This window comes from Acartia tonsa, chromosome 12, assembly GCF_053477335.1.
Source record: "Acartia tonsa isolate MP-2025a chromosome 12, ASM5347733v1, whole genome shotgun sequence".
In the NCBI taxonomy this organism is placed as follows: domain Eukaryota; kingdom Metazoa; phylum Arthropoda; class Copepoda; order Calanoida; family Acartiidae; genus Acartia; species Acartia tonsa.
This window is the reverse complement of record NC_137271.1, coordinates 11,713,507-11,785,156: the sequence shown is the minus strand read 5'-3', so window position 1 is coordinate 11,785,156 and position 71,650 is coordinate 11,713,507. Positions and strand designations below refer to the sequence as shown.

Sequence of the window (71,650 nt, the reverse complement as noted above, 5' to 3'; positions counted from 1 at the left end):
AGCTACGAATTTTACCCAAATAATAAAAAACCTTTTGCTTCGGTCAAAATGATCACGGCAACAGTAAAAATTAATATTTAAATCCCCCAAAAAAGTGTATTGGGGATTTAATTCAAATTTAGGCTCTGCAGTCTGATTCTACTGGTGTCATAGTATATTTTTATATACGTTTTAAAAATAGGTTAAAAACTGTTTAAGAATGTTGCAATTCTTGTTTGAATTATTTAATTTATTTTTTAAAAATTGTATATTGTTAATGATGACCCCTGAAAAGTATTTTAAGATTTGTTGAACTCTTTCTGAAATCTGAAATCAGATAGAAAATATTAAATAAAAAAGGAAACACTGAGACAGGGACCTGGCAATGGAAGAAAAACATCTACTGTCCCAAAAAAGGGTATCAATTTCTTTGGCCATCGTTGCATTTTGCAGAAAAACAAAATATTTTGTATTAAGTATTAAAGTTATCCTTTTCCATTGGGAGATCCTACATAAAAATAAATAATTTTTTAGAAGGTATTAAAAAAGTTTGTACAAAAAAGTTTAACGAAAATGTTATTTTCTGAAGGATTTTCAAAAAAATTGTTTTGTTAAATAATAATGATTTTTTGCACACCCTAAAATTTGCAATATGCAAAAATGTTTGATATATTGTGGCATATTCAAATTTAAGTTCATTTACACATTGATTATAAAGAGAAGCAGAGGAAGTTAACAGTTTAGATAGTTTTTTGCCATTTTTTTGTGAGATTTGCAGAACACGTGATAATATTTTTTATTTTGTTCACTTTTCAAAGTAAAGCTTTTCTACATTTAAGTTGAGTTTCTCATAGCCTAAAGGATGGTCTTCATAGTAAATTTAACCATTACTATACCGATTAGGTAAAATCTTGAAAGCGTACGTCAACTACATTCTAACAATAAAAATTTTAACATTTGATTTTAAAAATGCCATTTTTATGATGATTTTTACATATTTGTCAAACCCATATAAAATAATTAGGACGAACCTGCGAGCTGTTATAAGCTTTGCTTTCTATGGGTTCGTCTTAAGATAAAAGTATGTAAAGTAGTATGGTTTTTTTTGCCCCAACCTGAAGTTTTCAATAACTTCAGAACTGATTTAGTTCTTCCTTTTTGGAAAACCAGGGACGGTTTTAGGCTATTTTAATTTTTAAATTTAGGCCTTTCGATGTTAGTAGATACTTTATAATTACCATTGTTCTTTTGTTGGACCATCTGATTTGTTGAGCTTTGCTTTTATGGATGTTTTTATTCTTTTTTTCCTTTTTTGTCTTTTTTTATTTAAGCTAAGGTTGTCATTGAAATAAAATTTAAGATTGTCATTGATATACAATTTAACTTTAAAAAACGAATCTTTTCTATTGTTAGGGTCTTTACGTCCGTATGTCACGGTTACCTCTTTTTATTAATTTGTGCATGTTAGAATTGTTCTATCGATTTTAATCTTTGGATGATGATTCGTCTGTGTGTTCAATTCAAACATGTTGGTTTTTACCTTTTTTCACAACCCTTTTTTGTTTTCATCTGGTTTTCGGAACAAAGATTCCTAGACAATAAGGTACAATATTCTAAGCGAGGCATCTCCATAAGACTCCTAAACTATAATACAAAGTAGAACGAATAAATCTTGCCATCCCCTTAAAGCCAAAGTTTGTTTCTATGCTACTTAAGATTTCAATAACTACTGAACCGATCGAGTTCTCCAGTTTAAGGAAACTCGCATAGGTCCCGGGAAGATTTTAGGCTTCTTTCATGTAGATTCAAGTCTTAGGATGGTTCTAAGCTTTTTTTCTGCCGTGCTCTGCACCTTTGAATACATATCTCCAAGATAATAGGGAGGTAACCGCTTGTAATAATTTTTCAGTGTTATATTTGAAATAAATCATGTTAGAAATATTTGAACTATTTATCATGTAACAATTATTTTTTAATTGAGGTACACATAAAGATACATGAGCATTAACTTTGTTTATCATTTTTAAACAGTAAAAAATATTACTTTTATAAACTATAAAGATTGTATTAAAAAAAAAGAATGATAACATCAATAGAAGCTGAACTTTGACAAACGAACATGAACAAATATAGAGTAACAACGCATTTATTTAACAAAGTTAAAAGTCTCAACGAAAAATATTTTTTAAAAATTACTTAAATGCAGGTTGCTTTTTATGGACATACTTACACTTAAAGGGTTGATTATAGAGATGCTTCGCTTAAAACATTTCTGTTGTAAGATTTCGTCATAAGAACTCAATTACAGAAATGGATACAGAATATAGGTGTATATTTTGACAAGGGAATAATTGTCGTTAATTTAGTTTGTTAACATGGAACTCATTTATTAGCCAGTTTATTTATCCATAGGAGGGGAGGGATTGGGTAAAGGGGGTGGATGGAGGTATCGTTATATTAGCCCACTGCAAGTTTCAATTTATTAGATATCATAAAAATCTGGTGTGACATCCAAGTAATAATGCATCCATTATTACAGAGAGAGGTATTTAAAAAGCAATTAAAAATGTCAGTACATGGACGTGAGAGGGGTAAGCTGGATGAAGGAGCAGCTGCTAGGCCCACAGGCGCAGCTGCAAGCCATGGCGGACTTGAGAGAGCGAGTCTTCTGTCTTCTCTTGTGCAGTGCAGAGCTCCAGCTAAATTATATTTTAGAAGAATAATGATAGCTTTCAAATATAATTATAATACACTTATTTTAGGTCAGTGAGAGTTAATTATTTTAACATTTTTCAAAGTTTTTCTATAGTTGGAGTATGTTTGTACGTCTGCTCAATTTTAAGAAACGCTTTTCTACTGAAAACATATAAAAGTATAGACATAAAAATATATTTAAATCTATACTAAAGTTTAAGTGTGATGTTGGGCCGAAGACCAGGGTCAATAAAACTGGGATTAACATTAGTATTTTAATTATTATTTTCGTAGAAATACGATGTATGATTATTCAGTAAGGCTTAGAACCGGTTTTAATATAGGAGAAGAAAGCCATCCTGGATTCATGTATTAAAAACATTATTCCAGTGATATTGGTTACATTTTTTTCAAACATTTTTTCTTCTTTTTATGTTGAATTTTATTATTTAAAACTAGCGGCTACGCCCCTAGTGACCTTTTGGGACCCTTGAGAGGAAGGGAAATTAATCACCTTCCCCCCACCCTCCTCCTACATTTCATTTTAAAGGGGATAATTTTTTTTCTTGGGCCGATTTATCTTGGGATGTTGGTGGTACCTTCCCCAAAAATAGTTATAACCCTTCCATTGACTTATGAGAAGCTATCCTGTAAGGGAGAACCATATCGGTTCAGTGGTTAGCGAGATCCTTCGGTGCATATACTTTTTACAAGACTTTTTACCTTAATCCAAAAAATTACATACATTTTATATTTTCAGTTTTATTAGTGTTAACCTTGTTTGATCATACCTACAGTAAACCATTATCAGTTCATTCCATGCATGGCAGGCATAATATTAATGCTGTTTGGTAAGTTATAATTTTATATTGTCTGGCGTTGCTACTCTATGATCAATTCTTGTCGGTACGTCCATAATATAAACAAATACCTGTAGTAAACCTTTATCAGTTCATTCCATGCATGGCAGGCATAATATTAATGCTGTTTGGTAAGTTATGATTTTATATTGTCTGGCGTTGCTACTCTATGATCAATTCTTGTCGGTACGTCCATAATATAAACAAATACCTGTAGTAAACCTTTATCAGTTCATTCCATGCATGGCAGGCATAATATTAATGCTGTTTGGTAAGTTATGATTTTATATTGTCTGGCGTTGCTACTCTATGATCAATTCTTGTCGGTACGTCCATAATATAAACAAATACCTGTAGTAAACCTTTATCAGTTCATTCCATGCATGGCAGGCATAATATTAATGCTGTTTGGTAAGTTATGATTTTATATTGTCTGGCGTTGCTACTCTATGATCAATTCTTGTCGGTACGTCCATAATATAAACAAATACCTGTAGTAAACCTTTATCAGTTCATTCCATGCATGGCAGGCATAATATTAATGCTGTTTGGTAAGTTATGATTTTATATTGTCTGGCGTTGCTACTCTATGATCAATTCTTGTCGGTACGTCCATAATATAAACAAATACCTGTAGTAAACCTTTATCAGTTCATTCCATGCATGACAGACTTAATATTAATGCTGTTTGGTAAGTGATGATTCATTTTTTTAAGCCAATGTTTTCTATTATTAGGGTCGGTCCGTCTGTCCGTAACTGTTAGATCTTTTCGTTAATTTAAACATGTTAGAATTGTCTTATCGATCTCAAACTATGCATGATGATTTTTATAAGTTAGTTAGGTACGATTTAGAAAGCTTAACAACTCTTTAATTCTTACACGAAAGTCCGCACGTCATTTAAAACATGCTGATTTTTGGAAATATTTTTCTTGTATGATATAACTATCCTATTTATTCGTAAGGAAAAATAATTATTTTCTCTATGTATTTATCTGATTTTTTGATTAATGATTCCAAGGTTCGATATTATAAGCGGGGCATCTCTATAATCAAATCTTAAAAAATGATGTTCTGCTACTCTATATTCAATTCTTGTTAGTACGTCCACAATATAAACAAATACCTGTAGTAAACATGAATCATACATGGCAAACATAGTATTTATATTAATAAGAGAGAGAATTGACATGGGCTGTTTATTGCAATAGTCTACAAAATTTTAATAACTTTGGGGTCTTGAGTGAATTAAGTTGAGTGTTCAAACATTTCAAACAAGGGTAATATTGTGTATCATCACTTGGGAATGTACATCAATTTATTGGCCATTGTTTTATCTCGATCTTTCCATCCTTGAATACCAATGCTGTTTGGTAAAAAGAAAATTTGATCATTTGTAAGTGTAGCAACTCTTAGATTAATCCCGATCTGTAAATCCCAAATATGTGAATCTAAAAAAAAACTAATAGTGATCGAGTTGTTTAACCTTGATTTGGGTTTTAAATCAGGTTCAGATTTTGTACAGTTCATGTTTTGATTATTTTTCCTTGTACTTTTAACACTTATTCATACATTCTTATTCTACTAAGTGTCTGTCATCCAAATTTTATTAATTTTTGTTAAATGACCTCCTAAGGTCAAAACTACAATTAATGTTATATTTATCTATTTTAAAAGCTTTTTTTTATTAGTGCAGTGTAGCTACTATCAAATTATCAAAGTATTTGCGGCAACAAATAACTTAGTTATAAAACTTTGGGTAGTTTACAGTGCAATGTCCCCTCTCTTTCTGATAATTTGTTTTAATTTTAGGAAAATTAGAAATGAAGCTAGAGAATTAACCAACGATATTTTAATAACAAACAGAATTATTAGAAGGTAATATTTCATTTTTTTGTGGGAAAAAATTATTATCTAAAAGTTGAAAATAAAATACTTTTAAAAGTCAATCTTTTTTTTGTTGTCTGAATGGTTTATATTCAGTGTATCTTAAATCTTTAATTAAATCTTTTCAAAATAAATATGATAAGGCAATGGATTATAAATTGATATACACCCCCAATTATGATATACAAAATTATCCCTTCTGTAATATACAATCAGTGAATCTTTTTTTCCTAAAGATAAAAGTGTTCAACCCTAAATTTGATTTACAAGTACATTCGTCTTGAGGCCCCAAAATTTAAATCAAATAACTTTATTGGGGCCAAAAAGAGGGAAGCTTTAATCATGGATAAAAGGATATGTCAATGGAAAAAAAACTATCAACAAAATTTACAAAATATCAAGGGCCGTGATTTTCAGCAAAATAATTCCATTTAAAATTGTTGAAAATTTGGTGGTGTAATTCTAGCGTAAAAACTTATTTTCTGTAACTAAAGGGAAGTGGGTAAAACTAGGGGAAAAGAAAGGAGCGGTTTCTGGGGAAATTGTTAATCAGAATCCTGGTCCTGTGTCCATGCAAAATATTAAGTTCTGTAATTGAGTACCTTTAACTTTAGATATTCAATTTACTTACCCCTATCATCCTCTATGTTGAAATGAAGATATCCTTTTTATTACGTCCAATGACCTTTGAACTTAAGGTGTGGGTACTATGAATCAAAATATATTTAAGGAAAATAATAATTCTTAAGGAATTTTTTTTATTTTTCTTGCTAAGCTTTCTAGCTTTCCCACCAATAATACTAATCTACAGAACGGGCAATGTTGCTAGAATTTACATCAATGTATTCTCCATTGCCTTATAGAGAAGATTTTCTACAGAATTAATTGTTCTTTTGCCAGATTTCATGTAAAATTCATCAACTTATATCTACATTTCAATGTTATAATTCCAATATAGCTTCGAAACCGATTAATATCCACTGGATATAAACCGGTTTTTAGCCATACTGGAAAATCATATATAGCATTTTATAACAGACAATTTTCACAAATATTGAATTAAGAATCATAAAATTGATATCAGTTTCGTTAGACCGGGCATTCGGCCCTTCGGGGTAATTAACTGGTAATCTTGTAATTTTTCATTTTAATATCTGCGGCAATCTGTCTATAATACGATGCTATATTAACTACTAGCGGCTTCGCCCCTAGCCTCTAGGGCCTTTGCCCCAAGAGGTTTGATTAACCTAATTTTTCGTATTTTAGATTTAAAAAGAAAAAGTAAAAAAAAATTTTTTTTTTTGGGGGGGTATTTTTCATTTTTTGGGGGGGTTGGGGGTGTCCCACCCCCCAAGAAAATAGCTTAAAACCATCACAGGACCAGTAGGTATATTCCCTGAAGAGTAGAGCCCAATCGGTCCAGTGGTTACTGAGATCTTAAGCTTCAGACGGACAGACAGACGGACAGACGGACAGACGGACAGACAGACATCGTTCTACTTTGTATTATAGATTACAATCTGTCTTACTGTATTGGACAGATCCTTTCTGTTTAAAACTTTAAATTAATAAAAAATGAGTAAAAAAATATCATTTTTCTGCTTTATACCAACATTTTGAACTTGTAATAATTTATTTGTATTCATAAGTGTTAATGTGCATTCACTTCTAAGAAGAAAATAGCATAAAACCATTCAAAGACATTTATAAAGTAACCACTATCCATTCGGACCAGCACTTTCAGAGATCTTTAGCTTCAGACAAAAAAACCTACTACTTTATATTATAGGATAACATAAATTGTTTCTTCCCATTTGTTTCACTTTCACCATGAAAAAAATTATTTTCCATTGTGTTTTTTTGTGGTAGTTAATACACACCACGGTTGTTATATAACAAGTTTTCAAGTTTGGGGCGTCTAGACCCACTTAACACTTTAGCTCATTTGCATATCCAGGGACCAAGGGAACATCAAACTACAAATTTAACTAGTACCCAAACATCGAACATGTCCATATTAGTTGCCTTAAATGATAAATATTTTGAGTACCCTTATTAAGTCTTTTTCTGTTGTACAAACGAACATTATATTTTCACAAATAATCTTAAACTATAGAAGGGGCTATTTAGTTTAGCTAAATTGGGAATATAAATCAATCTATCCTCTACTGTGTTATCCCTTAAGATCCCCGAGTTAACACTTAAATGCATATTAGGTGTTTAAGCAAAAAAAATTTTAAAGATGAAATTATTGTTCTTTAAATTTCTTTCCAAGTATAAGATCCATACGATAACTTACCAAAACTAAGAATACGTTATTTAAATAAGTTTATGTGATTTTTTTTCTCATTAGGAGAAAAAATTGCCTAATTAATTATTTTTTCGCTTTCTGTCTGACTAAGCGAAAATAATACAATATGAATATTAAAGTAAAATAGTTTTTCTTCACAGCAAATGTATTTTTCTGTTTTCTGTATGAAATCCTTTAAAAGTACAACTTTAAGCAACCTAGGCTGCTGGCCATGACACATTATATTAACATAAGATCCAAACCAAGGATAACTAAGGGGAGCCAAATGTCTTCTTTTCTGAACAAACTACCCGGGGTATTAGGTTCCGTAACACCCTCAAGACAACTAACTCTAACAACTGACAGAGCAGCAGTAGGAACCATTTTTAATGTCTTTTGTTATGACTCGGAGATTCGAACTAATCACCTCCCCGACAACTAAAGGGTTGCGCATAATGTTGACTTGTGGAGCTCTGGGCGCTGGTTACAACTTGAAGCTAACTCTACTTGTTAGCTAAAATATGGGAACACTTTTATTATTGTCTGAAATATGAAATGCAGGTCAATGCAAATTCAGAAAAGAGACGTGCAACAGTTTATTTTAGTAGCGAAGCTACTCTATAATTTGTATCATTAGTTTGTCTTTCTTCTTGGACGTCATAGAAAAGCAACATATTAAATTAAATATAGGAAAATGGCTTTTAAGCAGAGATCTAAAAGGCAAAAGACAATGGCCGATAAATTGATGTACTACCCCAATGATAATACCTAAAATTGCCTCTTCTGTAGATTAAAATTGATGATTGAAACGTTTAGACACTCAACATAATGAACCAACCAGAAAAAGTTATCATATAACGTTGGGGACTAGTGTAATAAACAGCACAATGTCCCCTGCCTCCATGACTTTTGAGCAACATTAACAAAGAGGAGAAAAATATCAAAACCCTTGCCTCTCAACTTTGTAATTTTGATGTGTAAAAAAAACTTTGCTACTATTTTATGTAATCATCATTGTTGCTATATGTACTCTTTAGTATATATATACATATACATATATACACCCTTCAAATTATCATATTTAGACGCAAGATATTAAATAATTGAGAGAAAACTGAACTTTTAAGTGTCAAAATCTTATAGTATCAAAAACTGGATAGGGACACTACACTAAGTAAAAAAAGTTACTTTGCATCTAAATTTTCGCCTTAAAAATAATATTTTTTCATTTTAACTATATAATAGTTACTGCACCTCTAGTCTTCAGGATTTTTTTGAGAAAGCCCTAAAATGGAGGATCTTAATGGGCTAAAAAACTTATTACTTTATATTCCAAGATAAGACATGCAAAAAATCATAAAAGCAATATATTTTGTCTAAAGGGTGGTAATAACAATAATTCTTATATTCTTTTGGATCATTTATCAGACAATGGACAATTATAAATTACTGTTCTCCAGATTACAAGTATTTAGTTTGTACAACCCAATCAAGATTGAATAAATATCTTAAAACCAACGAATGGGATACTTGATGATTTTAAGAAATAAATATACAATAGATGTATTACCGTAGATGGGCTATCAAACACAATAAGTTTAAAAGGAATTTCTATCAGACGAAATTTTAAATGAATTATATGAATAAATAACTTTCATATCAGAATATGTATACATTCAAACAATTGTTCCTCCACTTATTAGTAGCGAAGCTACTCTATAATTCACAATGTCCGTCCGTCCGTCTGTCCGTCTGTCCGTCCGTCTGTCCGTCCGTCTGTCCGTCCGTCTGTCCGTCCGTCCGTAATTAATGAATTGGGGGAAACGTGATTTTCTCGGCTCATATAAAAGATAGAGAGCTGAAATTTTTTGACAACATTCCCATTATTAAGGAGCACAATTAACTCTTAAACATCAATAGCGGTCGGACTGCTTTTTAGCAGGTTTTAGGCTATTTTTATATTTTCCAAATTTTACCCATATCTTTGGTGTTTATGGTCCGAGTTTCAAAATTTTTTCAGTGAAAGATATCAAAATTAAATTTCCCGTCATTTTAAGAAAACAACAATGACGGTCAGACTGCCTTTTTGCAGGTTTTTGGCTATTTTTATATTTTTCACATTTTCCCCCATATCTTTGGTATTTATGGCCCGATTTTCAAAATTTTTGTGTTAAAGATATCAAAATTAAATTTCCTGTCGTTTGAAGAAAACAACAATGATGGTCAGACTGCCTTTTTACAGGTTTTTGGCTATTTTTATATTTTTCAGATTTTCCCCCATATCTTTGGTGTTTATGGTCCAATTTTCAAAAAGTTTTCAGTTAAAGATATCAAAATTAAATTTCCTGTCGTTTGAAGAATACAACAATGATGGTCAGACTGCCTTTTTGCAGGTTTTTGGCTATTTTTATATTTTTCAGATTTTCCCCCATATCTTTGGTGTTTATGGTCCAATTTTCAAAAAGTTTTCAGTTAAAGATATCAAAATTAAATTTCCTGTCGTTTGAAGAAAACAACAATGATGGTCAGACTGCCTTTTTGCAGGTTTTTGGCTATTTTTATATTTTTCAGATTTTCCCCCATATCTTTGGTGTTTATGGTCCAATTTTCAAAAAGTTTAAAGATATTAAAATCAAATTTCTGGCGTTTTAAGAAAAGAAACAATGGCAGCCAAACTGCCTTTTAGCAGGTTTTTTGGCTATTTTTATATGTTTGACATATTTCCCCATATCTTTTTTAAATTCTAAAACTTTTTTGCATTAACAGTTTTAAATTATTTTTCCCATTGATATGTGCATCTAGTATGTAATTTACTTTAACCGTCTTCATCATACAAAATAAAACAAGGTTTCGTGTTTTTTTCTCCAATAAATCTATTCTTGACTTTAACAAATACACTTTAAATCTACTTATACGTATTCCTATCCACAATTTTTTGTGCTTCGCTACTTATGGATGTTGTCATCCTTGTTTGTTCTTATTGGTTAAAGTTACTGACTAGAGATGTACAATACATAATAAATTTATCAGGGTAATGGGGTGCTTACCCCACCCCCCAAATTTTTGGGTTAACGTAGGCTCCCTTGGATTTATAATTTTTACCCCCCCCCCCCCTCAAATAAAAAGCTTGGACGTCCTTGATATTTATTATATATAGTTTTTCTGTTTCAGTCTGCTGGAAAGAAACGATGATGTACAAAATTGGCAAGGATTCATTCATGTTCGACCAAGACATTCAATTTTCGGACTTACAGACAGGTGACCTACAGTTTTATAGCACCTGCGCTTCTAATATTACATATGCAACATAGCTACTTTGCTTCCCTAATTTAACCCTTAACGGTCGGGGGGGGGGGGGCGTTGAACGCCCCCCCATCCGGTTTTTTCTATCTCATTTTCTGTGTGTGAAAGATAAAGAGCCCAAACTGCTTGACTTTTTAAGTATGGGTATGACACATAACTGAGAGTTGGAATTTTTTGAATATCTCCATCCTGGCGGGCACAGGATGCCAGCAAACCTGGCAGGGTCATCCAGGTAAAGAACAAAAATTTGTTTTTGATTTAAACAAAGCATTTTAACTTACCAAAATACTAAAATATCCTCTAGTAGTACATCCTCATATTAAATACAGATGTTTAAGTCAATTTCAGGTTCCAGGTATGATCCTGCAGGTCCTGATCCTCCAGGTCTCCAGAAATCTTTAAAATGCTCCTGTGGCCGCAATTTTTGACTTAGAGACTTCAAATTTTAAACTTAAGCTTTTCTTACATGTCTACATAATGTATTAAAATTTCATAAAGATCCGCCGCCGTTTTCCCGCCGACCACCGACTGCGGCGGCTGGCAGCTGCCAAGTACAGCTGCAGCCGCTGAAATTATGTTTTGATATTTCAAATATAAAATTTAAATAAAATAAACATTTTCTGCAAAAAAAAATTTTCTTCTAGCTTTAAAAATAAAAAAATTACAGCCGTTTGAAATTTTTAAGTAAAAAAGGACCTAAAAACAAAGGTTGTTAAATAAAAGGGTGAAGGAAGCGGAAATTGACCTTGACTTACTTAAGGTCGGAAATTCACCATAACACAGGGGACTTGCACAGACTGATTAAGGTGCGGCAAGGGGCCCGACTGTTAAGGGTTAAGTTTTTATGTCAGTCTTAAATCCTATTTTTTCCTAAAAAAATATCCTTCTTTCTTTTGTGTAAGAGTTAAAAAAACATTTTAATTTTGTTGTCTTAGTCAAACTAAGAAATCAAATATAGAAAATATCAATATTAATTGAAATTAACGATAAAAAACAATTCCTGTAAAACGCTTATAAAAGATGTATATTTTGAAAATAGAGCACTATATATTATACTAGCGGTGTCGCCCCTAGCCTCTAGGGGCTTTGCCCTAAGAGGTTTGATCAAACCAATTTTCGTATTTTAGATTTAAAAGAAAAAAAAATTTCGGGAGGGGGGGAATTATTATTTTTTTTTTTGGGGGGGGGGGGTTAGTCGACCCCACTATTTTATTTTAGTTCTAAAAATAATTTATTTTTTTTTTTGGGGGGGGGGGTATTTTTCATTTTTTGGGGGGGTTGGGGGTGTCCCATCCCCCAAGAAAATAGTTATAAGCCTTCCCGGGAACTATGAGAAGCTACCCTGTAACGGAGAACCCAATCGGTTCAGCGGTTAGCGAGATCCTTCGCTACAAACAGACAAACAAACACACAAACAAACAGACAGACATCGTTCTACTTTGTATTATAGAAGATGAAACGATATATTTTTATTAGGATGTTGCACCAGATTTTAATGTGCTCATATAAAGTTATATTCACAGAGCTTTTTAAAATAACGATACTCCCCATCTATTCCCTTTGCCCCATCCCCTCCCCTCCTACTAGATTAACGAACTGACCAAAAATTAGGTCCATATTGGCTACCTAAATCGACGACAAATTTCTCCTATCAATATATCCGTGTATCTATATCCATTAACGTAAGTATATATATGGCTCGTTGATGTTAAAGGTTTGAAAACCAGCAATACAGTTTTTTTTCATTATAGCTTCAAAACCTATCAATATCCGCTATATTACAACCGGTTGTCAGCCATACTGAAAACTCATGTATAGAATATATAAACTTTATACCAGTTTTGTTAGCCTTAGCCTTTGGCCCCTCGTGGCTAACAAAAAAGTCTTAATTCAAATAATTTTTAACTTTAATATCCGCGGAGAGATGTCTATAATACAATGCAATAATAGTTATTTCTCGCATCGTATTATAAACGGCTTTCCGCGGATATAGAAAGTACAATTATGAGATTAAAACTAGTTTTTTTAGCCCCGAGGTGCCGAAGGCACCGGCTAAAAAAACTAGTTTTAATCTTATGATTGTACATTTTTATATTCGTAGAAAGCTGGATATAATACGATGCTAGACATAGTTTTTTCGTATTGATGAGAACCGGTTCCTGTCCACCGGATTCGAATGAATACGAGAAATAAATATTACAAATTTTGTATTTAGGTACTCCCGAAGGATGCATGAGCCTGTCTACTACAATGATTCAGGGAATAATCAAGTAATCATGTAGAAAAACATTTCTTTATTAATCCAAGAATTAAATGAAACATCTAGCTGAGCGAAGAAAAAAAAACTTATTTGTCAGTCAAACTAAAAAAATATCATCCAACCACAATTTTAATTATGGCAATATTTTTTTTATATTTTCATAAAAGCTATCACTCAACTATAAATATAAACATCGAATTACCCAAAGCTATCAAATGACATAAAAATACCAAAATCTGTTCTGTCTAGAAAACCATCAAAAAATTGTATTAAAAAATCTGTCATTTAAACAGTAAAAAAGAAGATTAAATTTAACTAAAATATTCCAAGGACAGTAAATTTCATATTTCAAAAAACTAAATGCAAATAGAACAAAGTTTTCCAAATATCCTTAAAACAAATAATTTCTAATATAAATATTTTTATAATTCACAATTTTTATTTATCTAATTCATACCTATTTTTATTTTGCTCATAGATTATCCTACAAATTAATTTTATTCGTAAATTAAGTAGTTGGATTTGTGTTTTTATGTTAATGTAGATCCCTGTATGAAAGAATAATCAGCCCTACTGAATAATCATGTAAAGCATCGAATTACAGACAATTTTCTATGAATATTGAAATTTAAAAAAATTATAAAATTAATACCAGTTTTGTTAGCCTGAACCTTATTTTATTTTTTATTTTGATATTCACGGAAAGCTGTCTATGAAACGATGCTGTATATTACAAGTTAGTTTTACATTATTTGAAAATTCTCAATTTATGAGAAAGATTTAAGGTAGGAAGGGGGCAGATACAATGGGCAAAATTCTGTATAATTAGTTAGAGTTTCTTGTGCCTTACATAGATATAAAAGAACATGTAAGACTTAGGAGACCATAACTACTAGACTAGCCTAAGAAATTTTATGGAAATTAGCCCATTTTGATATTTAAAAAGTAAATATGTCCAGAACTTGAGTTTCATAAATTCTACTTTAAAGGAAGCCTGCAGAAAATACAGAGCTCTAACTGCTGAAAAACTGCCACAAGTAGACCAAATGTCAAAATTTGAAGCCTTCTGCTTCTAAAACAAAAAATTTTGGAGTCTACTTGTGGCAGTCTTTTAGCAATTAGTGCGGTGTATTTCCAGCAGGCTTCCTTTAAATTTATATTTGGGCTAAGTTGGTACATGCTGACAAACTTTTAGTACATTAGATTTATATAGATAAGGAAAAAGTACATTAATTACCTGAAATTTAAAAGAAAAAATAAGTGCCTTAAGAAATAAACTTTATGAAATCAAATCTTTAAACTAGAAAGAATTTGGAAAACTAAGAAAAGCACAGTATTAATATTGATTTTGGCAAATTAAATTCCAATAAAATTTTGTAATTATCTGAAAAAAAACCTTGATATTTTCAAAATCAACAAAGAATTTTATATTTTTAAAATTAGAGTATCACTAAAGATAATAATTTTTAATGCTTTTTGATAATAACTCAATAATCAATTAAAGTTTAATTAAGTTATAACAATAAAGCCTATTTGATGAACTGGCATTAATTTTAATTTGTGATGATTTGTGTCATTTTGTTTGATTGTGCAATCATATTAAAATTTTGCTTAACAACAACAAATGGAAAAGTATAACTCTACTTTGTATAACAACTGCAAGTACAATCTAAATGGCATTATTGACAGGGAGTAAGGGAGTAAGGGAGGGGACAATGAGCAATTAATTCAACTTTAGAATTCTAAAACAATATCTTCAAAACCATATATATCTGGAAAATTCCAAAAATTTAGATATAGCAATCTTTATTAGATTTGTATAATAAGAAATTATTAAACACTGAAAGAAAAGTGTTTAACATTGGGTTATCCTGTCTTATTTTCCTGTAAATAGTCTGTAACTTATCATATAAGATATAACCTTAGTACTGGCAGTTTCTTACAAGATAATACCATAAATGGGGTTTGTTTTCATATTTGACAAGGGCCGGGGTTGTTTGGAATGGATAGTTACAGAAGTATTACAGTAGAATTTCTGGTTTATCCCATCCATTCTCAGAAGAAAACTATTTTGTTTACAAACCAAAATAAACTTGTTTTGATTTTTTTCTTCAAATTGTCTGTTATTATTTGTATTGGGTAATTTAGTAAGAGTCGTCTGCTTTGGGAATAATTGTTTTAGCGGCATTCTTTGCGCTGGTACCCAAAGTCTTTAAAATTTGCAAAAATAATAAAAGTTGCACGTGTTCTGGTACCCAAAGTCCAGGACTGTCAGAAATATGAATTTTAGATCCATTGTCCCCTTCCTTCCTCCCTGCATTATTGATAATTTCCTTTGAGTTTTCTATCCTTATCTATCCATTTTGATATATTATATCATAACTAGCTGCTTCGCCCCTAGACTCTAGGGGCTTTGCCCCAAGAGGTAATTTTAAAAAATGGAGCTGCCTCAGTAACGATTTCAAAATTTTCGGGGGATAAAATTGCAGCTGCCCCAGTATCAATTTCAAAATTTATGGGGAAAAAAATTGGATCTGCCCCAGTATCAAATTCAAAATAAAAAAAGGGGGGAAATTTTTTTTTTAGGGGGGGGGGTAGGGGTGTCACACCCCCCAAGAAAATATCTTAAAACCACCACAGGACCAATAGGTATATACCCTGAAGAGTAGAATCCGATCGGTTTAGCGGTTACCGAGATCTTAAGAGACAGACGGTCGGACGGACGGACGGACAGACATCAAGCTACTTTGTATTATAGATTGTAAGGCTGAATAAAAGTCAGGGATACAAGAATATGACAATGGGCAATAAATTTACCTTTAGTGTCCCAACTCAATAATCTTCAGAAAATCTTTCTTTAGAAAGTTTCCACAATTTAGAAAGGACAAAGTAAGATTTCAAAGGAAAAATATTTGACATCAGATTATCCTGTTTTACAATGCTGTGTAAAACTCAACATTTTCCTTAAAAATACCAAAATAGGGGTTTGATTAGTACTAGAACAAGATACACAGAATAACGATTTATTATTGAAGTATCACATTAGAGTTTTTGTTTACACCAGCCATTCTAAGAGGAAAATGGGGTATTCCTATCCAGTTTTTTGTTTAAGAATGAATAATTTTTTTTTCTTGAGGGAATAAATGATGGAGCGGTAGCTCATAATTTATTCACGAGCCAAAGTAAGAAAATTTATAAGTCAAAGAAAAGTCTAAGAAAGCCAAAATGAAATTTAGATCCACTGTCTTATCCCTATATTTGTCTAATATATAAATATATTAATATAAAATTAATTTTGATAGTTTAATATTTTGGTTAAAACTAGTATTAGCACTGGGTACACAACATTGTGCAACAAAAATTTATCTATTAAGGAATTTATATTAAATAAATATCATTCATTAATCAATAATATAAAGAAAGCATTTTTGGACCATTACTTTATTAAATCTCAGTACAAAATAACTTTGATAACAATTCTGTCCTCAAAGGCAGGAAGTAAGAGGACAATGGGTTCGTTATTGCACTAGTCTCCAAAGTTCTTTTAATAATATTCTTTTATTCGATGGCTAAACAACTTTGAAGACTTTTCTTGAATTTCGATTAAATTTTGGTGATGTACATCAATTTATTGGCCATTGTCTTATTCCTTTGGTCGCTGCTTCAAAAAGAATATTATATATAATTATTTATCTAACTCTAAAATATTCTGCAATCTAACCTTATAAATTTTAATGGTTCTCAGTGAAGATTACTAATACTATCAAATAAAGAATGATTCATTAATTAGTCATATTGTATGCCTATTTTTATATTAAGAAAAAGATAGTGGTAGATACTAATTTTACCTAGATTTTCATGTATAAATCTATTTTTTTTTTTTCAAATTAAATCCTATTATTTGAGGTTTAACGGCTATTTTGTCTGAAGCTTATGACCTCAATAACTACTGATCTGATTGGGTTCTCTATTTTAGGTAAGATTCACATATATCCTTTAATGGTTTAGACTTAAGATTTAAGTATTAAGATGTTTTCAAGCTATTTTCAACCTCATTCTGCCCTTTTGAATACAACGCCCCTAGATGCTAGGTGGGCAGCCGCTAGTATATTATAAAGCTAATAAAAACAATTCGTTTATTATTAGTAAATGTTAAGAACTGAAATGAATATGAAACTTCACAATTGAAATTATTAGAGACCCAATATTATTATGAATTATAGCTCATGTATTATAACTTTTAACAATTCTGTATATATTTTGTTTTTTGAAGGTTCTTAGGAAGCGATGGAAAGTGTCATGTGTGACGTCAAAAAATACATTTATTATCCATCTCTTTTTTTAGTGGTTTCTTCTTCCATCCCTCGTTTTTAGACGTATTTTTATGACGTCACAATTGACACTTTCCAGCACTTCGGTTCTTATGTTTTGTAAATTAATATGTAAGGTAAGCAAAACAAAAAAACCTTTAGAACCTATATGTAATATTAAAATTTATGAGATTTAAAGAGATATAACAGGACAGACTATGATTATAATTTTTTAAAAATTGTCAAAAATATTTTTTTTTCACTTTAGGACATTTTAAAATACTATCCAAAAATACATAATGAATCTTTTTTATTTTAAACGTTCTAAGAAAATTGTCTTTTATTGAAATTGTCGTCCCAGTTTAAAAAAACATGTATTTTTTTAATATCTCTGTTTATAATTAATATTTTGTCTTAGATAATATTTTTAAAGACAAATTAATATATTTTTAATGAAAATGTTAGGTAATGTAAATCTATAGAAATATGCTCAAATTATAAAAATTGTATTTACTTGTTATTTTTATAATGGATTTGTAATAAATCATTAAAGTTTATAGTTTTTATAATTTATGATGCTTCTCTATATTTCATTTTGTCTGTTTTGACAGCAGGATAAAAGAAAATTAATCAATTAAATGAATGAATTAAAACAAGGATGACAACATTCATAAGCAGCGAAACTCAAAAATTAAGGATGGACATCAGGAAAATATTTACTTAAGTTTAGTGTAATAAAAAAAAACATTAAATAAAATAAATCACAAAACCTTTAAAATTGATAAAATGAAAATCTAGGAACCGATCTAGCACCCCAATAATTTACAAATCTTCATAAAACAATTATTGCAAATTAAGAATGTGAACTTATTTAATCCCTGAAAATTTCAAGCGTCTATCTTGAAAAGGAGCTGGGTAAATCACGTTTCCCCCAAAACGTTTCATATGGACAGAAGGACATTTGAAATTATAGAGTAGCTTTGCTCCTAAAAAGAAAGTTTAAATGGGAAAGAGTGCGGTTTCCCTCTAATCGCCAGTCGCAAGGGAGTGGCCATTAAGCTGTTTATTACACTGGTCCCCACAGTGTTATAATAATGTTTTCTTATTCGTTAATAATTTATGGGGCTTCTTTTGTGGAATTTTGATCGTTTGTTCCTTATTGTTGAGTGTCCACATGTTTCAACCACTAATTGTAATCAAGTGTAGCTCTGCAGAGTTAGGACGTTGAATGTTATAGCTACCGACAAAGGGAAAATTATGGAAAATTACCACTCCTCATTTTGAAGAGGGGTTTTGTTACTCGCCTGGCACTTTGTAGGAAAGCACCTATATTACTTATGTAAAAGGAAGAGTTTCAATAAATTATCTTATTATCAAGCACAAATATTATTATTAACCGCCTGTTTACTTGCTGAAATAATTTACTCAATATATATGTAGTTTATTGGCTGCAAGGGTTTTGTCTTTATGTCCTTGTTAAGCTTTTTTGGGGGCCTCATTCCCAATACTTTTATTTGCTGTTCCTTTTAAAAATTTATTTTAAAAATAATTAGAAGCGTTTTGAAGAGGGTTGAAATGTGGAGTATCTACCCCCATGGCAAAATTAAAGGAGATGGATAAACCCCTCAAGTGTTTCCACCCTTTCCACCTTCCCCACGTTATCAAAACCCTGCATACGCCAGTGGTGGTTAGAATGTTATTTTTTATACAAGAAGTTATTTTTAGAAAATTATTAAGAAAAGTAATTAATTAGATTTTTAAGGCTTCTAACCCTCATAAATATTTTAATAAGATTATTAAAATGAAAAAAAATAACATATTTTTTCATAATATTTTTATTAATAACTATTTTTAAAAATATTTAAGGCTTTTAATCAGGGCAAAGATTGGCATCTTTTAATAGTTATTTCTCGCATCGTATTATAAACGGCTTTCCGCGGATATAGAATGTACACTTATTAAAACCAGTTTTTTAGCCCCTAGGTGCCGTAGGCACGGGCTAAAAAAACTGGTTTTAATCTTATGATTGTACATTTTTATGTTCGTAGAAAGCTGGATATAATACGATGCTAGACATAGTTTTTTCGTATGGATGAGAACCGGTTCCTATCCACCGGATTCGAATGAATACGAGAAATATTTTTAAAAACTTGATGCTCTACAACGATACCAGTCCGTCTGTAATACAGTAATAGTTTTCTTAATCATATTAAATAGAACACGTCCGTCCAAAACGTGTCTCTAATAGACTGGACCTTGAAAATCAATCTTAAGGCTTTGGTTGAACTGGTCTATAGGCTGCACAGTCTACTCATATCCGCAGCAGGTCTCCAAGGTTAAGAACCACTTACTAATAGGGTAATTTAGGTAAGAGATTAAAACTGTAACTTTGGGAGAAAGAATGGCTCTGAAAGATAAGGCAGACGGTCCAAGTTTGGGAGTTTCTTTGGATAGGAAGGCGTTATCAAGAGAGCATTTAATACCATTCAATATACTGTTTTTCAATGTCACTTTTGTATTTTTGCAGTTTTACTTTGATAAACCTACAATTACATCATATTTATCTTTTTGTAGTTTGACTGATAGACTGGAGGACCAGGTAGATGATATATTTCAGGTGTTAATCTTGAATAGCAGCTGAGAAAATCACATTTACCCTATAGCGTTACAGACTGACAAAGGTAGCGAATTGCAGACATTAAGTATTTAACAGTTAGAATATAACCATATATAACCACCTACAAAAAAAAATATAATGTGCCACCTACCGATTAGGTTCTCCATTTTAGGGCAACTTTACAACTGCAGGAATGGTTCAAGGCTAAATTATCATTTGGTTATAATCTTGGAGTGATTTTAGACTTTTTTTGCTCACCCCTCCTCCCTCCCTCATAATAAATAAAGACAACAAAGGCTTTTTTATAAATTAAAGCTACAAATTTGTAATTGAGGGATAAAAATCAGGGAGGAAGGGGACATAAAATCATAAATTAAACTGAAATCTAAAATTTTATTAACAATTTTTCTCATTTGTAAAAACTTTGGCTGCACTGTCAAGAAATCAAACTTTGAATTCATCTTGAAGCTACATAATGGTTAATTTTGTTCATATCATTTGGATATTCAGTTCATCAACTTGTCAATGTCTTATCCCTTAGATCCCTGAATTATTTGAAAGATACCCATAAAAGGTTTCGTGATTTTCTAAAAGATTCTCTAAGGAAAGACGACTTTTAGTTTAAAATAAAATTACGCGGAATACAAAATTTGTGATGCCCATGTTTATTGTCGGACGCCGCGATTTTAATTGATTATAATTAACGTATTTCAAGTATACTTATTTATTATATTGAAATCATGTTTTTGCAATGAATATATTATTTGTTTTACTAATTTTACCTGAGTTTTATCTTAAATGATCTCTTTTTAATTAAATCTTATTATATTTTCAGATTTGTTTAAACAATATTTTTTATATTTTTTTATTCCAAATTGAAACTGCAATATTATTTTTAAGTCAGTCAAGATAAGCATTATTTCATTTATCGTGTTGATCCGATCTTATAAAGATAATTAGGAATAATATTGTAAGCGTAGCATCTTTAATTCTCTTTAAAAACTAATATGAGGTGTATAGAGAATAGTCGGATTATTATGTTCAATAATTGCTTAGAAACGGATTAATATTCGCTGAATTACCGGCACTGACGCCCACATGAATAAAAATCATGCATCATATCGTGTATTTACCCCTATCTTTTAAGAACGTGCTTCGCGATGGATGTTGTCGATCAGTACCATTTTTCTAATTTCAGAACTATTCCTTTGTAGAGGAAACAAAAATGGGCCGGGATGTAATGGATGATCGGAAACGAGCCTTAGTTCTTGGCAAATTCAAGTTTTTATACCAGGAAATTATTGAAACCCAAAACAGGATTAATCTCAAACAGACAAGGACGTCCATTTGGGGGTGGGGGGGGGGGGGTCAAAGGGGTGATTCCGGCTCTGGCTCCTACCAGAAATCAAGAAAAACTATTTAAAAAAGTTAATTTTGACTGGGTTTGTTCCCAGATATTTTTTTAGCTACCCCTAGAGCCGGAGACGCTCTGAAAATAACGGCTCTGGCAAAATATGGCAGCTCTAGGCTCTGGCTCCGCAACCCTGCTTAAAATACTGTGTTGCTTATGTTTAATAATGTTAAATTAAAGGATGATTGTGAAGAGTTGGAGATTTTAGACAGATTTCAGGAATTCAATAGTATTACAAACATTGCTGGCAGTAATTTGAAGGAAATGGGTTTGTAGATCTATCTTATCTTACTGGCCTAGCCCTTTTCTTCTTGGATACTAATTTTGAAGGAACTTAAATGACATACTTCCATGTAAGCAAACCCATTTGTTTTTATAAGTTTTAATAATGAAAAGTTTGTATAAGACCAACCTATAAAAACTGCATGATGTATGAAATCTAAATTAATTTTGTTTACATATTTGTAATAATATTGTACTATTAGTTAGCAGTTATTCAAAATAAGCTTCTTGGTCCAGTTCAATACACTGATAAGGAATAGATTCTGATCTAAATAAAGATAATTAAATACAAAATATTTCTTTTTTTTCATCATAAGAACGATGTTAAGCTTTTGCTTTAAAAATCATTCAGTAAAGTTATAAAATACTTTCATTTCAATATTTCCATTTCTTGTCTCATTGCTATTACATAAGATTACAATCTAAAGTCCTAAAACTAAAGGATGGTAAATATAAAGAGCCAGAAAATACCATAACTACCAACGACCAAGCTGAGAAAACTGAGGAGGTTGAAGGTTTTAGCGACCCTCCTTTGGATATTCCAGGTTCGTGTTTGTTATCATTATCCGCTAATTAACAAATTCAGCATAGGTTGTGCAATTAAGGAATTTGTTGTCTGTTGGACTAAATTTTGATATCCTTGGAATCTTATCTTATCTTGAAGGTATTATTGGATACTATTATAAAAACTATTATTTAAGGTGTATTGGATTATTTCGTTGTGGCCTGGACTAATCCCTTTGGACAAATAACCATTGATCAAGATATAAAGCTTTTCGAATTTAAGGTAGAAGGTATTTAAATTAATAAAATAAAAAAGCATTAATAACAAGAAAGTGAATTTTATTTTAATTGTTTCAAAGCATCGTTACCATTACCTAGTCAGCTAGATACAAAGACAAAGTGATATTTTTAGGATATCCAGAAGTACTCTACATATAACGAAGGTCCGAAGGCCAAGGCATTCTGCCAGTTTCACTCGAGCAGCACCAGTACCGAGCTAGATGGATTTGATGCCAGTATTTTCTGGTCCGCAGGTAAGAAAACTGGTTAGTAATGTCATTGCTATTTTAGTAGCGTGCATAGGGTTATCCAGGTAGGAGGGCCGGATAACTTTACACCCCCCTTCCAAACGCTCGCACATATTGCCAATAATATAAATGGTGCTTAAATGTTTTTTTCTCTCAAGTATTTTAAATGTTACTAAAACAGGATAAAACATAATACACTTGTTAAAAAAAATGCAAGGGATAGTTGCATGAAGTTGATTCAGAAAAATTATATCAAGCTTAACTTTAACTATTCCTTAAAATGGAATTATTATCCTTGCGCTTGAATTAGATATTATTACGAGTACAAGACTATTTGACTGTTAAAGTAGATATTGTATGGTTAAATAATAATATGCTTAATTATAATCTCAATATATCGTCAATAAGTTATTATTATCAATAAAATTATTGTATTTATAGGCCTTCTTTGGAAATATTTCAAGACGTGTGGCGTGGAGAAATGGGATATTGAGTTGAGAGAACTGGTGGCTCACTATAGAAATTGGAAAGAATGGGCTCATGAGGTAAAAACATTAAGCTCGTTTGCGGCTGAAATCATTTTGAAATTGCCTTTTTTACCAATGTTTTATTTAAACGACTCGGCGAGATGTCGGGTTCTAGTGTACTCTTAGTTACCATAAAAATTAATTCACAGTTGGTATTTATTTTCATTATGGGGGAGGTGGTATTTTCACAGAGAAAAAAAGGAATTCTTAATCAAAAAGAAATTCAAAGAACGAAATATTTCTCCGTTTTAGGTCCATAATATTCCCGATGATAAAAAGGACAAGACTGGAAAATTTAGCGCGAACAAATTCAGCGGCCCAGCCTCTACATCTGGTGGTTATAGGTTTGTCATTATTCTTAACTTCTCATAATGAAGGGGATATTTCCATGAAGTGCGTTTAACAAGTCGACTAATTTAGAACAATGAATGTTATCTTTCATACCTAGGTATGCTTTTGTAGATATGATAGTATATTCATACAGATAACTATCCCCCCCCCCCCCATTTTCCAGGACCTTTTTCGTCTACTAGTAAATTGTTTTCTGCTACTTGGCTGTGTTAATATTCCTGACACTATTGGTTAATTTCCAAAGATACAATTGAGAGTCGGCACAAGGTCCTTGGGATGAGGTCATACAGTTATTTAACCCCTTCCACCACTCTTTACTCTGTTTTACTCTAATGATATGATAATCCAGGGTAGTTTTAAGAAAATCAAAAGAAATTAACTTTTAAATCACAATATCAAGTAAAATATCACTGAATACGAGGACTGCAAATTGAAATTTTTTTTGCATTTGGTTTACATAAACCAAAGTGATAATTTAACAATTGACATTAGGTCTTATTTTTAAGTTTAAATGAAATCTGTTACACCTACTTACCTAGGTATCATCATTCGTATGTAAATAAATGATAAGTTTTAATTAGGGGACAATTATTTTTATCTATGTTTCAATGCAAAGGTATTCGATTTCATGTAAACTAATATTGTATCATATTAATTTAGACGCCCAAAGAAAAGGGATGCTTCCCCCTCACCCCCACCAAGCAGAAGGTCTATTCTAGAAAACGACCCCCCAAGGTAATTTTTAACCGAGCATCAAAAAAATTAACTACTGTTGAAGTAGACGTTTCATTTTTTTAACAAAAAAAAAGATTTTTTGCTCCTCTGTCTTTCGAAAATAAATATTTAAGTGTTAATAGTCGATCAAAATATAATATTATTTTTACAGTAACTGCGAAACTAATGATTATTCTATATGACAATCATTTCATTCTTTTGTTTATGTTCCTAATATAATCCTTTTGAGTTCCTGAATGTTAGGTTCAATCCATTAGGGAATATTTTAAGTAGGACACCTGTCTCTCTTACACCAGGGTTAGGTATAAATGAGCAATCTCCGCCCATTGTCTTATCTTTTAAAATTCATGAAACGACATGAAAATTTCATCTTTTATAGCAAGAAAGAGAGAAGATCTGAGAAATCTGAGAGTAAGAAGAAAACAGGATCTGAGGCCCCGTCAACCTCCAGTTCCCAGCAGGTAAAATTTCAACAAAGGCGTTTAGTTTTTATTAATTTTTTTTCTGGATGATTTCTTGTGATGTATTGAAGTAGTAGGTTGTTTGTTTTTCCAGCTAAATGAACTTGATTTATTAAAAAAGTGTAGCTGACTACGTATTAGAAACTTAATATTTTTCTTTCATTTAGATATCAATTGACACCTCTGCCCCTCCACCTGGGATGGCAGTAGCTCCAGCCCAATTACTACCAGGACAGCCCATAACTATTCCTGTCATGGGACCAAACGGCCAAACTTTCCAGGTTTGCTTTTGTTAACAAGGGAAATAAAAGTTAATTATCGTATCATATAAAATAAAAACTTATTAGATTAAAGCCGAAGGCCCAGGCTAACAAAACTGGTATTAATATTATCATTTTTATTTCACTATTCATAGAAATCTGGTTATAGTACGACACGATACATTTTTAAGTATGGCTTAGAACTGGTTCTATTCCATCGTATATTACTCAATCTGTTTCGAAGCCTCACTGGAAATTTTTCAGATGCAGTTGGTTTTGCCCCAAACTGGATTAGGAGTTACTGGGCCACCGGGAGGAATTATGACAGTTAATCTACCTATGACACCCTCAACTCCAGGAGGTAAGTAAAAAGTTAGATATTTTAAATAGATTTTTTTGTAACAATTCTACCCCATAATCAATCCTTAGTGCCTTATTTATGTAGATTAAATAAAAGAAAATTACCCTTTTGTAGATTGGAGTAATTATAGAAAGTTTTTTAACTTACCTGTCAAATAGTAGAGTTTACTTTTTCATTCATTTCATTCCTGGTTAGGTATTTTTATACCTTTCTCATAATAGAAGGTTAGATTTCAATGTTTGTCTTATTTTGGTATTTTTAAACTGCTCAGTGCTTAACCTACAGGTTTTAACATTAATGATAAGCTTCTACTTATTACTATTATAATTCATTATTCATTAATATTAGGTGATGCCCAGGCGATGTACAATTTTGCAGCCGCCAATCACACAGGACCTATCCACATTAATCCCGCCGTCATCGCCCCTCCTGGCCAACAGCCGCAGGTCTCAAGATTATACCTTAATTAATTTGTAAGAAAAGAACATGTATCCTAATAGCCGCTATTTCTGGACGCCTTGGTTTAGTAAGAAATTAAAAATGGGGGCTCGATTGTTGATCTTCAACAAAATTGTATTTATCTCCAGTTTAACCTTTGTCTATTATTCAGCCACTATGATTTATCGGAGCTGTAGAGTTAAACTGCAAAAAATTGAACATGAAATTGCATTCAAACCTAAAAATTTATTCTAGCTGTCGAGCATAACATGTGATTTACTAACAGATTAAGGTATTAATTCTCGCAGGTTCCAGTAATTCCTGGTTCTGGACAGCCTAACTTGTCCCACCCACCCCCAAATATTCCCTCAAGCAGGGGTGTATAATTCTATTTTGTGTTAATAAGTTTTTTTTCTTGATGCTGGTTGTTAATAAGCTTGTCGTTTTTTAGCCAACCAGAGGTAAAAAAATATCCATATTTTTGGCATTTTGGAGGGAGGGGACAATTGCCTTTTTTTTAATTTACACCTATACTTTTTAGGTATAATATTTGCACGCCCCCCAAATGCAGAATTTCAAGTATAAGTATCTTTGTCCTTACATTTTGATGGAATATTTTCAACAAGATTAAGTTATATTTCTTGTACAGGATTAAGTTTTCATAGTTTTATCATTTCTGGTTTGCCAAAAAGTTAGCTTTTTAACATGGATGAGAGTTTAGTTCAGATGTTTTGTATGTTAATATCATAACCTAAAATACTTTTATTAATATAAAGATGATGTTAAATGATCAAATATTACTAAACGGGGAGTATTTTGCTGATTTACACATAATATACTGAGAATTTCCTTATGAAATCATTTCTCTTGTAGATATGCAAGTCAATCTTATGTGTTCAAAAGGTTTTTTTTTTAAGAGACCTTCATTATTTAGAAATGTATTGCTTTTTCGTTTAAGTGTTCAATTAAAATATGTAATGTGTATACATGATTATCTTTTATTCCAAATCAGCAAAGTTATCCCCTAAAATTTGCTATAATAACAAACATACACACCTGCCAAACCTAAAAACCCTAGCTCTATGTCATCATGGACAAGTGCTGTCAATGATTTCCTAACTAAAAAACCATCGCCATCCTCCAGCAAATCTACACCAGGGACTGGGACTGTGGTTAGCATTATGATTATAACAAGGACTATTACGTCCAAAAGTAGCGCAGCAACATTATTTTCCAAGTATTTAAAACACGTCTTTTGGTAATAATATTTTTTAAAATTGAAATTCATCCAATTTTTTTGTCATGTGTATCTTTTAGATATGTTAGTAATATTTTCTTTTTTCATAAAAACAGCGAGGCAAAACATTACCTAGTGATGTGATATGGTTTATTATTTACTTCCTTATAAGATTCCAATTTGTAATACTGGATTGGTGTACAGTTATGCTTTCAATATTTTTTTTATTTTCCAAAGGTAACCTCAATAAACTCAAATAGAACATCTTTTGATCACCCATAATTCTCATTTTCTTCATAAACATTTTAAGATATCTACACTACTTTTAAGTACCTTAACTCGTCCAAAAACTATCTGTTTCAAATATTGTGATGCTAACCCCATGCTCCCTGATTGAGCAGCTGTGACTAAGAAGAAGAGCAACAGAAAAGTTATCACTTATAGATCATCGAGGATAGGAGATATAGACTTGGTACAAACGGGAGGGGGGGGGGGGGGGGTGATGTTATAAGGAAACCTAGAAATCTTCAGCGATAAGACAATGGACGATAAATTGAAATACATTCAATATAAATACATTTAAATTATTTTTTGAAAAGTGTAAGAATAGTAGATTTTTCTGTTAAGTTATTTTGCATAGTTAAACCATTGTTTTTGTCTATATCTGAAACTTAATTTTACTGGTACAGCCCTGAAGTCAAGCCTAAGAAGAAGGAAAAGAAGTATAAACCTAAAGCCCAGGTAATTATTATATTTTCCTTGATTAATAACCAGAAAATGTTTGGGACGTGAGGGGTGGGGGGGGGGGGGGGATTATACTATTACTGCCAATTTCTCTTCATTTCATCAACATTATTACAAATACATCTTTTCGAAAATAAACCCTGATTTTAAAATTTAGAAAAAAATAGTACAAGATTTAAACTTATGATATCAAGTTCAGGTGTCTATTCATCTAACTAACGTGTCTGTCTAATATCCATCTAAATAATACGTAATTTTCTATCTTATCTAATTTCCATGTATGATTATAGATAGAAGCCCCGAGCGTTGAAGACCAATACAACAAACTGTTGAAATCAAGCTCGTCTGGTGAAAAAGCTCATATTGGAACAATCAAGGAAAAAGCTCAAGTTATTTATTTATTCAATCCTAAAAATAACTGACTCGATCATTTTAACTCGAAGACAACTTTATACTTGAATAGGACAACCATTTTCATAACCAGAACAGCAATAAACTTCTTTGCATTAATCATTTATAAGGAGACTTTACCATTTTTTCTCAGTTAGATAGAACATATAATTTCAAGCAATTTTAGTTTTTTTTAATACAAGAAACAAAAAAGTACTTAGTAGATAATTAAATAGCTTTCTATTATATGTCGAACCACCTAGGACATGTAACCTAATTTTAGAATAACTTTACTAAAAGATATTAATCTTGAGCATTTACATTTGTACAGAATTGGCATGGTAAGTTTGGATTTCTCAAGTGTGATACCATTGAAGACAAGATTTTTCTTCATAGCAAGGTAGGAATAATTTCTTTTTAAGATTCTGTAAACTTAAATATGTTTTAAAATCGAATATAGAAATTCCTTAAACTACTTTAACTTTACTGGGGGAACTATTAATGATAAATGTCTTCAATTTGCTGTAAAAATTCCCTTGTAAAATGATCATATACGTACTCTGAAACTTATTTTTATAAACCTACCCCCCTTTAAAATAGGCTTCTTAAACTTCTTGTAACGAATCTTCTGACATATCCACTAATGTATAACTTTCCACATAGCCTTTCTTTTACTATTTTTTCAGTATGGCTGAGAACCGGTTCCTATCCAGGATATTAACCGGTTTAGAAGCTGTACTGGAAAATGATATTCTTATATGTATGTTATTATTGTTGTTCATATTTTTTTTCTTCAGGATATAAAGGAAGGTAGGGAGATGGTAGACGAGGGAAAGAGGGCTGTCTTTCAAGTCCTACACTTCAAGAAAAGTGTTGTGGGCGCCAAGGCCATCAACGTCACAATTCTCAAAGATTGATAAGGGAATTTCAGAAGTTTTGGAAAATTAAATGAATAGTTTTCAAAGATTTTATGCAGAGTTATTGGATTTTTATGAAATCTAAAAATGTGTCTTTCTAATAATACCATTTATCTCATATTTACCTCAAATTAAAAGAAATTGTATATAAAACAATGTTGCCTTATTATATTTTCGAGCTTTATGGAATGTTTTATGTGATAAAAAAGAAAATTTGTCAAAGTTTAATTAAGAATCTCTACCAGTGATAATAATCAATTTTTGCTGTTTTCTATCAATAATATTTAGATTTTTTTGTGTAAAGATTTTATGATTTGTCTGCGATCGTATTAAATACTTTTTACTTGCATTTTTGTAGATTTTTTAATAATCAAATTCATGGATTTTAAAAGCCTTTTTAGGTATTTTGTGATTGACTATGAGTTGATCTAATTTTTGATATTCCGTTGTCTAGTTTTAAATTGAAATTTTTGTATTTTTTTTCAGAGTTTTAAAATGGATGGTGAAATAGTGGATGAAAGTATTTGTTTGATTTGTGGTGGTTCTACATATCAAGGGAATATTCAGAATTATTAAGAAAAGATATATTATGTTCTGCATGGGATAACAGGCTAAGGGGGGAGGAATGAAAAATATGTAGGGGAAAGAAAACAATACCTAATACTTTTGTCCGTCCGTCCGTAAAGGATAGCTTTTTTCGCTAATTTAGGCATGTTAGAATTGTCCTATTGATTTCAAACTGCATGGTGATTCCTGTAGTAGTTAGGTACGATTTAGAAAGTGTAGCAACTCTATAATCATTACCAGAATGTCCGTACGTCCATTTTAAACATGTTGATTTTTTTACTTTTTTAACAACAAATTTTTATGTGATCTAATTATCCGTTTGATCTGATTTTTGGTATATTGATTCCTGGGACAACAAAGAACAATATTATAAGCGAAGCAACTCTATAATCAAGTTCTAAAAATGTAAAAGATATGGGGAAATATTTGAGGAAAAGTCTAGGTGCTTCTTATCTACAGAAATGAAAATTTCTTAGAAAAAAATATGTTTTGCAGCAGGGGAATAATGAATCTTAGGTTTAACACTATTCCTTTGGTAGTTTGTAATATAATATTGTAGGGAAAAAGGGTTGTATATCACATTAAGAGTTATACATTGGATTTCCTTGCCAAAAACTTAATTTATTGCAAACAAAAATTTAAAAATGCTACCTAGGTATTAAGATTCTGAGTATTAAATAAAATCAGGGGAAACAATAAGTTGTGAAACATGTTTACATTGGTTTCATTTTCAGGTAAGATCATACAATACATATTTTTGTCAAATTTTAAAAATTGAAGAAAAAAAAATTTTAAGAGGATAACGCCAAATTAAGAAATTGAAAACATTTTATCTATTTCCCCCCCCCCCCTCCTTAGTGAAAAAAAAACTAAAAAAATGTGTGGTAGGAGGGATAAAATAAATAAAATATAGAGTTCTTTAAACATTTTTCCATTTTCCCCCCTACTTGGTGAGAAAAAACTAGGGGGGGAAGAAAAAAAAATTTTGTGGCCGGGGAAAAAAATAAATCTTGTGCAGAATATACACCCCTGCCTGAAGTTTAAGATCTTTGAAACCACTGAAAAAAGATCGGGTTCACCGGTTTTAGGGAACATACTGGTTCGCTGATTATTTTTAAGCTATTTTCTGGAGAATTTTTTTTTTATCTTCCCCTTTGCCTCCGCCCTCCCTCCCCTCCCCCTCCCACCAGAAATAAAAATCTCAATGGTTTTAGATATGGAGGAACCTTAACACTTCCCAAGGTGAAGACCTCAGTAGAAGCTAGGGACGAAGCCAATGTTAGTCGGTTAATGAATTAGCATTATAATTTTGCATTTAGTTGTATGTGTTTTCTTATATCACGGCATATTTTTATTAGTGCATTTATAAATGGTCTTATAAAGATTGTACTTTAGAGTCTCTGGGAATTGGATAGGTAGTGCTTTTAATCGCTATTAACCGATTTTAAAAGTATAGAAATATTAACTGTTTAAATAAAATGATATAAATTGATGACTTGTTATTGATGCCTAATTAAACAGGGGTGTATATTCTACATGGGATCCCCTGCTCAGGGGGGGATAAAAACTAAGTGGTTGGAGGGAAAAAAATGTATAAATTAAGAAAACTGAAAACATTTTTTTCCATTCCCCCCCCCCCCCCCTCCTTGGTAAAAAAATAAAAAAATGTGTGGTAAGAGATAAAGTAAATAAAATATAGAGGTCTTTAAATATTTTTCCATTCCCCCCCCCCCCCTACTTGGTGAGAAAAAACTAGGGGGGGGGGGGGGGAATAAAAAAAATTGTAGCCGGGGGAAAAAAAAACCTTGTGCAGAATATACACCCCTTTAAGTCAATTGCCTTGTTTTTTTTATCTATAGATATATTAATCTTTCTTTGTAATTCAGTGTGTTGGAGTAAATCATACTGACCCATGTGTGGTTACTGAAGATGTTCCTTTCTTTTGTCCTAGCTGTGCAATGGCAAATTTCAAAGGAATAGGACGATTTTATCACAACTATTAATAGTCCACGATGTAAAAATTACCACGTTAACAATAATTTAAGATGATGATTATATTAGAAAGCCTCACTATCAGATGACATGTTGTATAAAATTACCATAGATAAGGTAGTTTACAAGTAAAACTAAAATTTTCTAGTCTGTATACCTAGGATTTTTGACCATAAGCTGTAATGATGGCTTGGGTGTAGTAAAACTTAAATTTATCTTAACATGTTTCATTTTACTATCCGTAGAAAGTTGTCTATAATAAGATACGATAAATAACTATTATTTGCCACTTCATACAAACAAAGAAAAAAAATTATTTGAAATCGTCAAAATCCTCCAGATAAATTTCCATCAACTTCCTCATCAAGTCCTCAAGGCAACACCTCAAACTCCACCACAGTTCTACCACGAAAAATAACCACTTCGCCGACAAAAATGCGCCAAAAGATGAAAAAATCCGCGAAACGAAAGCGCGAAATTAAGCTGAAGATAAGCTTTAATAAGAAAGATGAGGGTGATTATTTTGATGATAAAGGGATGTCACAAGATCAGGACTCTTCCAATGTTTCACAGGGAAGACCAACGATCATTTCGATTATTTGTAGCAGCTCAGCTACTCTTTTATTAGGGTAGATTTGTCTCTTTTTTTTTTGACAGTCACTCAACTTTTGTTAACCATTCAGTGTAAAAAGTACTTAATGATGAAATGAAGTTCAAACTTAATAATATTTTGTAGTCTAGATTATCTACCTAGGGTCTAAACCTGCAATTAAATGCTGTCCTTCGTCTATGTCAGTAGGGATATTATGGGATAGGTAAATTAAGACAAGAGGGGGGGGGAAGTTTTGACACATTAACGTAAACAGTGAGTATAGGCTTTATCTTTGGACTGAGAGGATAGGTTATTAATGATAAAATCATTCTTATATAATGAATTTCACGAATTTTTAAGATTTTTTGGATAGGCCTCCAGGTGGTCTCTGTACAGGTAAAAATGAAAAAAATAATTTTTTTTTAAAAAAGTTACAAATCAACTTATAAAATCAAATATGCATCTTTTTTAATATTATTCACATATTTGAAGAAAAAGGGTGCATATTTTGTTTTATAAGTTGATTTGTAACTTTAAAAAAAAATATTTTTTTTTATTTTTACCTGTACAGAGACCACCTGGAGGCCTGGAGCTCCGCAACCTGGAGGCCTATCCAAAAAATTTTAAAACTTCGTGAAATTCATCATATAAGAATGATTTTATCATTAATAACCTATCCTCTCAGTCCAAAGATAAAGCCTAGGTGCCAGGTTTACGCAAATGTGTCAAAACTTCCCCTCCCCCCCCTTGACAATAAGTTTATTTTAACCTCCAATTATGATTACAAAAATTATCCCTGACGTAGATTAAAACTTTTGGTGGAAAAATTTGGACACTTTTCTTGTACAAATCCATTCAGAGATATTATAATACAAGGGTATTATCCTCTTAGAAATTTTTTTTTCAATATTGAAAATTTGAGTATCCCCCCCCCCCCCCCCCCCCCCCCGACAGCGAACTATGAACTCTGGCCGCAGCGCTCGGCTCCCTAGCCTGCCTAGCCGCAGCGCTCGGCCCCCTTGCCTGCCTAGCCGCAGCGCTCGGCTCCCTAGCCTAAAACCTAACCTAACCTAACCTAAAATAGTTGAAAAAAAATGAAAAAAAAATTTCTAAGAGGATAACGCCAATACAAGTACGCAAAGTTCTAAAGTGTATAAATACGAGAACGTGTTTATAAAACTTTGGGTCATGACTATTTATCATAATTTCTTCAGTGAAATGACTAAGCTTTTCAAATTGAGATTACAACATCCTTAGTAAACGAAATGAACGTTGGTCATCAAAATTTTAGGATTCAGATTCCTCGATTGATCAACCTTTAATTATTGATGAAATTACTCCAAGGTAAGTATTTTTCACACACAATTTGTATTCTAAAAAGCTTTGTAGTTTCCCTCACTCAGTCTGTATTTTTGTTTTATATAATAAAAATCTCTAATGTTAATGGACGGAGTATGAAGATTTTTATGATCTAGTCTACAAACATTAATAAAATTATGAACAACTTCATTGAACGACCATTAACTGACGTTTAAGGATTATGATTATAGACTAAAAATCATTAGTAATAAACATATGACAGATAATAATTTCAGGAAAGAAGCTCTTATTTGTTAGCTTAAAAGCTTTATTAAATCTTGACTATAATTTTAAAACTAGCAGTGTCCTAAAATTTCAACCATTAGTTTTGATAAACAGAAGGGGTAATATATATATCATAAGGAGGGGGGGGGGGGATAAATCCCTATAAACAGATCCCTACAGCTTATTGTATTAAAGAATTGTGAAAGTTGGAAGAAGACGACCAAGCCAGCGTCAGGGGGTGTTGACACAAGAGCTTAAACCAGAAGAAACTCTAGGTAACCATATAATTTCTTGTTTTTAGATTGTTTAGGTCAGGTTAGGCTATAATGGGCCCTGGGTAGCCCCGCGGGGTTAAGGCACCCAGAAGTAGCTACGCTTGACTAAAAAACTACCCACTCCCTTAATTTATTTATGTTAAATGAGGGGAGTGGGGTTTTATTGTTCGACAGGCACTTTGTGGGAAAGCACCACACCAAGTAAGTATCTAACTTTTTGTATTATTTATTTAGCTTAAGTATGATTGATTGATTGATTGTTAATACCATGGAATTTCTAGCGTAGCTACAGTGTAATTTTGTAATCGATATTGTACGGTTGTACCGTCTGTTGATAATACATTTGTGTTTGCCCCAGCATCTGTCAGATATTGAAAAACAGTTCATATATACCTAATGACTTCACCTCCTTACTTATTGACTAATTTTAAAAATCTGACTTTTCAAACTATATTAGGTATTAAGAATTCAATCCTCACATTGATCAAAATAGTCCTTAAGAATATTATTTATTTTATTCCATTTTTCCATTATTTGAAGACTAGAATTTCTATAAATATTACACATTATACCTATGTTTAGCCTAATTTTAAAAATGTTATTTTTCATTAGGTATACCTTTCCAATGCTAATTAAATTCTAGTTTATTAATTTTAGGTTTCGAGTTAAAGATGGAGAAATTAGAAGCACTAATGAAAGACCAATCTACTCCTGAAAATAGTTTAGACGCTTTCGCTGATAAGTCTAGCAAAGAAATTATTTTACAGGAAAGATATTTCAATTAATGCCCTTTTAAAGACCTTCAATTTCATATTTATCCAACTACTTAATTCTATGCTAGAAGTTTACACAATACATGTTGATATGAAAATGAAATATTTTAACTTTAATAGGAATCCTTACAAAGCATAAAAACCGAACAAATGCCTAGCAGTCTACAATCCATCAATCAACAACAATCCATCAATCAAACTATAGATGAAATGGAAATGGCGCGAAAAGAAATGCCGCGTAATTTAACAGCGCGGCAAAGATTTAAACTGGAGGGTATAGATTCTGATGATAGTCTGCTAGCTTTAGATTTTACTAGGAAAGTTGAATTTTAATACAAATAGACAGAGTTATAATAGGATATCAGAGACAAGACCATGAAATAACAATGATATATCATACATGTGTTTTTATGCTTTTGATAGAGAGTATTTTTTGGAGTGGAAGAACAGCTACACTGTAATAATCTAAGCCGTTTTTGCTTCCATATTTCCTGGATATTGAAAGCAGATAAGTCATGTTCGATCCAACAATTTTCTTAGGTATATATCTACCTAAGAAAAGGTTGCCCCATAGAGTAGTGGTTTGCTATGGTTGTGAAAATCTGAGTTTAAGTTACTTTAATGACTTAAAACTTGATCGGCAAATGCAGTCGCAATTTGATAAAATATAATCACGCAACCTTTCCTGAAGCAAATTTTGATAATTTTACTACAACATTCTAGGTATAAAATATTAGTTAAATACAACTTTCTCTAAAATTCAGTGGAAAGAAAAAATGCGAGACGAAGGAAAATTTGGCCGACAAGGCTTTAAAAGCACAAAAGCGAAAAGACATAGAAACTGAGAAAAAGGAGAAAATTAAGAAAAAAACTGTTGATACACTGCTCAAGAAAAAAGATTCAAAGGTGATTTTTTTCTGTTTATAGCATAATAAAAGATTTTAGCAGCATGGGTACAATCGATTTATTATTACTTAATTGGATGTTGTACTAGATTTTCATGTACTGTAATAATGAGATACACGTAGCTAGCTAAAATAACGCTATCTCCCATCCTCCTACTGGATGAACTAACTGACCAATATGTGAGGTACATATTATCAACTTGAATTCACTAAAAACTTTCCCCTGTCGTTATATCCATTATTGGTAAACTACAAGTTTTTAGGTTCATTTAAAACAAATTATTTGTTTACTTTTCGACAACAAGTGTTCAATCTTAGTTTTTAATACTGTCTAATTTTAGAACATTTTTATATGGTTGTTCTCATACTTTTTAATAATTTTATAATGTTTATATTTTAGATGACCAAACAAATCAAATATATCCGACCACAAATCGACGACTCAACAAGGATAACCTACATCTCAAATGTAAAGGAGCGAAGCCTTACCTTCCCCAAGGACTGGTCGTATCCCCTGGAAAAGAGTATAAAGCTTGAGCCATTAACACCAATATTATGTTGTATTTGTTCCAGTGTTAAAAAGTATAATTGTTCTAAAACTGGAAAGCCCCTTTGCAGCTTAGCCTGTTATAAAGCTAATCTTAAACAAGTAGAGATTAAGTCAGAAGCTGCCTAAAATTAATTTTTATCGGGGATCTTAAGGGATAAGACAATGGACGATAGATTAATATACATCATTAATGAATTACTCCTTCTCTAGATTAAAATTATTGGTTGAAAAGTTTAGACACCAATAGTAAGTTTGGAACAAACCAATCAAACATATTAAAACCATAGTTTTTGTTCCAACGAAAAATATATCGTGATAGTAAAACTTTGGGTACCAGTGTAATTTATGGTTCAATGTCCCATCCCTCCCAGATTCTTATAGACTGTTGATAACAAAATTTCTTGTTGGCTGGCTCTTTTGGGCCAACAGACTTGTATTGTTTAAGTTTATTACTTAATTATGTTTCTGAGGACTTTTTTTACAAAACAATGTATAGATATGTTTATTGCCTCACTTATTTCAAAATTTTATGTTGATGTTTAATTTTAAAATTAAAATAGCATTATTAATATACCAACTGTGATATTATTAACCAAAATATATTGCTTTTTAATGTGAAGTACAAATTAAAATGTTGCCTATTAAAGATATTTATGTAAAATTTCAGAAAACAAATTGCTAGAGGGCAGAGATTTTTTTGTCTGCAGTGTTTTGTTTCTTAGGTAAGAATTTTATATTGATAGGGAGAAGATTAATAATTCTGATGCCGATGCTGAGACGTCCAAGGGGGGGGGGGTAATGGGGCGATTACCCCCCTCAAACGATTTTGGGGGTGCCGTAAAAAATTTGTTCATTTACGGGGGGTAAATTTACCCCTACCCTGGGGGTGCGGTAGGCACCCCCAACCATTAAGGAGCGCGCCATTTTACCCCCCTTAAGAAATTTTATCCCCCCCTCAAAAAAAAAGCTTGGACGTCTATGCCTATAACACTAAATATTGGGGCTGTACTAACTTAAAAAGATTGTTTTTGTTATAAATGAAAACTTCACTTGAGTAAAGTGGATTCTAAAACGTCCCTCGCGTTGTTAAAGATCGATGTCTACAGTCTTTACAGGATTTTAATTGTGGGTAATAAGAATTGACGCTTTATATAAAATAGAATAGAATTATAGAATCTCATTCTCATACATGAAAATTCAAGTTTAATTTCAACACAACACCACATAATATTACCTAGTATTGTAGCTAATCTACATTTAAATGTATCTAAAAATTTTGTTCTTCGCTGCTAAAGATGTTGTCATTTTTAATATTTTGTAGGCGAAGATGGCGTCTCAAGAGATAGCTGCGATGTTGGATGAGTTGATGGGTAGACACAGAAATGCCAACCCTTCAGATAAGGTAAAATAAAACTCTTTACATCCTTGTTTGTCATATTATGATGTTCGGGGTTTTCTTTAATTTTCACGTTCTTAAAAAATTAAGAGTAAAAATTTATTATCTAATATTTTAGTTAGGGCTGCAATCCGCCGAATTTTTGGGTCGGATTCGTATTTTTACAAAAATCCATCACAAAAGCAGATTGCGAAATTTAGTGTTTTTTCGATTGAGGATTTTCGGATTGCGGATTCTAGCAATTTAAAAAAAAAGTAATATATAAATAAAAGCGGCCATTTTCAAACCCTTACTTCGGGGTCCAAAATAGTTCTAAAATTTTGCGGAATCGGATTGCCATCCCTAATTTTCTTGATTGATATCTTTGCAAAAAGGATACAGTAAACTTAACTGTATTAATTTTTCTCTTGCATGTGATTTTAATAGGTTAAAATCAAAGTTTAAAAATAACCACATTGTACTGACTATAAAAATGTTCATTTTCAGGTACAAGAAGTGACTTGGGAAGACGAACAGAATTGCAAATTCTTTTTGGTAGATTTCTGCCCACACGAACTTTTCACAAATACAAAGGTAACATAATAAATTCATAACCCTAGATTGCCTGTCAGACATAATAATCTATCAAAATTAAAAAGAAATTTCTAGCAGACGTACATATTTGTATATAGGTATAATTTCCCGAAAGATTTATTTCTGAATTATTAATTAAGTACCTATATGTGTGAAATTAACAAAAACGACTTATCTTGCTTACCATAACATGTACACATTCAAACTAATAATATGGCCGGATTTGTTCTTCTCTGGTTTCTTATTGGTCCTATTTTTTGAGTAGATATCTAGATCTACCATGTTTTATTAGTTTGGTGGGTCGATGGGGGTGTTTGTTTAGGTGAAATCTATTGGTTAGTTATATGGTTCTTATCATACTTGTTAGTAGGGTAAGGGGGGGGAAGTTTCGGTAAGGGGCTATTCTCGGTAATTTCGACCTACCTTCATTAAATGACCTTTTTCTCCATGTTTCTTTCAAATGACAGAAAAAAACATAAAAGCAAATTTGTTCCTTATTAAATTGCCTACAAAAAAGTATAAAATGAATTTTTTGTGAGATGAATATTAAGGGTACTTATTGGGTCTCAAAGTCGGACGAAAAATTTTTTTTTTCCAAAAATTTTTTAGTAGGTGTGTAAAGATCGACCTACACAAAAATTGGTAAGACCTAGAGCTGATCTGAAAAACTTTTTGAACTAGAAATTGCCCGCTTTTTCCAAATCCGTTGAGAGCTTTAAAATCGGGTTAATATTTTTTTCAAAAATGACCAAAGTTGGCGCCGGGGGAAAAATCGGTAATTTCAAAAGAAATTAAAATTCAACTTTTAAGGTCATGTTTTCATGTTTTCTTTTGTCAAATCTATTATTCCATATGGACTTTTTAAGAATTAGGCCTAAAAATGAATAGAACAGATAAAAAACAAAAAAAAAATTAATTTTATTTTTTGAATCAAAATTTTGCGAGGAAAAAATCAAAATTTCTGGTCCTTTGAAAAAAAAAATATTTTTGACATAGGAGGAATAGTCCGATCTTTATGAATTTTTTTGTGGTTAATCCCAATCACCTATACTAATTATGATTTATTACGCTTGTTTGGTCGTTTGGCCTTTTTTCATCGATTTTTTTAAGGTTAAAATGTAGTCAAGATTTTTTGCAAAGATGACACTTTTGCTTCAAATTCAATTTTTGAGGTCAATTTTTAATCAATTTTCATGTTTTTTGGGCTAAATCTATAGTTCAATGTGAGCTTTTTTAGGATCAGGCCTAAAAAGTAATAAAATACGTTTTTTTCTTATATTAATTATAAGTTTTTAAAAAAAAATTTCTGAAAAAAAAAAATCGAAAATTCGCATCTTTCAAAAAAATTAATTTTTAACATAGAAGGAATAGTCCGATCATTATGAAACTTTTTGTGGATAATCCCTATAACCTATACTAATTATGATTATTTATGTTCGACTGGCCGTTTGGCCGTTTTTCATCGATTTTTTTTAGGTTGAAAAAAATTACCGATATTTCCCCCGGTGGTGGGGAAATATCGGTAACTTTTTTGCGGTCAATTTCGGCCAACTTCTAAAAGTCCTAGGATAATGTCCTTTTAGGACCTGATAGTCCTTTCCGTAAGCTTTCTACTGGTCTTGGTTTCATTTGAAAATATTAATATTTACCCCATTTTTTTTCAAAAAAACCGAAAAAAAACCGAAATTTCCCCCCCCTTACCCTAGGCACTTAATAAAGAGTTATCTATTGAAAATCAGGACGTTGTACTTATATAGTACAATTGTCATAACAGCTAGTTGATTAAGAATAACCTGTTCAGGCTGACCTTGGTCCCTGCCCCGCTATCCACGACGATGACATGAAGAAACAATATCAGGATGCTAAGGATAGTAGCAAGAAGAGCTCTTTGGAAGATGAATTTCTTAGGTAAACTTGATTTTGGTCATATTAAAGGCAAAGGGTCGGTCCTTCCGTACGTAAAGGATAGTTTATTATTTAGGCATGTGAGAATTGTCTTATCGATTTTAAACTTTGCATAATGATTCATATAACAGGTATGTACGATTAAAAATGCATTGTTACTTTATAATCGTTACCAGAAAATCCTTACTTTCGATAAAAACAAGCTAATTTTAAAAAGGGGGGGGGGGGGGCGAAAGTGACACTTTTGAAACCAAAACTAAAAGTCAAAGGAACTCAACTAAAAAAAGAGTTACAGGTCTGAGATTTTGCATGGCAGTTGCTTTATAGGGGTACAATATGGAACTGTGAAGAAACGGCGGCGCAACCGCCGAAAACCGCCGAGAAAAGGCAAAAAAAACTTCGGCAGGAAACGGCGGTTTTCGGCGGGTGCGCCGCCATTTCTTCACACTCACAGTCTATATTGTACCCCTATAAAGCAACTGCCATGCAAAATCTCAGACCTGTAACTCTTTTTTTAGTTGAGTTCCTTTGTTGACTTTTAGTTTTGGTTTCAAAAAGTGTCACTTTCGCCCCCCCCCCCCCCCCCCCCTTTGTATGTAATATCCTACTAATTTGGAATAATGATTCTAAAATGGCGCAATACAAAGGCATAATAAAGTTGTATTATTATTATTAACTGATCTTAATCATAGGTTTTGCCAAAAGATGTTGAACGACGTTGGACTGAAGATAAAGCGCAGCAAAGAAAGATTAGTGGCCACACAAATGGAACAGGTAATATAAAGACAATGAAGAAGCAGAAGTTAGCGATGCTGTCCACCAGATGCTACGCCCATCTGTTTGAGATGAACATCTATAAAGACAATGTTTTTTTTTCGTTCGTTAATTTGTTGCTTAGAATTAGAAAGAAGAATCAAAATGCATGGCAGGACTGATTAAATCTGAAAGTCTAAAGCAAATGCTCATGGGTTTGGGGAATGAAAAAAATCACATCTTTCTCTTAAGGTATTCAAGAAAATTGCATTTTACGTATAATATACCTAACAGACAGACGACGGATAGATAATTACAATTATACAGAATGTAATGTATATAGAATAAGTGGATATATTGACAGGAAAAAATTGTCAATTTAGGTTGCTAATATGGACCTCATTTATTGGCCAGTTCGTTTATCCATTAAGAGGGTAGATTATGTGTGAATTGGGCGGTATCGTTATTTTATCCAGCTTGTAGTATCCCTTTACTAAAGTACATGAAAATCTGGTGCAACATCCAGAAAATTTCTTATCGATTGTTATCATAATAGTTTTATTTAAGGCGGCTGCGGCTGGAATAACGCCAGAAATGAGAGCAGAACAGGACGAAAAGATTTCAGTGCTCACAGACAAGATTAATGTTTTGGTGGAACAGGCTGAAAAAGCGGGTTGTGAGGTAACAGTTTTTTATTATTATAGGTAGCGCAGCTACTCTTCAAATACTTTGGATTCGTCGGTTATAACGCGGTTAGAACTTTCTGAGACATTAAAGTAAGCTACAAAAAAAATAGTTCTTAAAATTTCAAATAAAATTCATAAAAATCGAATTTTTTCATAAAATAATTCGATTTATAGTATGTTAAGTTTAATTGTGATAGTGGGTCGGTTTTAAAATTTTAAGATACTTAAAGTCGCAAACGCTAAACATTGCAGACTTAATAAAAACATTAAATGTACTTGAAGAAGGGGGGCTGAGGTCATTAGTACTTTAGCCTTTTAAAGCACATTCTTTCATTCGTTGGTCTAAAAACTTTTATTACACTTGATTAGTTGGTACAAATTATCAGTGTCCAAACTTTTTCACCGATGATTTTAATCTATATCAGGGATGATTTTGTTTATCAAGTTTTGGTTGTGTATCCAACGTTAAAAAAATAAAAGATGAAAACGACCTTGTGAATGAATTGTTAGAATTGAAGCAATATTTATTTATGGATTACATTCCTGCAAAAGTTTCTTCATAAAACTTGGGATTTCCCACTTCGGATTTGTTTCAAATCCAAGCTTTTCTATGACTTGCTTTGAAAATTTGAAAAATCTAATATTTTCTTGCATTAGTGAACTGCAAGAAAAATATGCAGTTCACTAAATTAATCTTTTAATGCATTTCGTGCAACTACCCCTTTGGATATTTTAGTAGTGTAATGTTAGCGTAAAACCCGTTTTTAAACTGTATCTAGAGGGTGGGGAGAAGGTAGTGGGTAAGGGAGAGGTAGGTTTCTGGTAAAATCCGTAAAGTTATGTGTTATAAGTTAAAAACAGTAGTAGAACGATAAAAATTTATGTTAACTTTTTGAAAGAGAAAATTCTTTTCAATAAGAAATACACATATTTAGTGAATATTATCGTTCTACTACTATTTTTAAGCCTTAAAACACACCTTTTCTTTACGGATTTTACCCGAAACCTACCTCTCCCTTTGTCAGAATCGTGTTTTCTTATCCATGGATACTATAGCTTGCTATGGATATTATCATTCTTGTTGTAATTCTGTTTTCATGTTTGTTATTTGTAACATTAGAGTAAAACGCTAGAGGGAGAAAGGGTTAAATAATTGTATTTCCATATCGCAATGGCCTTGTGCCGACTCTCAATTGGGCCTTTGAAAATCAACCGTTGGTAATGGGAATATTAACACAGCCAAGTAGCAGAAAACAATTTGCTAGCAGACGAAAAAGTTTATTGAAATAGGGGGGGGGGGATAGTTATCTGTAAATACATCTATACTATAGATCTGTTTTTGAAACAATAATCATAAAAGATAAAAGAATAAGAAATAAATACATACAAGCAATAATGAAAAAATAGAGTAACACATATATGCAGGACTAAGGAAAAAGATGTACGCTTTTTATTTGTAAAATTTTGTGTAAATTTTAAAATTATTTTTCAATTTGCAAAATTATAAGTATACCTACTATTAGGAATGTTGATAAGGTTGACAAGTAATTTCAATATTTTATATTTGTTCTTATTATAGGGAGACGTAGACGAAGCACAGAATTTGTTGCAGGTAAAACATATTTTTTTCTTCGGAATAACAAAACTGGAGTTTTCTTATAATTTTTGGTTTTACTTTTAGCGAAAAACTGTCTTTAATACGATGAGATAATTAACTATTATATCATTAAAGAACTTCCACTACGTATTTTCTTTCAGCAAGCGTCAAATACAAGATTCCTAATTTACGAGGGCAACGGTCAAATTGTGTACCTACCCATTTTTTGTGACCAAAATTATCAAAATCGAAGCATAATTTGTTTCATGTTTTTTGTCATGAAAATAAATGCTCTTTATTTTAACCAGCGGCTTCGCCCCTAGCCTCTAGGGGCTTTGACCCAAAGGGTAATTTAAAAAAATGCTATACACGTGGTGCAACAACCATCACATTTTAAATTTTTTTTTTTTTTTTTTTTTTTTTTTGGGGGGGGGGGGGGGTTGTGGGTGTCTCACCCCCCAATAAAATAGCCTAAAGCCACCACAGGACTAGTAGGTATATTCCCTGAAGAGTAGAATTTGATCGGTGCAGTGGTTACCGAGATATTAAGGGACGGACTGACAGAGAGACATCATTCTACTTTGTATTATAGATTTTCATGTTTTCAAGGTTTGTGAAGAGTTAAAAACAGAAAGAGAAACCTTGAAAAGTAAACTTGGTCTTACTGTTCCAATTAATCCAACAGGTTAGCTAATATTCAAGTTAAACGGAACTCAAGAGTCTTAAGAGATAAGACAATGGCCTATAAATTGATGAACATCCCAAATTATGATACACAATATTACCCTTCCCTAGATTACAATTAACTGGTTGAAACGTTTGGACACTGGACTTAATGAACAAACCAATTAAAATTTAAAAAATGTCCCCATGGTTGTTAAGCACACTAATAAGAAAACGTTATGACAAACTTATTATAAACAGCCCCTACCTGACTAATATTGCTAAACAGGCTCATATCTTTATATACTTTAAAAACAACCCATTCATTCTATTTATATTTATGGTTAGCAACATGTTTATTAATATTTAGTCCATCTGTCTGTCTTTAATGCTGTGAAAAGCATCATCATTCTACAAAGACAGCTATTTTAAGCTTTAGTTTTTATTTCTGTGCTTCGTGGGGATGGCAATCCGTCAAATTTTTGGACCAAATTCGGATTCTTACAAGAAACTGTCCAAAAAAAATGTTAAAGGCTTTTTTTTTAGAAAATTAAAAAATTTAAGTGCTACATATGTCCTAAAAATTAATGTTCTTGGTGTTCTCCATAATTCACTTCCGAGAATCGAACCAGATTTTAAAAGATATAATACATAATGATGATAATCTTTGCCTTTAAAAAGAAGTTGAAAGAAAAAACTAAAGACGCTAATTTTAGCCTACCAATTAAGAATCCGAATCCGCTATTTAAAAACGAATTTCGGATTCAGATTTCAAAAATTGGGCGGATTCGGATTGCCAACCCCGCTATGCTTCTGTTTCTATTCTTGTTAATAAATTAGCCAACCTTTCAATTATATTTTACCTGCTTTGAATCATAATTGACGAATCACTGTAATTAAAAGATATATACCAGTGTATAAAAGACTGTAATTTTTCTTTAGATCAATATGGTCCCCAAAAGGCTATGGAGGTTTGTGAAACATGTGGAGCTTTTCTTGTCATAGGCGATCCTAACTCTAAAATTGATATTGCCACAGCAAATAAAATCAAGAAATGGCAAGGTATAGTATTTGTAATTCTTGATGGATAAGTTATTCTCGAGAACTTTGGTCGGTTGGTTTGTCTGTTATACACTTATTAGAAAAGACAGGATTTTTATAAATATGTAAATTAGAAAGAAAAGTGAAAGAACTAAATCTCTTTTCATAACGGGGCTTGTGGAATAATTTAGTTTTTATCGTCCCCTCCCGTCCTGGAACTAAAATAAAGCCAAAGAAATCATACTTGCAAAGAACAAAAATCATAGGACATAAATAATATTTTTAAATTTGATTGTCAAAGGGGACTATGTACGAAAGAGCGAAAGAATTGTTAAGCACCTTCAGCAGTGATATTTGTGCATTTATTTGGTTGATATACTTGGTATTAGAAAGGGGTGCACCCGGATGGTAATGTAAACAAACAGTTTGATTAATGTACTTTTGCATTTTACATCATTTGATGATGTTTTTATTCATGTTGCACCTTAAACTCAACAAAACATTTGATGTTATTTCTTCAAAAATTGCTTAATATTAGAAGTTTTTTTATACAAAATAGTATAACTATACTATACAGAAACCTAGTATATTCACCCAAAAAAAAATTCAAACTCACTGCTGTAAGGTGCTTAAAAATCACTTGCATAGTCCCGTTTAACAAGACTTCTAAAAGCTTTTATGCTATTGAATGTAATTGAGTTTGATCCCAATGTTTCTCTATCCATGACTCCCTGGTTACACTTTATTCTATATTTCCAGTTACCCCGAACAGAAGTAAGTTACTACTGGTACAAATAATCTGCCAAGATATCAGGCAGAGCTAAAATATTTTATTATTTACCTGTAAAGTGTACAAAATCAGCTTATGCCAACAACGAAATTAATTCAAAAATAAATCACGAAACCTATACTTGATTCAGCTGTCGCTGGAGGGCAACACTTATTACTATTAGAATGGACGACCTTTTTACCTGCCCCCCAAACATTATTTTAGATTTTTTTTCGCTTGTTGGCTATACCTTATCACCCGTACAAAATACAAATATTGTGTTTTGCATTTTTAATGATATGTGTTTAAATCCAAATTCAGAATATTAAGACAAGAAAAAAGTGTTTTTTTGCTGCAAAATTTAGTTTCTATTTAAAACAAACTAAACCAAACAACACTTTTGTCAGGCTTAAATTTTTGAAAGGGGGAGTTTTGCTTTTGAAAGTTGATTTTATTTTAAATTTGTTTTTAAACACTTATCATTAAAATGCAATCAATGTTGTTGTCTGTGTTATATGCTTTAACTTTTCTTTATTCCAATTATTATGTTATTATTTAGATGATCATTTGATGGGAAAGATGCATATGGGTTATGCCAGACTCAAGGAAATTCATTCAGTGAAAAAATAACAAATTATACCTATACCTATCAATGTCATATTACCAAGGATGACAACATCCATAAAAGGGAAGCTATGATGTAAAAGAGTAGAACAAACGAACATGAACACAGGAGTGTCATAAATAACTTAATATTAATATTAGGTAATTTAAAAGTATAAACAAAAATGCCTAAATTCTACAGGATTCTGTTAACCGGACTTGATTATAGAGATGCTTTGCTTAAAATATTGTACCTGGATGTTCTTGGAATCATTGTTCCAATTAACGGAAGAAAAGGATAATAATATTATAAAAAAAATCAAAAAGTTAAAAATCAGCATGTATTAAACGGATGTACGGATTTTCTAGTAATGATTATGGCGTTATTACTCCCAAGATCGTACCTGACTGTTACTTGATTCATTATCCAAATAGCTTACAGTTACGGACGGATGTACAGACCCTAATTATAAAAAAGCTTTGCTTTTAAAATATAATGTTAATACCTATTCAAAATGTTTATTTTAAAAGTTTAGATACTTAGGTAGGTGTTATTATTGTTAGGTTACTTTGGTTTTTACAAACTCTTTTACATTGGCAGAAAGCCGAAAAAATGTATTTTTACGATGAAACAAATTAGAATAAAAAGTATCAAACATCAATTGTATCAGTAGCACAATACCTCTGGTAACAGATATGCATCTCTTGTAGCCAATACACATAGTAATCCTGTCTCAATTTGAGATGGTGTTAATAGATTTCAAGTTTTACAACAAGTATCAAATAGCGACTTTGACGTAACACCTAGCGCATCCTCACGTTGTTGGGAATCGCGGCTTAATACCGTGTCATGACTAAAGATTGTTCCTACTGTTGCTCTTTCTGCACTACATATAAAGCTAGAAAAGGGAGATTTTCTTGGCCCAAAACAATCGAAAATCAATAACTTGCATAATAAGGACTTCTCGACAAGGGTCATGCAATCAATGGGTGGGTTGTCTTACAGATATTTGACCCTGAACCGATACAGTTCTTTACAAGCTAGCTTCCAATAGGTCCTGGGAAGGCTTATAACTATTTTGGGGGAGGGAACCACCAACCTCTTAAGAGAAAACGCCACTAAATTTTTCTTTTTATTACTACAATTGAAATTATGATTGTTGACTTCCCCCCTCTGGGCCTCTTCCCATATGAATGGGAAAAAAATATATAAACTAATATGAACACTCTCATTCCTGACAATTAGTAACACTAGCGCCAAGCTTGGTGTTACACGGGTACAGATCTCCCATATCAAAGCATACTGTCACATTCACAGTGTCGCCGGCTGTGGTGGGATGGGATTCCTGCAGGTAGCCGGTCTCCATGGTCCCACACTTGTCCATTCCTCAAAACGACGATATATTTGTCAGAGAGAGAGGGTACAATGTGGGCTTATCCTTTAGATCCTTGGATATTTGTACTAAGATCATTACATTTTAGGACTGAATAAGTTCAATTAGGGACTAAAAAGACAATGATATTGTAATATATGACTTGTAGAAGTTAATGTGTTACCCTACACAAATACTTTCTTTAACTACTTTCTATACTGAGCAGGGAGAGATGGGACACTGGTATCCAGACTTTTATAATCACTTGATTTAATCTATAGCTCAGAAACTTTTGCACTTGATATTTTTGATTATTAGGTTCCAAACTTGTAGTGTCCAAACCTTTCATTTTAGAATTATAATCCATTTGTTTTATCAAAATTGATCATCCATTGTCTTGTCCCTTAAGATCCCAGATAATTATAGATAATACATATAGCTACCTGGTGTCTTCAGCTGAGGCATGTATAGTCCAGCTGGCTTCATCATCCTGTACCATCCAGTACCTTGCCAATCAGGACTGGAATAACCATCTCCCATCTAGAATCATTTTTATATTGCTTAATTTTTTAATAAAATTTTGCTTACTTTAAACAGAAAAATTAAGTTTTGTATATAAACAAATCTTTTGATATTAGAATAATGAAAAATAAAGGTGTAGTCCCTTTGGTGACAACGCCTCTTAGGAGGCGTTTCGTCATATTTTCACAGCAGTTTTTCTTTTATTTCAAGCCTCTGTGGGGCAATTACCTTAACTAACTAAAAGGCATTGCAACGAAAGGGACTAAATAACCCAAAAATAATTTTGATTCATCAAAATAAAACAGTAAAATATTCCTGATCACAATATCTATCATATCCATAGTTTACACTTCTGGTACTGTCATTCAGTATCTTGTAATCCTTAAACAAAAAGTTTAACTAATAATTCATTTATCAATGTATTTTGATTTTCAAAGCAAGGATGTCAACATCCATATATTATTTTTTTCTATGGGACTGAATATATATTCGATCTATTTATGACGTTTCAAGGTTCTATTTAATATGACGCTGGTATACATTTCTTAAATATAAACCCCTAACTTTTTTTTAGATACGAAGTGGGTTAAAATAATTATAATTTGGTCATAGGGTAGCCGTACCATCAAATTTTATTTTGTAATTTTCAAACAAAAAGAGAGGGGTAGGTTTCTGGTAGAATCCGTTAAGGTGTGTGTTTTAAGGCTTAGAAATAGTAGTAGAACGATAATATTCACTAAATATTTGAATTTCTTATTGAAAAGAACTATAGACAAAAAAAAATTTAAAAGTTTTTATCGTTTTACTACTGTTTTTTACTTATAACACATAACCTTTACGGATTTTACCAGAAACCTACCCCTCTCTTTGTGTGATTTTGGGATATTATTACATAAAAAAAGTTTGTGATCTGATTACCTTTCTTTTAGCTGATTCTCCTATTTAGTTTTTCAATAGCCCAATTCAGATATGTTTAAAAGGAATATTTGTCATACCTTACATTGTGGTGGCAGTTCAGAGGATATTTCAGTACGACAAAATGCAACTAGAAGTGCTAAAATACTTAGAAGCACAATTTGAAATGTTCTATCAATAGATGACATTTTAACTAGTTGAAAATTAAAATAAATATGCCTAGTGCTATTCTTATCTTTCTAGTAATATTAACAAGATAATGTTTCAAGTATTACTGTATAAAAACATGTTAGAAAAAACAAGGTAATATAAATAATACGGTGAACATTACTAATGATGGTAACTTAATTACCCCTTCTGAAATAATTGGTTGGAAAGTTTGGGCTTTGATAATTTAAACCAACTAGGTATTCAATATTTAATAATCATTTTTAGGCTAATGAATAAAAACATGTTTAAAGTTTAATGTTTTCTCCCTTCATGAAGAGATGGACATTTTTGGCATGAATACATAAAATGTCTTAAAATAAATACGAAATAGGTATAGATTTATAGAAATTGTTAAATCCTACTACAGGGGTGTATATTCTGCACAAAATTCATTTTTTCCACCTGCTGCAAAAGTTTTTATTTTCATTCCCCTTCTATTTTTTTCCATCAAAAAATTCAGTTCTCTTAATTTTTACATTTTTTCTCCCAACCACATATTCGCCCCTCCCCCCATCCTCCTTTAGGAGGGTCAATCATGCAGAATATACACCCTTGTCCTTTTATATAAAGTAGTAAGTTTTTTTAGTCTTTAGCGAAGGATCTCAATAACCACTGAACCGTTAAGTTCTCCTTTGCATTGAAGTATCTTATAGGTCCTAAGATAGTTTTTAGGCTATTCTATTTTTGTAAAAAAAAAGTTTGGGTATTTTCAGGTTTTTTCTACCCTTCCATATCTCTTCGATAAAATAGAGCCCTTGATGCTATGGGCACCACCGCTACTAATAAGATAAACTGGATGAATAATTTGCCTGCAGGCTGGAGTTGAGGCTCTAATTGAGAAGAGGAAGGCAGACAGAGAACTCAGGGAAAAAGAAAGGGTAAGTTTAATCCTCAAACTTGTCTGCAGATTATTACAAATGAGAATAGTTAATTATCGCACCGTATTATAGACAGCTCTCCGCGGAAATAGAAATATTATGATTTTTATTTTATTAATCGCAAAAAATGTCAATAATACGACACGATGCATGATTTTTAGTATGGCCGGGAGGCATTTGTAATCCAGCAGATATTAATAGGTTTGCTAGAAATTTTACATTTTTAAGTACTATCAAATACCTTCCCTCCCTCATATAATATCATATGTACAAAACTCTTAAAAACTATAACTATAATTCAAAGTACATACAGTCTTTTTTTGTATGGGGGATAAAATGGTACAATGCCTTTGTCCATTAAACTAATGCTTCTATGGTGAAGAGTTTACAGATTTATTTTTAAAACTAAAATAATGTGTACCATTTAATTCAGGAGGAATACAGAAAGAAACGTGACGAGGAGCGAAAGAGCGGGGCCAAGGAGGAAAAAAAATCCAGATCAAAGTCTCGGGACAGGGAAAGAAAACGGTCCCGTGACCGCCGCAGGTCAAGGTCCAGGTCCCGCGGTCATAGACGGTCCCGCAGCAGGGACAGGAGGCACAGGTAAACATTTATCACTTATGGCTTCGAAACCGATTAATATCCGCTGGATTTTGACCGGTTCTCAGAATCTCACCCATAATGAAAAGCATCTTATTACAGACAATTGTCCTTGGGGCCAACTAAACTTGTTTTAATCTTATAATTTTTTATTTTAATGTCAATCGGTAAATAATCAATATTGCTTTTAATTGATCTATTAAAGGAATTGCATGTTTTATCACATTGTGCCTTTCTCTACGCTAAGGCACTCCTCAGAGGAAATGCCCTAAAGCCCCCAAACTCACTCTTACCTTAAAAAAAATATTCTCAAATCAAATTTATTTATCTTTATCTGTTTCTTTCAAATCCTTGTTCATTATATTTTTAATTAAAATTACAACTCTTAAAGGTTAATTGATCTGTGTAATATTCGTTAATAAATATGTGAATTGGAATTAATTTAGAAACTTCCCCAACCGTGCTGATAATCAAGGCACAGTGGCTAATCAAAGGTGAAAAATAATAAAACATTAAAATACAAAAAAATATCTAACAAAATCCTCCTCAAAACTTACCTAGGTTCTTATGATAATTTTTTATCAATTATATTACATTTTATATTATATTGCATTTGAGGGTCTGTATGTTGGCTAAGTAATTTATTTATCACGTCATATTATAGACAGCTTTCTGCGGATATTGAAATGAAAAATTCTAATACTAAAAGTTTTGTTAGCCCTGAGCGGCCGAAGATCTCGGCTAAAAAAACTGGTATTAATATTATTATATTTGTTTTAATCTTCGTAGAAAACAGTGAACAAATCACAGGCTATATTACGATACGATACATGATCACTCAATATGGCCTAGAACCGATTCTAATCCAGTGAATATTAATCGATTTAGAAGCCATACTGGAAAAGTGTTCAATGGTATAAAATTTGGTATTAGGGGAAACATAAACTTTAAACCGAATAGATATTTTGTGTGTGTGATTCTTTAACAAAAAAGCTCTAAAGGCCTTAACCAATTTAAAATAAATATTATATAATAAAATAGAATAAAATATCATGACCTCTCTATGTATACATATTTAAATAATTTAGACCCTTCCAACGTGCTGATAACCAAGGCACTTTGGCCACACAAAGGTGATGCTAGACTGTGATAGGAATATGACATCGAGTGAAATTCTATTTTGCTAAAAACTTTTCATAAACTGTCTAAATGATAAGGGGGGGGGGGGGAAGTTCTGACACATTTGCGTAAACCTGTTATATAGGCTTTATCTTTGAACTGAGAGGATAGGTTATTAGGGATAAAATCATTCTTATATGATGAATTTTCCCAAGTTTTAAGATTTTTTGGATAGGCCTTTAGGTTCCGGAGCTCCAGGACGGTGGTCTCTGTACAGGTAAAAATGAAAAAAAAAATTGTTTTAAGAGTTATAAGTCAGCTTATAAATCAAAATATGCATGTTTTGTCTTTAAATATGTGAATAACATTCAAAAAGATGCATATTTTGTTTTATAAGTTGACCTCTAACTCTTAAAATTTTTTTTTTTTTCATTTTTACCTGTACAGAGACCACCTGGAGCCCCGGAACCTAGAGACCTATCCAAAAACTCTTAAAACTTGGAAATATTCATCATATAAGAATGATTTTATCCATAATAACCTATCCTCTCAGTCCAAAGATAAAGCCTATATACCAGGTTAACGCAAATGTGTCAGAACTCCCCCCACCCTTACTCTCCCATATTGATTATAGTAAAAGGATGTCTGTATGAAATGCAAGTCCGCTAATATCTCGTAAATGGTAGAACCGATCGTTTCTGAATTTTAATTTTATACTAATCCAGAGAAAGTTTAGGTTATTAGGAAACCTTCTCTAAACCCTCGCCTAATAAAGAATAAGTTCCCCTGAAAAAAAGAGAGAAAAATTGACATTAAGTAAAGTTTGGTGCAAAATAGCTTTTCATCAAGAGTCTTATTCCTAACGGGATGTTAGGTTTATAATAACTCATTAAATGAAAGAAAAATTAAGGGATTTAAATATTAGTGTATTAATTTCACTTTAATACAAAACTATTTTTTATCAGAGGGTAATTTTTATGACCTAAAGAGGACTATCCACGAACAAGAGCAAGTGATTCTAAGCATCTTCCAGCATTGACCCATAGTATTTTTTTTAGTAAATATACTAGGTTTATGTTTAATATTTGCTTTATCGACTAAAAAGTTAGGTTTCACCATGGTTTTATATGAAAAAAACTTTGAAATGTAAATCAATTTTTAAAGCAATATCATCAAATGCTTTGCAATAAAATAACACTGCAGAAAAGCATCAAATGTTTTAAATTGCAAAAGTACATTAATTAAACTGTTTACAAATTACCAACCCCTTTTCTAATTATACATTTTTAATCACAATAATATACTTTTGTGTCAAAGCTTTTAAACAACAGTTTGAACTCATCAAAACATTCGATGATATTGCAATAAATAATGCTTAACATTTCAAAGTTTTTTTTCATATAAAACCATGGTGAAACCTAACTTTCTAGTCGATAAAGCAAATATTACATAAACCTAGTATATTTACTAAAAAAATACTACGGGTCAATGCTGGAAGATGCTTAGAATCACTTGCTCTTGTTCGTGGATAGTCCTCTTTGCTGTATTTTTTCTAGTCGGACAATATAGAAATATTCCCATATTTCGAATAGACCTTTTAGGGTATATTGTTTTTCAATGATAGTTTATTAGAAAATTTAAAAATGTAGTAATTCAATTTTGACGTTATTTTTCTACTCTATAACAACAAGATTCCTTAATTTCTGTTATATTGTGATATTTTTCAGGTCTAGATCTCGGTCCCGCGGGCGTCGTGACCGCTCCAGATCCAGAGACCGGTCCCGCAGAGACAGGTCAAGAGACAGAAGGCGGTAGGCCAGCTCACAATGACCGCTGCTACGTGTATCCTGTGACCGTGTGGTTTGAAAATCGGTCAATAAACCAGAGAGACAGACAGTGGTGTAAAACTGAACCTAAAAATATTTCTATAAAGACAATATTAAAATAAAAGTTTGGTTATTAAATAGGGTAGGTTGTGTTATTAAAGAGAGAAAAATAATAATTTTTAAGAAAAATAAATAGGTTGAACATTTTAGTTAAAGAAAAGTAAAAATTAAAAAAAAGTCCAAATATTTTTATTTTCTAACTTTTTTGTTCTAATTATAATTTCATTATTCTTTCTGCAATTTTTTTCATCTGATTTGAAAATTAACTAGGTATGATTTGTAAAGGGCATTTGTCATTTTATCTTTAATGTTTAAAAAAGCAAAGTTGTTTGTCTGTTTTTTAATGTGTTGCCTATCTCTTATTTTTTCGAAAAAATATTTGTTATATTAATTTTCTACATAGAAACTTGTTAAAAAAATAATGATATTTAAAAAAGAAAACGTTTGAACCAATTAAAATAAAAGTTATTTAATATGTATTTTGTTTGGTAGAAAAATGCAAATTGTTTAAAATTAAAATCATGTTTTACAAAATATTTTTTTTAGTTCAATGAACTAACTGTATTGTTATTAAGTGGAAAATTCATGAAAGGAATCAAACGAGTTTTTCAACAACTTCAATAGTTAGGTATAAAAATAATATAGAAATATCCTAATTCAAAAATCCCTTTCTCAATGTTGTTTTTTAATTTAATTAAATTACCTAGTTTTCATAATAGTGAGATATGGACAAATATTCTTTCTCAGGAAGGGAGGGGACATTGGACAGAATAATTACACTGGTAACCAAAGTTATCTTATTCGTTGGCCGAAAACTTTGGGCACTCGTATTTAAAGGGGTAGTTTCACGAAATGCATTTGAACTTAATTTAGTGATCCGCATATTTTTTCCTGGTTAATTGGTTAAACTGCATTTATATGGCATATATTTGAAAGAAATTCAATTTTCAAAACTACGTGGTAGAAAATTGAAATTCTGTCAAATATATGCCATATTATAAATATAGTTTAACCCATGAACTAGCAAAAAATATGCGGTTCACTAAATTAAGTTCAAATGCATTTCGTGAAAATACCCCTTTAATTTGATTGGTTTCATTCTACTAGTGTCAATTTTTTTCAACCAATAAGTAACTTGAGCATAAGGAGTAATTTTGTTAAGCATCATTGGGAATGGAAATCAATTTATCGTCCATTGTCTTATCCTTGAAGATCCACGAAAATTTTGAATTATTTTTTAATACTATACAGAAAAATAAAATGACAATAACACCCAAATTTCTTTCCCTAATAATAAGATTTAAATTGATATTATTTTTACGTCTAATGTCGTATTCCTGTTTAATTTTGTTTTTTTTGGTCCATGTCTCCTTATTTTAGCATACTTTACCTTAAATTACCGTACTATTGTACGGGTGCAGTTCTTTTCATTGTTCTTTGTAAATATATAGATGTACTTTAATGACTGTCAAAGTTATACTGTACAATTTCCTCTAGACAAATAAAGAATTGGTTTCATAAGCTTTAATCCTTGGTAGGCAATAATTAACTTTGCTAAATTTAAAATTGTACAAGTGAATCTTTTGACTGGCATTTTAGTACAACTGTGTAAAAATAACCTGTTTTTGTGTACACTGTACATTTCTGTACACTATTGTACACACTCCTGTATGTACAACATCAGCTAAAAATAAATAGATCACATGACCACTTATTTATTTGTTGTAGAAGCAAAGCTGATTTCAAGTTTGTGTGTCGGTTTGTCGGGAGTCTTATTTTCATAATTTAACTAGTCTGTTCGGAGTATATTCAATAGTAACGAGAGAGGAAGATATTGAGTTAATTTAGCTTTACCTAGAGTAGGGTTGGGCCGGATATCCGGTCTGGCCTGTTATCCGGCCGGATACCGGATATTAAAACTATTCGATTACATGATATCCGGCTGATTTTTGACGCCGGATATTTGGTTATCCGGCCGGATATACGGTAAATTGCCGGATATCGAACGTTGGCCAGATATATATGGCCTGAACCGGATATCTGGCATTAGAAATCTTACGGTATCCGGCCAAAAAAGTATCCGGCCCAACCCTAACCTAGAGATAGTTCTGTAAATGACGGGACATTATTTACAGGAACAAAGTATAACCAACACGCGAAATAACTAGTCTAAAATAATAGGATTTGGGAAGCAGATAAAAAAGTTCTCCAATTCTACTAACCCCCAACGACAGCTAAAAATCACGCATAGGTTTCGTGATTATTTTTCGAATTAATTTCGTTGTTGGCATAGGCTGCATTATTTATGTTTAAGGAGACTGACTGAGGTTGCGAGATTTTTTGACAAAATCTTTTGTTCCTACCTCCTTAAATAGAATTAAACCAAACAATTAAATAAATATTTAAATTATTGATAAAAATCCCTGGTAGCAGGGAGGGAGGGGACTGAGTTCCAAACGTTTTTAATAACTTTTTCTTATCCTCTGGGACTTTCACTAAATTATGAGTGGTCGGTACATTGAGTTGAGTGACCAAACGTTTCAACCTCTAATTTATAAAAGGCGTATTTTTGTGAACATTATTTTGACGGTCATTGTCTTATCCCTTTAGATCCCTGCACTGCACTGGTAGACACCAATATAAAACTCCTTATAGTTCATCTGAAAATATATCAAAAGCTATGAAAAGTTTTAATATCCACTTCTAAAAATTTTGATTTTATCTAATTAGCTATGATCAAATAAGTAGTCCTCTCGTACTTGAATTTTGATACGTACTTAACCTACTTCCAAATCATTTCCAAATAATTATTATCAACTATTCATACAGGCGTTGCTTAAAAAGACCTACTCTACAAAAGACCTACTCGTCGGTTCTACAAAAGACCAACGCCTACAAAAGACCTACTCTACAAAAAATCGTAATGCTAGAAGGCCATGGCCGCAGAGCTCGGCCCCCTGGCCTGCCTAGCCGCGGGCGCTCGGCCCCCTTGCCTATAACCTAACCTAACTTATATGTAATAATGTATGAATGTTTATCGTACATTAACTTAATTATATTTTAGAATTTCGTTGATTTACAAAAAGTGGTTGGTAGATTTTTTTCAAATTTTAATATTTTTTTTACAATATTTAGGCAAGGTTAGGTTAGGTTATAGGCATATGTATTACTTTATTAATAAATTTGATGTTTATATAACAATATATATTCGTAGGTCTTTTGTAGAGTAGGTCTTATGAAGGGGTAGGTATTTTGTAGAGTAGGTCTTATGTAGGGGTAGGTCTTTTGTAGAGTAGATCTTTTGTAGGGGTAGGTCTTTTGTAGAGTAGGTCTTTTGTAGCAACGCCATTCCTACATACAACTAAATATCGAAACTCAAACTATTTACAGGATCATTTGGGACATAGAGAAGACATCCTATTACTAAAACCTGAATAAATTTGCTTTTTATCAGGGACAAGGGAATGCTATTCTGAAAACAACTCTAAAGGGAAATTCCCCACAACCCCCTTTCGCTCCCCTTCTTTCCCACCCCTCTTCACTTACATGATAAAAACAAACTATATCACAAGATACCCCATAAGGTTTCGTGTTTTTTTTGTAGAATTTTTGGTTAGACTGGCCAACCCAGCTAATTATTTTCTTCAACAAAATGTGAATTCTTATGTCCATTATTCTTAGAAACAGTTAATATATCAATGATTACTTGCATGTTGCACCAGATTTTCATATACTCTAATGAAGTGATAGTTTCAGCTGGCTAAAAAACGATACTCCCATCCAACCCCTATTCAATATCCCGTCCCCTCTTACTGGTGTAACAAACTGACCAATAAATTAAGTTCATAAAGGCAACCTAAAATGACTACAAATTTTCCCCTGTTATTATATCCAACTGAGTTCTTTTCGATTCCAGGGCCTCTGTTTTACGCCCCTGCTCCTTTAACCCTAAAGGATTGTCCTGAATTGTTTGTGCTTTTCAAGAAAGCTTAATATAAATCTCAGAGTAGTTTCAGGCTTTTTTCAGACCTTCTTTGGCACCACCTAGAGGCTAGGGGCGAAGTAACTAGCATTTATAAACAGAGCAGAGCCCTCTTCTATCACACACAGTAAATGAAATCGGGAAGGGGGGCGTTTAACACCCCCCAACCACGACCGTTAAGGGTTAACCTTACAATTTATTTATTTTTTTAAAGTGAAATTCCCCAGGGTAAATTGCTCTGGTGGAATAAACATTGAATAAAACCTTTCATCCTTCGATATTCACAGAAATATTGAAAACATTAGCCTAGCTTTTTAAGAGCGAAGCTTTTCTATAATTATGGTATGTACATACGTCACAGTTGGATCTTTTCGTTAATTTATTCATGTTAAAATTGTACTTTCGATTTAAAACTTTAGATGATACTTAGAATGCGTAGTAACAGTATAACCCCTACCGGAAAGTCTGTACATCTATTTAAAACATGCCTTAAGTTTTTATATTATACAAGTGTTTATGTCTGTTTGATTTCAGAGCTTTACTTTTATGGATGTTGTCATCCTTGTTTCTTTCATAACAATATTCATATATGCTAGACATTTTCTTTTGGAAAATAAAAAGCAAATATTTTTACACATTCAAGTAAAGATTGTACGTTAATTATACGTTACGCCAGCTAGAGAGAGGCATAAATTACACTTATATCTAAAGTTTATAAAAAAAAAACATTTTCTCATTAGTTGGCATTAAAAACTTTGGATACATTCATTGAATTTTGATTGGTTGGCTTCAGACCCTTACTCAACCTAACCTAACTTTGTTAAAAATTGAAATATATTTTTGGACCTAAAAAGCTCAAGACGTTTATTTTAGCCTAACAAATTAACAACCCGAAGCCGCTATTAAAATAACGGATTCCGATTCTGGATTAAAACATTGGACGGATTCGGATTCGGATTGCCAACCCTACATCATATGTATTATATCAATTTATCATTCATTGTCTTATCCTTTTAGACCCCTCCCTGCCTAAAATACCAAAATGTATGCACTATTTAACAAATAATGTAGTCGAATTGTTTCTGGTTTTAACCATGAGATTGATCATCTAAACGTTTTATATTCATTGTTGTCTGTGTGTTCGTCAGTAGAATACAACAGGAATCGAAAGGGATAAGACAAAATCCGATTTTTTTATGTACATTCCCAATGATGATACACAAAATCAGCCTTCTTTAAATTACAATTAGTGGTTGAAACGTACGGATACTAAACTTAGAACCAACTAATCAAAATTTAATTAAAGTACCCAAAGTTGTTGAACTAACAAATGAAAAACTTTGGGGACTCTATAAACAGCCCAATGTCCCCTACCTCTCTGAGAATACAACTGTACAGAGGGAAAATAGATATAATATATCTAGATAAGCCATCTGACCCATTTTTTCATCAATCTTGAAAGTGGATATTTTGCCGATATAAACCTTTGTTTACTTTTTGTTATATTAGCGGATACGCCCCTAGAAGCCTCTTAGGGGCACTCAACGCTCGACCTCATCTCATTTTAAATTTGGGTTTAAAAAGAGTAAAAAAATATTTTTTTTTGGGGGGGGGGGGGTGGCGGGAAAGGGGTGAAGACACACTCTCCAAAAATAGTTTTAAACCTTCCCAGGACCTATAAGAAGCTTCATTGTAAAGGAGAACAATATCGGTTCAGCGGTTAGCGAGATCCTTCGGGACAGACAAAAAACGCTTACTACTTTATATAATAGGATAATATACGAGATCTATTCAAGAAATAGCGCGATGATTTTTTGACGATATTATTTAAAGAAAGTTAACATTATCCTAAGAAAATCAACTATTCATAACTAACTTATTATGTGGTTTGTCATGTGCTTCACATAATACGAGGGAAGAAATTCTACACAATATAATTTACCCAAGAAAAGCTTTATCCTAAGAAATGCGTTAATTTATAGCTAACTCACAATACATACCAAATGTAAGATGTTTGAACCTGCAATGTACCCTCACTATTCTCCTATTGGCCAATTTAGACAATTTGTCTCTAGATTACCTCTATTAGAGCGAAGAAGAAAAAGTCTGATTTTGAAATAGATTTATGGTTCTACCAATAAGTTCAATAAACAATTTTATAAAATTGTTCTGGTCTATTACACACAAACAAACACAGTTTGGACAAATATACTTAGAAAGACAAACTAAATTTATTTTTTCTTCTAATATTTCTAAGTTCCAAATCACACTTTAAAATGTTTAAAAGCTGGGAAGGTTTTCAAAATGTGTACAAAATTATTATTAAGGCGAACCTTTTCCATAGTAAGGCCCGGTCGGTTTGTTCGTTCCTTATAGCTCTTATCATTTATGCATGTTCGAATTGTTCTATCGATTTGAAACTTGGCATGGTGATTTTTGTAATCGCAAAGTACAGTTTTGATTTGAAAAACATAGCAACTCTATAATTATCATAAGATTGTCCGCGTGTCAATTTAAAAATGATCAAAGGGCTGTAAATATTTGTTTAGCCTTAAAAATAATGTTAATCATGAGATTACGTTTCAAATATGCATCATAGACCTACAAAAAGTTGTAGAGTAGTTTCGACACCAAGGATCCATGAATTACTGTCCTTTTTCTAGTCTATTGAAGTTCTGTAAGAATCTATTTATTTGATGGAATTTTCATATTTTATCAGATCTGCAACATAGTTAGGAAGAAGCAATTTTATTGCGAGGTATCTCTTTACCTTAAAAAGTTTTGTTTGTTGATAGTTTTGACGTCAAAGGATGATTAATGATTGTAAACTAATAATTAAAAAGAATGGGGATGTGCATCAATTTAATGTCCATTGCCTTAACACTTAAGATCCTTGATTAATCTCTTATTCAGCGGCACCAATATAATTATCAGACGCAAAACTTAAAATAAATAAAGCAGCAGTAATTTTGTGCCAGCATTTTATTTTTAGCAATCTTTTTTTTATAAATCGTGATTCTATAAGATTTTTTTATATTCTCTCTATTTAATGCCTCACTTTGTCTGTTTGTACTTTCATGTTTTTTTTGTGCTTTGCTACTTATTATTAAATCATTATTCTGTGTTAAAAAATAAACATTAAGTGTGAAATATTGACTTCTCCTACAAAAATGAATATCCCATTTATCCGATAAACTGTTGAATTTTTAGTGTAACAAAATATTTTTGTCAAACACACGAGAACACACTATATACTTAACAAGGATGATAACATCCATAAGTAGGGAAGCTCAAAAATTACGAATGGATATCGGGATAAAATGTACTATAGAGCTGTGTCATACAATAAACATTAAACTTGATAAAACATGGAAATCACGAAACCTTTAAAATCACAAAAAAATATCTAGGAATCGATGTAGCACCGCAATTAATAGACAAATCTTAATGAAACTTGATGGCAATATGTAAAACTTGAGCACATTTAATCCCTGAAAATTTCAGCTGTCAATCCTGAACATTAATGGAGAAAATTACTAAAACCTAAAATCTAGGAATCGATCTAGCACCCCAAATTATAGACATAAGGACAAAACAATGTATAGATAATTTGGGCATATGTCATAGGAATCTTAACTAAAAATTTCATCTTGAATAGGAGCCTATAAAATCACGTTTAATCAGGAAATTCTGTATAATAACAATAGACTGAATAAAATTTTTCAATATAAATCAAATGACCCTTAGAGCATTGCTGACAGACTGGCGGACCAAGTAAGATATAGTGTCTATCAGAACAATCTTTGGGAATAGTCCCTTTCGTAACATCGCCCTATAAGGGGCGTTTCGTCGTATTTTTAAAATGGCTTTTTATATGTTATCATAGGTTAGGTTAGGTTATATTGGGTTAGGTGATTGCCCCACAGGGTTAGAGCCCCCCGCAGGGGCTATAAATAGGAGAAAAGCTAATGTGAAAAATACGAAGAATCGCCCCAAACGGTGCGATGTTACGAAAGGGACTATACCCCAATCTTTACCCTAAAAAAATCCGTCGTCTATCTAGAATGGCAACCGAGTAAATCATATGTATCTAACAGACGGGCGGACATTTTCGTAGCATATCTTCAAAAAATATTTAATTAGTAGTTGCAACGTGATAAGCTTTTTATTACTTATTAATTTTATTACTTTATTACATACTTTTGAAAATAATCAGTTAAATTTTAACAGTGATAAGTATAAGGATAGAAGATGATTAAAGTCCCTTCACAGATTATGACATCATACAATAAATTAACCAATGAGAGGCCACCATAAATTTTACCATTGGTCAATTACAGTGTATAATGGCCTCTCATTGGCTATTCTATCGCATTACGTCATAATCTGTGGAGGGACTTTAATCATCTTCAGAATGATGTATATCCGTCAGTCTAATCAAAGTCTGTCAACTAAGAAATTGCTAATTGCTGAACAATTAGTGATTTACAGGGAATATATTTGTCCTATTGTGGTTCTAGGCTATTTTTCAAGACGCTGGCACATCTCCCTTTCAAAAAATTAAATTTATAAAAAAAGCCCCTTCTAACCTATGGTTTAGCTGGGGGGACTGCCATAAACACATCCAGCAAAAGTACAAAAGATGTATTTTCGCCAGTGCAATTCAAAAAGTATGGATGTATTTTGAACAGTGTTGCGGAGCCGTTTGATTTTGGTGCGGTTCCGGCTCCGCGGAGCCGTCTGTGATGATGACCGCTCCGGATCCAATCTAAAATCAAGAAAAACTCGGCATATTTTTTCCCCAAGTCTATTTTTTACTTTTGAAGGTTTTAAAAGTTTAATTTTTGATAAAAATGGACTTGAAAAACTTAAAAGGGCCATTTGCACATGAGTTACCAAATTATGATTTATAAAAAAAATTCTTTATTTATCTAGTTCGGAGCCGGAGCCGTTTTTTAACGAAAATTACGGCTCCAGCTCCGGCTCCAGCAAATATGGCGGCTCCACGGCTCCCGGCTCCGGCTCCGCAACACTGATTTTGGATATGTTTAATTGCAATACAACAATAAATGGTGTATACATTTCAGATTGCTATATATTGCTAGGCAATTGGAATTCAGAAATCTTCAAAAAAAAACAAGGTATAATCTAATTTCTCGTATTCATTCTAAACCGAAAAATATCCAGTGAATTAGAACCGATTCTCATCCATACGAAAAAAATTTGCCTAGCATCGTACAATATCAAATCCAGATTCTAAAATCATAAAAATGTACAATCATAAGATTAAAACCATTGTAAATTTTATAACCGCGGAAATCTGTTTATAATATGATGCGAGAAATAACTATATCTACAAAGATAATAAAGTATAGATAAGAATCATGGCAAAATATTTGGGCCTCAAATAAAAATGTGTACAGTAAAGAGGCTTTATGTGATATTGGTTCAATAAAGGTACTAAGAAAGAGAGGTAAAGTCTGATTGAGCCAATAAATGAATCGCATCGGAGCATACATGAAATCTCATTGGTTGAATTAAACTGAAGTTTTCTAGTTTTTTCATTAGAGTTAATTAGAGCTGTTCTTTCAACTTTTACTCGAATCAAGTCCATCACATGAAGTACTGCCTTCATATTGTTGTTTCACATCTATGTTTTATCTGTGCATTAATAATTAATATGCTTCATCTATTGCAATCGTTGTAAAATAATAAAAATCCCTTTATGAATTTAAGTTAATAAAATTATATTTTTTTCTTGAGTTTCTATTAAAACAAAAAAATAATATCTCGGACTTCAAATGTACATGATTTATATTCTTTAATTCGTAATTCATATCTATTATAAACATTTAAAATACATAAATTCATAGTTTGTTTCATGTTTACCTCGAAATAAATTATATAAAAATAAAATAACAACAAATAGCAATACAACAGTACATTCGTTACGTTTTTAACAGGACCTAGCATTGTACTGTGTATACACTGTACACATATGGGAAAGGGAAATGGCATATTTTTTTCATTTTGTTCATATAAAGAGTCAGCTGTAAATAGTCGCATTTCTTAAGATAAAGCTTTTCTCACGTAAATTATATCGTGTTAAAATTTATTTTCTAGTATAGTGTAAAGCATATTACAAATCCTTTAATAAGTTAGCTATGAATTGTTGAATTCCTTAATATAAAGTTAGCTTTCTAGAAATTATATACTCGAAAAATTTTAAAGTTTTTTGTCAGCTGGAGGAGTTCCTTTGTCAGATTTACGAAAAAGGGGTTCACAATATAATTCTTCTCTCCTATTTCTATTATTGGTTCTTAATTCAACTACAACATTTCAACATGTGTTTATACGTTTGGTCACGGAGGGAGAAGACATTGGAGCCTAAAGTACGATGGTGCCCAAATGTATCAATGGTCCATCATCTTATTTTGTTTGTATGCTCTAAAAAATTAGTTACTTTTATAGAACTAGCGGCTTCGCATCTAGCCTCTAGGGGCTTTGCCCCAAGAGGTGATAAAAAAAATTAAGGTTAAATTCATAAAAGGACCAAGGAAATCTTCTGCAAAAAAGGACATAGGAAATCTTCTGCAAAAAAAATAAGGGACCAAGGAAATCTTCTGCAAAAAAAAAAGGGGGGGGGATTTTTTTGTTTTTTTTAGGGGGGGTGGGGTTGTCCCACCCCCCAAGAAAATAGCCTAAAACCACCACAGGACCAGTAGGTATATACCCTGAAGAGTAGAATCCAATCGGTTCAGTGGTTACCGAGATCTTAAGCTTCAGACAGACGAACGGACGGACAGACATCATTCTACTTTGTATTATAGATTAAGATTGCTTAGTCCTAAACTAGTACGTGGTGTCTTTCTTTTTATGTCAATAATTTTAATCTAGAGATGTTGTAATCTAATTTTTCGTATTCATTCAAAACCGGTGGATTAGAACCGGTTCTCATCCATACAAAAAAAACTATGTCTAGCATTGTATTATATCCAGTTTTCTACGAATATAGAAATGTACAATCATAAGATTAAAACCAGTTTTTTTAGCCTGTGCCCTCGGAATCTCGGGGCTTAAAAACTGGTTTTAATCTTATAATTGTACATTCTATATCTGCGGAAAGCAATTTATTATACGATGCTAGAAATAACTATTATTGTCTATAGATTATTTTGTCTTATTGGTAGCTGTCTATAGTGTTCTAGCAAAATAGGGGATGGGTGTCACCATTTTTGACGTGTCTATTCTGTTGACGTCATAAAATACCTTGCTGGTGGATTTTTCCCCCCTTCTCTTTCTCTTTCTCTCTACTATGACGTCAATAGAACAAGTAAGCCAAACGCGGTGATATTTATCCCCATTGGGTAGGGCACAGCTACCAATAATGTCTTTTCTGAGATGGGGTTTTGTAAGAAATAACGCGTTTTTTCGACATTTTTTAGACATGTAGAACAAACGCGGCATTCGCGAAATCTAAACAGAGTATACAACTATTTATTTAACTATCTCGCTTTTGTTGGTACAGCTTTCATTAAAGAAAAACAAATTATCTTAAATCCATTTTTGCTGCATATTAATTAATACATCTTTTTAGAGCTGTATTAGACATTATACAAATGGCTAAAATAATAATTTTAAAATTTTGAATTCTTAAGTTGTATACTCTGTTGAAATCCTATCGTCTTTGTTCAATCAATCAATGTATAAAAAATGTCAAAAAAACGCGACATCGTTTATAAAACCCCATCTTTGTTAAGATCCCTGGCTATTAGCACTTGTTTATTATCTTAACTCACTATGTACTCTGTAACTTGCGAAAGATTCTGCATACTCTGATAAAATGTTTCTTCCAGCTGTCTAATATAATGTTACCCTCCACCCTTATCACTTTACCCCATCCCCTATCCTGTTCATGATGTAACGTATTGACCTAAATTGATGATAAAAATTCCAAGGATTCTATATCCATTACTGTTTATGGTGAAAGAATGTCCATTCCAACATCAATAGCTGTAGGTCTGTCATGACTTAATAAATGTGTGGTACTGTCCAAGGACGTACAAGTGAGCTTTGTTCTCCGGTGTAAAACATTTTTTTTAGGGGGGGGGGGGATTTTAATAGGATGGGTAATAGAAATCTAAGAGAGGTTAAAAATATATAGCACGAAAAAATCCATCCCTTCCCCCCCCCCCAAAAAAAAAATGTTTTATACTGGAGAACAAAGCTCCCTTAGAAAAAGAAGTTGGTACATATTGACAAACCCCCATAAGAAAATAAACACATTAATATTATACAGATGCCTTGAATTATTAGAAGCGAAGCTACTCTATAATAGAAATGTCCGTCCGTCTGTCTGAGACAGAAAGTGGAAGACGTGATTTTTCTCGGATCCTATAAAGGATAAAGAGCTAAAATTTTAGGAATTATTTTTGTTAACATTCTTTCTATTTCACCAATTTTTATTAAGATTCGTCATTTAGTTGAGGTGCTATATCATTATCGATTCCTACATTTTTAAGTTTTTATAATTTTCTCAAGTTCTATGCGAGATAGACTGATGAAATTTTCAGGGTTTGCATACTTTTATCAAGTTTTTATCAAGATTTGCTCATTGGCTAGGGTGCTAGTTCGATTCCTAGATTATTAAGTTTTCATAAATTTTCTATACTCCATTCAAGATTATCGGCTGATATTTTAGGGATTAAATAAGTTAAAATTTTACAAATCGCTTTAGAGTTTAATAAAGATTTGCGTATTGGTTGAGGTGCTAGATTAATTCCTAGATTTTCAAATTATAAATCTTACGAGGTTTCGTGATTTTTTAAAATGTTTTTTATGAAACTGCAACATAGTTTAATTTTGCCGGATATCCATCCATAATCTTTGTGCTTCGCTACTTATGGATGTTAGCATCCTTGTTAAAGAAGAGTTAATACTTAATTTAAAAAACATAGAAGGATTGCTTGAAATATACCATGGATTTTTGTCAAAGTACATATATGTATGGCTAGGAAATTAAGATAAATGTTTTCATTTACCATTTTTTTAGGAAACATAATTCGCACAATGGCTTACAGTCAATCTACAAATACAGACAGAGCAAGAATGGCAGAGCAGGGATTCACTTTTACTAGTTCAAATAAAGATATCCATACGCCTGTCTTGACCAATACTGACAACAACTTGGAGAGAGGTAGTTACGAGATACAAAAACTAGAGACTGGTGGTATTGTCACATGTTTACAGTATGATCATCACAAAATTGTTACAGGACTATCCTATGGATCAATTCATATTTACAACAAACAAACATTACAAAGAGAACATAAAATTCAAGCTCATTCTAAATTAGTTAGATGTTTACAATTTGATCAAAATATATTACTGAGTGGGTCTGATGATAAAACTGTAAGAATTTGGCTAAATGATGGCACATATGAACTGTTAAACACTTTAAAACTTGAGTATAGTGTGTGGAGCCTCAAATGTAACTTTAATGATATGTTGGTAACAGTTACTGCACATTCTGGCCATTTCAATGACTTCTATAAAGGACAATTATCTGTATGGAGGATAGATAGTCCAACAGATATTACATTGACCAAGAAGTTTGATAAAAGTAGATTCAATTTTTGTGTTGACTTTGATGATACACATATTGTAAATGGAAAGGGTACTAACATTCAAGTTTGTTCAACTAAATCTTTGGAATTGCTAAAAACACTAAAAACTAAAAATTATTACTCAAAATATGTACTTAGCCTACAACTGAAGAACAATCTGGTTGTATCTGGAAGTAAGGACAAAACTATACGAATCTGGGATATTGAGACAGGTCAATGTCTGAGGAAAATGGAAGGTCACACTTCATATGTGACCTGTGTTAGATTTGATGACAAAAGAATAGTTTCTGCATCTGCGGATAAAACTATAAAAATGTGGGATCTTGCAGCTGCTCTGGATAATGGTCCAAGTGACAGAGTGTGTATCAGGACATTAACAACACAAATTGCAGATACAAATTTTGTGCTTTGTCTACAGTTTGATGAGACACAAATAATATCTGGTTCAGGGAGTAAGGCTATCATTTGGAACTTTGAACCAACTTAATAACGCGAAACATGAAAACTTTCAAACAAAATCAAATTATGATAAAAAAATCTATTTGGTAACCAGTCACCCCATCCACAAGAAGAAATAGTTATTCATTAAACCAACAATTTTGTGTGAAATGTAAAAATCAATCAATGAGGATGCTTATATTGATTATGATTATAACACATAAACTTTAGACATGCTTAATATTTTTCAGTATTTTTTAATCACTTCTGTCTTCTGGTTGGTTGTTTAATCAATTTGTTTAATTTTTTAGCACTCACAAAAGTAGGGAGGAAGGGGGGGGGGGCCGGGGGGGAGAATTAACATTTTTTCAGGAGGGGGTTTTAAGTCCTTTGTTGTTATATTATTCCATTAAAATGATCAGGGGGTATAAATAACCTCCCTTTAATGGAATATTAGTGTAGTTTAACCATACTTGTATATAATCATAATGTAATATCTTAAGTGTTTAAATATTGTAATAATACATGATAATCATAAATAAGAAAAGAAATATTTCTAGAAAAGTAGTATCTCTATAAGTGATTTTCTCGAATTCTATTCAAGAAAGCCGACGGAATTTTCAGGGATTAAATAAGTTCACATTCTACATATTTTCATCAAGGTTTGTCTATTAATTGCGATTCTATATCGATTCCTAGATTTTCAAGTTTTCATGATTTTCTCGACATCTATTCAAGATAGACGATTGAAATTTTCAGGGATTAAATAAGTTCTTTTTTCTACACATTTCCACCAAGTTTCATTGAGAATTTTTATTGGTTGCGGTGCTCTATCGATTCCTAAATTTTTAGGTTTTTGAGATTTCCTCTAATCATATTCAAGATAGACGGCTGTAATTTGTAGGTATTGTATAAGTTTTCATTCTACATAATTCCACAAAGTTTCATTGAGATTTTCTTATTGGTTGGGGTGTTTAATTGTTTCCTAAATTTTATAATATTATATATAATTTTTAAAAGGTTTCGTGATTTATTATATCCATCCATAACTTTTGAGCTTTGCTACTTATGGTTGTTTTCATCCTTGTTATTTATACAAATGCATATGTTTTTCGAAGCCATGGCTACTCTGATAAAATTAAAACTTTAGCCACAACAGGGATTCAGGGATTCAGGCTATCATTTGGAACTTTTAACCAACATAATAACATGAAACATGAAAACTTTCAAGCAAAATCAAAAAAAATCTATTTAGTAACCAGTCACCCAAGCCAAAAGAAGAAATAGTTATTCATTTGACCATCAATTTTGTGTGAAATGTAAAAATCAATCAATCAATCAATAAGGAAACTTATATATTGATTATAACACATACACTTTGGACAGGTTTCATATATTTAAGTATTTTTTAATCACTTCTGTCTTTTGTTGGATGTTTATTCAATTTGTTTAATTTTTTGGCACTCACAAAAGTAAGGAGGAAGTGAGGGGGAGAATTAACATTTTTTTCAGGAGGGAGTTTTCACCTCTTTGTTATATTATTCCAATAAAATGATCAGGGGGTATAAATAACCTCCCTTAAATAGAATATTAGTGTAGTTTAACCATACTTGTATATAATCATAATGTAATATTTTTAGTGTTTAAATATTGTAATAATACATGATAATCATAAATAAGAAAAAAATACTTCTAGAAAAGTAGCATCTTTATAAGTGATTTTCTCGAATTCTATTCAAGATAGACGATTGAAATTTTCAGGGATTAAATAAGTTCTTTTTCTACATATTTTTACCAAGTTTCATTGTGAATTTTTATTGGTTGCGGTGCTCTATCGATTCCTAGATTTTTAGGTTTTTGTGATTTTCTCTAATCATATTCAAGATAGACGGCTGTAATTTGTAGGTATTGTATAAGTTTTCATTCTACATAATTCCACAAAGTTTCATTGAGATTTTCTTATTGGTTGGGGTGTTTAATTGTTTCCTAAATTTTATAATATTATATATAATTTTTAAAAGGTTTCGTGATTTATTTTATCCATCCATAACTCTTGAGTTTCGCTACTTATGGATGTTGTCATCCTTGTTATTTTTACAAATGCGTATAATTTTTAGAAGCCAAGGCTACTCAGATAAAATTCAAACTTTAGCCGTAACAGGGATTCAGGGTTATGACAATGACTGATATATAATTATCTCTTTATAGTATATTTGAGAAATCCAGCCTCAATTATCCAGAAACTATTTGGGAAAAAAGGGGTTGTAAATCCCCCTTTTCCTGGGCCGCACATAATTGCAAAACTTTTACAAATATTTTTAAATTTTGCGGCCATTATTCAAATTAATATGTTTAAATTATTCATTTGATTGAGAATAAAACTTTGCGCCAGTATCCATCAAATTAAACATTGGACCACCCATATCTAGATCCCCCATATTAATCTCAAGGGATAATACAATGGAAAATAAGTTGATTTACATTCCATTCTTCATTTATGATAAACAAAAATACCCCTGTTTGTAGATTATAATGACTGGTTGACTGCTAGTTTGAATCAACCAATCATGATAAATACAATAAAGTGGTGGAGGGGGGATAAAAAAAACATCAATACATGTTTGGTAGGATATTACCAACTTTTCCAATCTCAAAGTTATGGTGGTAAAGTTGTTTATTATAATAGGTCATTTAGATAATTTATTATCAGACAAGGTTACGGTATCCGAAAAAGATATCCTCCAGTCAAAAGTAAAGTAACAAGGATGACTACATCCATAAGAAGCAAAGTACAACAAATCATAGTTGAACTAATGGAAAAAGTAAAACATACAACAGATGTTCGGTAGCCATAATAAATGATTATAGAAAAAGAATATAATCGCGAAACCTTTTATATTAGAGATGTATCTGTCTATTGTAGAAATAAAGACAGACCTGCTGGGAATCTTCACATAAAAGTTCAGCTGTATATTTTGAATAGCAGCCGATAACTTCACTTTACAAAATAGACACAAAAAGGAAAGAAGGAATAATAATGATAAGAAAATCTTTTACATATAAGATTCAACAATGGCTCTCAAAAATTGTCCCATGAGCCGGCTCGCGACATTTGTATATATACATACAAACATGAATTTTAAAAAAAAGTTCGCAATTATTTTATATAAAAACACTAGGGGATACAATACACCCCTAAAAACCTCTAGAGGCACCTAGGGTGAAGGGGGAGAATATGTTTAAAAATAAAAAGTAAAAAGAGTTGGGGAGGGGGGGAGTGGTTATTTTTATTAGGAGTGTTGATATGCTCTCTTCCAAAATAGTGACACCCCTCCAGTGGACCTATAAGAAGCTTCAATGTAAAGAAGAACCCTATCGGTTTAGTGCTTAGCAATATCCTTAGCTAGAAACAAACAAAAGCTTACTGATTTAAATATATGGCTACTTATTGTTCACTTACCTTGCCATATACTTTTCAGTTCTATGAAAAATAGAGTTTTAATCAAATTTAGGTTGTTGAATTTTAGTAAAC

General features: G+C 31.9%; 6 protein-coding genes across 6 annotated transcripts; 5 read left to right on the top strand and 1 right to left on the bottom strand.

Moving 5' to 3' along the window:
* The first annotated feature begins 2,522 nt into the window (after window positions 1–2,522).
* On the top strand, window positions 2,523–15,702 carry LOC145333061 (uncharacterized). Its single transcript, XM_080178207.1, has 5 exons — window positions 2,523–2,741; window positions 3,434–3,524; window positions 5,346–5,411; window positions 10,882–10,968; window positions 13,229–15,702. The coding sequence occupies exons 1-5, from the start codon at window positions 2,546–2,548 to the stop codon at window positions 13,293–13,295; spliced, it is 507 nt and encodes a 168-aa protein (XP_080034333.1). The 5' UTR covers window positions 2,523–2,545; the 3' UTR covers window positions 13,296–15,702.
* Window positions 15,703–21,380: 5,678 nt separating this feature from the next.
* On the top strand, window positions 21,381–29,694 carry LOC145334311 (uncharacterized). Its single transcript, XM_080179720.1, has 20 exons — window positions 21,381–21,496; window positions 21,794–21,830; window positions 22,097–22,149; window positions 22,338–22,438; window positions 22,595–22,680; window positions 22,810–22,930; window positions 23,366–23,469; window positions 23,704–23,795; window positions 24,463–24,537; window positions 24,917–24,998; window positions 25,166–25,279; window positions 25,523–25,619; window positions 25,968–26,065; window positions 26,366–26,433; window positions 27,136–27,215; window positions 27,696–27,747; window positions 27,984–28,035; window positions 28,329–28,415; window positions 28,760–28,828; window positions 29,226–29,694. Exons 1-20 carry the CDS (start codon window positions 21,426–21,428, stop codon window positions 29,343–29,345), a joined length of 1,659 nt encoding a protein of 552 aa, XP_080035846.1. The 5' UTR covers window positions 21,381–21,425; the 3' UTR covers window positions 29,346–29,694.
* Window positions 29,695–29,834: 140 nt separating this feature from the next.
* On the top strand, window positions 29,835–37,261 carry LOC145334312 (uncharacterized). The gene is made up of 10 exons (XM_080179721.1): window positions 29,835–29,903; window positions 30,602–30,646; window positions 31,799–31,886; window positions 32,245–32,478; window positions 33,789–33,840; window positions 34,276–34,355; window positions 35,013–35,126; window positions 35,253–35,445; window positions 35,893–36,034; window positions 36,434–37,261. Exons 1-10 carry the CDS (start codon window positions 29,841–29,843, stop codon window positions 36,707–36,709), a joined length of 1,287 nt encoding a protein of 428 aa, XP_080035847.1. The 5' UTR covers window positions 29,835–29,840; the 3' UTR covers window positions 36,710–37,261.
* LOC145333171 (luc7-like protein 3) lies at window positions 37,229–46,596 on the top strand. The gene is made up of 11 exons (XM_080178323.1): window positions 37,229–37,305; window positions 37,905–37,985; window positions 38,466–38,552; window positions 40,354–40,460; window positions 41,150–41,231; window positions 41,778–41,891; window positions 43,476–43,508; window positions 44,103–44,178; window positions 45,099–45,218; window positions 45,957–45,971; window positions 46,526–46,596. The coding sequence occupies exons 2-11, from the start codon at window positions 37,911–37,913 to the stop codon at window positions 46,594–46,596; spliced, it is 780 nt and encodes a 259-aa protein (XP_080034449.1). The 5' UTR covers window positions 37,229–37,305; window positions 37,905–37,910.
* A 475-nt stretch (window positions 46,597–47,071) lies between these two features.
* Window positions 47,072–49,608, bottom strand: LOC145334310 (uromodulin-like). Its single transcript, XM_080179718.1, has 5 exons — window positions 49,460–49,608; window positions 48,782–48,845; window positions 48,386–48,484; window positions 47,808–47,956; window positions 47,072–47,301 (listed from the first exon to the last, which is right to left on the bottom strand). The coding sequence occupies exons 1-5, from the start codon at window positions 49,565–49,567 to the stop codon at window positions 47,221–47,223; spliced, it is 501 nt and encodes a 166-aa protein (XP_080035844.1). The 5' UTR covers window positions 49,568–49,608; the 3' UTR covers window positions 47,072–47,220.
* A 104-nt stretch (window positions 49,609–49,712) lies between these two features.
* Window positions 49,713–55,779, top strand: LOC145333170 (uncharacterized). The gene is made up of 7 exons (XM_080178322.1): window positions 49,713–49,718; window positions 50,405–50,467; window positions 50,901–51,070; window positions 51,514–51,561; window positions 52,156–52,200; window positions 53,914–54,154; window positions 54,476–55,779. The coding sequence occupies exons 1-6, from the start codon at window positions 49,713–49,715 to the stop codon at window positions 53,999–54,001; spliced, it is 420 nt and encodes a 139-aa protein (XP_080034448.1). The 3' UTR covers window positions 54,002–54,154; window positions 54,476–55,779.
* Window positions 55,780–71,650: the final 15,871 nt, after the last annotated feature.

Excerpts from the sequence above, each read along its gene's own strand:
- LOC145333061 (XM_080178207.1), top strand. The coding sequence starts at position 2,546 with ATGTCAGTACATGGACGTGAGAGGGGTAAGCTGGATGAAGGAGCAGCT. Across the intron at positions 2,742-3,433 it reads TTATAATACACTTATTTTAG|TTTTATTAGTGTTAACCTTG; the intron begins GTCAGTGAGAGT and ends TTATATTTTCAG. Across the intron at positions 5,412-10,881 it reads ACAAACAGAATTATTAGAAG|TCTGCTGGAAAGAAACGATG; the intron begins GTAATATTTCAT and ends TTTCTGTTTCAG.
- LOC145334311 (XM_080179720.1), top strand. The coding sequence starts at position 21,426 with ATGGGCCGGGATGTAATGGATGATCGGAAACGAGCCTTAGTTCTTGGC. Across the intron at positions 22,150-22,337 it reads GTTCAATACACTGATAAGGA|TGGTAAATATAAAGAGCCAG; the intron begins ATAGATTCTGAT and ends AAAACTAAAGGA. Across the intron at positions 23,796-24,462 it reads TCTACATCTGGTGGTTATAG|ACGCCCAAAGAAAAGGGATG; the intron begins GTTTGTCATTAT and ends ATATTAATTTAG.
- LOC145334312 (XM_080179721.1), top strand. The coding sequence starts at position 29,841 with ATGGATGGTGAAATAGTGGATGAAAGTATTTGTTTGATTTGTGGTGGT. Across the intron at positions 30,647-31,798 it reads TACATTGGTTTCATTTTCAG|TGTGTTGGAGTAAATCATAC; the intron begins GTAAGATCATAC and ends TTTGTAATTCAG. Across the intron at positions 32,479-33,788 it reads CTCTTCCAATGTTTCACAGG|ATTCAGATTCCTCGATTGAT; the intron begins GAAGACCAACGA and ends CAAAATTTTAGG.
- LOC145333171 (XM_080178323.1), top strand. The coding sequence starts at position 37,911 with ATGGCGTCTCAAGAGATAGCTGCGATGTTGGATGAGTTGATGGGTAGA. Across the intron at positions 38,553-40,353 it reads AACTTTTCACAAATACAAAG|GCTGACCTTGGTCCCTGCCC; the intron begins GTAACATAATAA and ends TAACCTGTTCAG. Across the intron at positions 41,232-41,777 it reads TGGCCACACAAATGGAACAG|GCGGCTGCGGCTGGAATAAC; the intron begins GTAATATAAAGA and ends GTTTTATTTAAG.
- LOC145334310 (XM_080179718.1), bottom strand. The coding sequence starts at position 49,567 with ATGTCATCTATTGATAGAACATTTCAAATTGTGCTTCTAAGTATTTTA. Across the intron at positions 48,485-48,781 it reads ATATGATAGATATTGTGATC|AGATGGGAGATGGTTATTCC; the intron begins AGGAATATTTTA and ends AAAAATGATTCT. Across the intron at positions 47,302-47,807 it reads GCGCTAGTGTTACTAATTGT|CAGGATTACTATGTGTATTG; the intron begins CAGGAATGAGAG and ends CTCAAATTGAGA.
- LOC145333170 (XM_080178322.1), top strand. Across the intron at positions 51,562-52,155 it reads GGCACAGTGGCTAATCAAAG|ACCCTTCCAACGTGCTGATA; the intron begins GTGAAAAATAAT and ends TAAATAATTTAG. Across the intron at positions 52,201-53,913 it reads GGCACTTTGGCCACACAAAG|GTCTAGATCTCGGTCCCGCG; the intron begins GTGATGCTAGAC and ends GATATTTTTCAG.